This window comes from Budorcas taxicolor, chromosome 15 (assembly GCF_023091745.1).
Source record: "Budorcas taxicolor isolate Tak-1 chromosome 15, Takin1.1, whole genome shotgun sequence".
NCBI classification, from domain to species: Eukaryota; Metazoa; Chordata; class Mammalia; order Artiodactyla; family Bovidae; genus Budorcas; species Budorcas taxicolor.
This window is the reverse complement of record NC_068924.1, coordinates 72,413,134-72,485,222: the sequence shown is the minus strand read 5'-3', so window position 1 is coordinate 72,485,222 and position 72,089 is coordinate 72,413,134.

The following is a 72,089-nucleotide window of genomic DNA, read 5'->3' as shown; positions in this document are numbered from 1 at the left end:
AGTGGTGGCCACAGAGACTAGAGGCTCAGGGTAGGGGTGCAGTCAGGCCACAGTGACTAAAGCCCAGGTCATCTGGACCCTAGAACTATCGATGTTAATAAATAAGCGATGGACAGGCGCCTGCCATCACTGTGTTGAGTGAGCATTGCTTTAACTCTCATCACCACCCTCACTGCCTGGAATTAAGCTCTCCCCTTCCACAGATAAAGAAACTGAGGCTCAGACAGGAAAACTGACATGCTCAAGGGTATACAGCTGGGAAGTGGGGGGAGCTAGGACTCAAACCTAGCACTGATCGAGGTCTCTTGGAAAACACTCCCATTTCCCCAGTGGGAAAGGGTGTCCTGAGTGGGGAGCAGGCAGAGGAAGAAAGACCGAAATACCTTCCTTGTTTTTTTTGTTTTTTTTTTTTGTCAACGGGCTAATTTCTGTTCCTGGTATACGTGGCCCTCTGCCCATCCCCAAAGCTTTCCTCTGTCCCCCAACCCAGGACTCTATCACCAACCAAGATTTTTATGGACAAATGGAAGATCAATTATGCAAACACACAAAAAGAGGACTAACCATTTTTAGGAAATATAAGTAGAATTTGTCTGTTATTGCTTTCAACAACAGACTTTGGCTTGTATTAGCATAGTCTTTGTGTGCCCTTGGGGAAGAGACTTCCCCATTCTGTCCCTCTACAAAAACGGGGATAGGAGAGGCCTCTTCCGCCTAAGGCTGCATTGTGGTAGCCCAAAGCACGGAGCTTAGTAAACATCAATATAACTGAGTTATTTTGTTAGCAGTAAGCAGGCAAGTGGTGGTGTGGGCAGAATGCGATACCAGAAGAACCCGCGGAGCCCAAAGTTTTCCGGGACATCCCCCGTGGTCCAGTGGCTAAGACTTCATGCTTCCAATGCAGGGGGTCTATGTTCGATCCCTGGTCAGGGAACTAGGTCCCACATGCTGCAACTAAGAGTTCACTTGCTGCAGCTGAAGACCCCGCATGCCACAACCAAGACCTGGGGCAACCAAATAAATAAATAAATGTGTGGGTTTTTTTAATAAAAAGGTTTCCCACTGTGATGAGGCTGTGGAATCATGCTTCTGTCAGAACTACCCACGGCCAAATGGCTGGGCTTGTGGTCAACTCTGTCGGATACCCCGCTGCCAAAGGGGGGCTTGCAGGAGGAGCTGAACCCCTCAAAGGAGGCTGGGGTCGTGCAGAGCCCCACCTTAGCAGGACTCTGGAAAAGGAGCAGGCTGCCCAGGCCAAGGGGTGTCAGGGCTGGAGCCCAAGCAGCGGCCACTCTGGCTTCTCCCCTCCCCACCCCCATCAGCGTCCAGACTTCACCCAAGGGCAGTCTCTCACCTCCCGGAGGGTCAGGTGCTGCTCAGTGTTGTGCCGAGGCTGGAGAGGAGGCTGGGACAGGCCTGGCCCAGGTCTCCCGTCCTTGGCGATACGCAGGAGCCGCACTGACTCATACAAAGCTGTTTCAGCTCACGAGACTCACTGTCACGTTTTGGGGACTTTCGAGAGCAGGGCTTTCTGAAGCAGCTAGTGATGCTCAGTTGGTAAAGAATCTGCCTGCAGTGCAGGAGACAACCTGCAATGAACGTGTCCTGGGTTCAAACCGTGAGTTGGGAAGATGCCCTGGAGGAGGAAATGGCAACCCACTCCAGCATTCTTGCCTGGAAAATCCCATGGACAGAGGAGCCTGGTGAGCTACAGTCCATAGGGTCACAAAGAATGGGACATGACTTACCAGACAATAGGATCCTAGCTAAATAAACACATTATACTAAAAACAAAGGTAATAAATACTCAAAGCTCATTTATTTTCTAAAGCACTTTAGTACCTTTTTTGGTAGTACTATTATCAATGCCCACGAGGTTATTTACATCTATGCTTAGGGCGCGGCAGGAGCCCCATACAGTGATGCCCTGTCTGCACCCCTCCTCCCAGTTCTGTGATCTGCGACACCGCCAAAAGGGTGCTCGAAATTGGCCTTTGGAGGGAGTCTTTACAATATGGAAATCAGGAAACACTGCAAATCAGAGTTACCCCCTCCAGAACTGGTTGTTAGCTGCTTAAAAGCGGGCCACTGGCCCGCAGGACGCTGACGAGCTGCACGGGGAAGGAGGGGATGGGGGAGAGGTGCCCACCCGCCAAACCCCTTCCACCTCCCCCCCTCAACCCCCACTGCCCCCATCACCAGGGGCGTACTTAGAACAACTGGGGAGTCTCTAGAATGGATCAAGACCCATTGTTCCCCAGCCAGTCGGTGGGCTCCACCCCCCATTGTCCACGGCCCCTCCCAGCTCCTCCGAGGCTTCTGGAAGTAGCCGATGAACCTCTAGATCAGAGCTTTGGCTGGCAGCCCTGTGTGCTGGTGGCTTTTATTGTGAGTGCCCGAGGATCTCGGGGTTTCCTTGTCCCCGGGCTGCACACTCCGCTGGGGAAAGGCCTGTTTATGGTAAATGATGCCTGTTTGCTTTGATTTCTAGCTCAGGCCCCAGGGCCATGATTGAGTCCCCGTAAATTAAAAGCTGCTTGTATTGGGGAGGGGGGTGGATTAAGCAATACTGTGAAGCCCTGGGAACGATGCGGACTTCAGAGAGAGCAGCCAGTTGGGCCTCCCAGAGGCAGCCAGGGGGCGTGTCCTTGTCCCACGTAGGCGGGACCCTCTGGGTGGTGCCGCTGGACCCAGGAACTAGGGTGACACTGTGTCTGCTCTAGAGCCACAAACTGTTTAGAAAGAAAAAACACAAACTTCCCTCACGGTGGGCTTCTCCCCTTTCCTGCTTCTTATCTTTGCCTAAGATGTTCGCGCTGCCTGGGAGGTGCCGGCCCCACAATCTACACCGCGAACTGAGGGCTGGTCCCAATATTTATCTTCAAGGTCCAACTCAGGAGGAAATGTCCAAGATAGGCCTACTCTCAGAGTTTACAAAGCACTTTCCATGCTTGATTTTTTTTTCCTTTTTAAAAATTGTGTTAAAATACATGTAGCATCAAGTTTACCTTCTTAACCACTTAAGTGTGCTTTGCTGCTGGTCAGTTGCTAAGTCGTGCCGGACATTTTTGATGCCACCCACTGCAGGCCATCAGGCTTCCCGGTCCTCCACTATCTCCCAGAGTTTGCTCAAATTCATGTCAAGCGTACAGTTCAGTGGCACAAATACATTGTTCTGCAGCCATTGCCACCATCCATCCCTAGAACTCTTCATCTTGTAAATCTGAAACTCTGCATCAATTTAACACTCTCCGTCCACGCCCCTCCACCTGCCTCGGTCCTTGGCAACCACCATTATCCTTTCTGTCTCTGATTTTGATGAAGATCCCCTGAAGAAAGAAATGGAAAGCCATTCTAGTATTCTTGTCTGGGAAATCCCATGGAGAGAAGAGCCTGGTGGGCCACAGTCCATGGGATCGCAAAAGATTTAGCAACTAAACCGCCACCACTCCCAAGTACCTCCTGTAGGTGGAATCTTAGAGTGTTTGTCTTTTTGTGACTGACATTTCACAGAGCATAACGTCCTCAATATTCACCCATGCAGTGTCAGAATTTCTGTCCTTTTTAGAGCTGAGTGACGTAGGTATAGACCACATTTTGGTAATCGGTCATGAGCTGATGGTCACTTGGGTTGCTCCCACAGTTTTAGCTGTTGTGAATAATGCTGCTATGAACACGGGTGTGCAGATATCTCTTTGAGACTCTACATTCAATTCTTCTGAGAATATACTGAGAAAAGGAATTTCTGGGTCATATGGTAGTTCCATTTTTAAGGTTTTGAGGAATCGCCACAGTTTTCCACAGAGCTGTACCACCTTACATTCTCACCAACGGTGCACAAGTGTTCCAAGTTCTCTGCTCCTCTCCAACACTTGATTTCTGTTTGTTCATTTGCCTTTTATACAGTAGCCGTCCTAGTGGATGTGGTCTCTAACATGAGCTCCTAATGTAAGGTGTAGCTGTACAAACTCTCATTGTAGCTTTGACTTGCATTTCCCTAATGATTAGTGATAAAAAGATTATTAAATAATTACTGATGAAAAGAAGACATCTTTTCACATGTGCTCCTTGGCCATTGGTTCAGTTCAAGTTCTTTGCCCATTTTGAATCAAGCTGCTTGTTTTGCTGTTGCTGAATTTTAAGAGTTCTCTATATATTCTGGATATTAACCCCTTATCGAATATACTACTTGCAAATATTTTCTCGCACTTCGTGGGCTGTCTTTTTGCTCTGTGGATGGTAACATTTAGTGCAAAAAACTTTTAAGTTCTCACGAAGTTAAATTTGTCTATTTTTCTCCTATTGTTGCCTATGCCTTTGGAGTCACATCCAAGAAATCATTGCCAAATCCAGTGTCATGAAGATTTTTGTCCTATGGTTTCTTCCAAGAGTTTTACATTTAACACTTATGTCCTTAATCTGTTTTGAGTTAATTTTTGTATATGGTGTTAGGTAAGAGTCCAACTTCATTTTTGCAGATGAATATTCCATTTTCCCAGCATATTTCTTGAAAAGACTGTCCTTTCCCCAGTGAATGGTCTTATATCCTTGTCAAAAATAATTTAACAGTGTGTTTGAACCTTTATTTCTAGATTCTTTGCTCTATTCCATTGGTCTATATGTTTGTCTTTATGCCAACACCACGCTGTTTTGATTACTGTAGCTTTGTAGCAGGTTTTGAAACCAGGAAGAGTACGTCTTCCAATTTTGTTCTTCTTTCTCAGGATTACTTTGGCTATTTCTGGACCCCTCCCCCCATGCTTGATTTTATTGCATACGTTAGTTCAAAAAATACATAGTAAATCCCCACTCTTCATGGTGTCCTAGGCCCTGGGGATTAGAGGCGAATGACCCCAAGCCCTGGTGTAATGAAGCCCATGAACACTCTGGGGAGATAGGCAGACCTAAAGCACAGCATCCCCGTTCTACAAATCAGCAAACAGAGGCTTTGGTCTCATTTGGATCAGAACAGTGACCGCTATGGACAGAGCCCAATCCCTGGCCCCTGGGACTGTCCTCTGAGCCCACTCCTGAGGCCACAGTCCCAGAGAGAGGCCTGAGATGGGACCCTGTGCCAAGACAGCACAGCCCCATGCAGCTGCCCTCTGCCCTGTTCTGAAGGGCCTCAGCTTCCCTGTTTCCCATCAGCACTTCAGCGTCCATGAAGTATTGGGAAAATAGGGCCAAGTATTAGGTAATGACCATCCAATTTATTCTGACAGCAAGAACCAGAGGGAGGAAGTTGACATCAGTGATTTTACTTAAGCTCTGACAACTTTAATTAATCTTCACTCTGTGCCCAGGGAGCAGGAGCCGCCACCGGCAGCACAGAGCTCAGGCAGAGGCCTGGAGTGTGCACTGCCCACCCTCAGTTGTGCGGGTGAGCCTGCCCACTGGGAGGCCTGAAGATCCATCAAGTCTCCCAGTCAAATCAGGAGCTCGTCCTGGATCCCTCTCGGCATGGTCTCCAGCTTCTGCATCCTCGGCTTCTCCCAGGAAGGCAAAGGAAGCCAAGGAGGCTCTACCCACCGCTCGGAGGGAAACACTGAAGCTTAGAGAGGGGCCTCGTCTTGCCCAAGCTGCATTGTGAATCAGCCCCACTGTCCTCTACCAACGTGGAGGGTACCCCACCTCTGCGGCAAGGACAGCCGTGTCCTGAGAGGGGGGCCCCCCAGGGACCCACCAAGGAGAGGACCTCACAGCTTGGGTCATTTGAATCCCAGGCCCCAAACCTCACCACGTAGAGGCCTCAGTCCATCCAGATTCTGGCTGGCAGGAAGGGCCTCAGAGAAGAAAGGAGTCTTGCCAGTTAGCATTCCCACTCCACCTCACCAGAAGGCCATCACTGCATCCCTTGATCACCCAGTGAAAACTTCACTGATGAAAAGCCCCTTCACAGGTTCTGGCGTCTCCACAAGGGATACTCTGAAGACCAGAAGTCCTTCAGGTCCCCAAATAAGAGCTGATGCTGGTGGAAAGAGACCCTCAGGGCCCCCTACGTGGGGTTGTCCATCAAAGCAGCCCAGGGCACCACTATTCTATATGGCTCTAAGCTGGCAGAAGGTTCTGGAAACTGGACAAAGGGTGATAATAATAGCTGACAAATATTGAGTGCATCCATGTGGAAACGTCTTTACTGTCAAATAAGCAGTATCAATTTGGGGTCCTCTGGCACCCCTGTGAAGGGTGTACCATTATTGCCCCTTTTCTCAGAAGCAGCAGCTGAGGTTCAGTGAGGGACAGTCAGCTAGGCAAGATCTCTCAGCTGGTTTGCGGCAGAACTGGAATTCAAGGCTGATTCTGTCTGTCTCCCCAGCCCAGCATTCTACCACGTGCCCCCAGGACACTGGCCTGGCCTGAGCCTCAGCTGATCCAACCCTGCCCAGACGAACAGAACCCTGGGGATCCCGGGCAAGTGGCACAAAGACAGCCACCCTCCCTGACCTCCTCTGGACCACTTGGCTTCCCAGCTCCTTGCATTTGGGCCTGGACCCCATCAAGTCCCTGGGAGGCTCACCAGCAAGGTCCTCCATACCTGTGGATGATTAGAGAAGTGCCCCACGGGATGTGAGTCATGCCCCAGCTGTGTGTGGAGGCTGCAGGAAGGCCAAGGGCCAGATCCTTCCTGCCTGGCCACCCTAATTCCAGGTGGCATTCTCCAAAGGCCCCTTGGTTCCCAGGCTTGGCATGGCTCCAGGGGAAGAAAAGTGGACTGGACATCTCACCATCAGTGGGAGGCCTGCTGCCCATACACTTTCCTTGCTGGGTCTTTTCTCTGGTCTTACGAGCCTCAGTGTCCCCACCACCCCATGAAAGGAGGACATTTGTCTCCTCCACATGGGATGCCCAGAGGCTCCAAGGACAGGGCCACGAGGATGCTGTCAGGTCCAGGTGGTCACGATCAGCTTCATTAACAAAATGCAAACTATATTTTCGTTAATAGCATGAGGCAGAGTGGTTTCTGAATGTAGTAAAAAGAACACAGGCTTTGGAGGCCAACAGCTCTGGTTTCTACCTGGGCGGTGCCCCCCACCATCCGAGTGTTTGTTCCTTAAGCCCCCGCCTCAGTTTCCTCATCTGTAAAATGGGCTTAATAATCTCTCCCTTGCAAGATTGTCCTGATTCAATGAAATAAAAATATACGTAACCTATATCAATAAAATAGTATATTTTAATGAAATAGTAGCCCCTGTAAGTGTCTGGAACATCGCCATAATCAGTAACCCACACTACTTTTTCCCACTGGTTGGCTTCATTTCTGACTCATTTGCAGATCAGAAAATGAAAACCCAGAAGGTTAAAAAGCTTGTTCCAAGGTCACACAAGCTGGTGAATAGAAGAGATTTGAACCCAGGAGGCAGGCTGCTGCCCCAGCCTTCGATGAGGCAGATGCCGCGGGACTGGGGGTAGAAAGAAGGTGGGATTGAGCCTTTTCCTCATGGCCTGGGCCTGGATCACCCCGTGTCCATGTCGGGCCTCTGCCTCTCTGCCCAGGCAGAGCCCGCTGTTCCTGTGAAGGGGGCCAGTGTCAGCCCTGGAGCCACATGAAAGCTCCGCCTCGTCTCTGGGAGCTAGCTTCTCACTCAGCGACGCCTTCCCACAGAAATGTGTCAAAAAGTCAGTTTGATCCTGTCAGTTCTGCAGTGTTCCCACAGCCAGTCCCCAGCCTGAGGCTTGTGGTGTCCCAGTGGCTCCAGATTTTCCAAGGATTCATTTCCAGAAACAGAGGGAGGGAAGTCATGCCCTCCCCTCACCCCAACCCTTCACCCTTCACATAGGCGCAAGGGAGGGGGTCTCCAGAGTCAAGGAATGGAAACGGACCACACTTCCCGCCTCCATCAGGCCCACCCCATCACCGCACAACCACTGCTGCCTCCCGGTGGAGCCCTGCTGCCCCAACTCCCTGGGCAACAAACGTTCCCAGGCGTTCAGAACCATTGGTCCCCACTGGAGACATTCTGCCCCTCACAGTCAGAGGAATTGAGGGAGAGAAGCTAGAGAGAAAGATCTGGAAGCCTCCCTGAGTATCTTCTCCTGGGAAGATATATTGGTGGGTTTTTACTCATGAAGATCTCAAGAACAGGGCCCCAAAGTGGGGACAGACGCGAATGATTCTAGGCAGGCACAAATGAGCCCTCGGGGCTCTCACACAAGCTAAATATCCCGAGAACACCCAGTGAGGGAAAGAAGCAGAACTAATCAGCATGGTTGCTCTTTATTGAGCCACTATAATGCCCAGCTCCTTCTGCATGTTGCCTGCTTTAATCTCTCCACTGATTTTACAGACGAGAAAACTAAAGTTTGGTCATACAAGCCCAGGGATATAACACCTCAGTTACGGAGCTACCACTGCTTCACAGATTCCTTTGATGTAGAATTTGATGTGACTGGAGCCCTCTGAGCTTGTGCAATTATATGGTAGTGTTAGGATCTGAACCCAATACCTGGCTCAGCCTCAGAGAATTTATTCTCCACCCTCCACTGATATCAACCAAGTGGTGACGACCCCATGGACTGTAGCCCCCCAGGTTCCTCTGTCCATGGGATTCTGCAGGCAAGAATACTGGAGTGGGTTGCCATGCCCTTCTCCAGGGGATCTTCGTGACCCAGGGATTGAACCCAGGTCTTCTGTTGCAGAAAGGTTCTTGACCCTCTGAGCCCCCAGGAAAGCCCCAGTGGTCCACAGTGACGCATAAACCAGTTCTCACCACAGACAAGTAGCTATTTGCAAGCCTTTATTATGTGATTCCCACCTCTCCTGCCTGTACCAGGGCTGGGAGAGGTAGAGACATGGGAAGGAAACCAGCCCCAGTCAGGAGATGGGGAGGCCCTGCCGCATTCTGACAGCAGTCGAACATTAACAACATGGCCAGAGTCATTTTTCCTGGAATGTTTGATTTCTTCCAAGATGGCAAGTTCTGGGGCTGACACAGAGGGGCAGCGGGCCAAGGTGTCCCGCATCCCAGGGAGACCAGCATCCTCTGATCAATGCTTTTTCCAGCAGGGGCAGAGTTGGACTCCATGGGCCTGGAAATTTACTGAGGACCTGCTCATTTCATTAACCCTTCCAGAAAAGAGAAATTCTTGGCATCTCCTTGTTGAGGAGACTGAGACTCAGCGAGGTCTTATTTGTTGCTCAAAATCAAATGGTGATTCAATGACAGAGTTGGGACCTGTACTTGTCCCCATCTGACTACAGCTCACACTCTTCCCAACCCTCTACCACGGTCTCCCAAAGGTCAGGAGATGCAATGGGGCCTCCCACCACCAAGGGGCCCTCGAGGACACTCCTCAGAGAGAAGAGCACCCCTGGATATTGTGGCACCTGTGAGACACTAAATCTTCAAAGACAGTGCCAGGAAATACATCCATAACCCTAATTGTAATAATATTAAAATAACAAAATGGGCAGTTATCACTTACTGGTGCTTGCTCTGCACTAGGCACTGTTCTGGGGCTTCCTAGGTGGCTCAGTGGTAAAGAATTCACCTGCCAATGCACAAAGATGCAGCAGACATGGGTTCAATCCCTGGGTCAGGATGGTCCCCTGGAAGAGGAAATGACAACCCACTCCAGTATTCTTGCCTGGAAAATCCCATGGACAGAGGAGCCTGGGGGGCTACCATCCACGGGATGGCAAAGAGTCAGACATGACTGAGCAACTCAGCACGCACGCAGGCACTGTTCTAAGAACTTTACATTATGAACTCATCTAACCCTCAAAGAACCTAACGAGCATGGTACTGTTATCCCCGTGTTCTAGATGAAGTAACAGATAATGATGAGGAGGTCTCATTGCCTGCCAGCACTCCTCTGATCATTCATTCATTCAACAAACATTGACTGAACAGCCACTATGGACCAGACACCATTCTGGCCACTGGGGATACAAGACCTGAAAGGTTCCTATGATTATGGACCTGACATTTCTGTGGGGAAGGCAGACTATAAGCAAAACAATAGCAACAAAACAGAGGGGATGGCTTTTCAACTGGTAATAACCATGAAAATAAAACAGGGGGTCAGGGGCGCTTCTTTCCACTGATGGTTCAGTGAGGGCCTCTCTTAAGAGGGGCATTTGGAGGGCATGTGGAGGACCAGAGGGAGCCAGACGGGTGGAGGGGGCAGAGGTTGCAGGCAGAGGGAACAGACGATGGCAAATGAGCCTGGAGATTGGAGGAGCAGTGAAGAAGGAAGGAGATTGGTTAGTGTGGGCCACAGGGAGCGGGAATGAGATAGAAGGGAAGACAGGGGCCAGGTTTTATTACCTAGTAGGTCCGGTGAGCCTTCCTTGTGGATCAACTGGTAAAGAATCTGCCTGTAATGCAGGAGACCTGGGTTTGATCCCTGGGTTGGTTGGGAAGATCCCCTGGAGAAGGGAAAGGCTACCCACTCCAATATTCTGGCCTGGAGATTTCCACAGACTGTATAGTCCACGGGGTCACAGAGAGTCGGACATGATAGAGTGACTTTCAGTTCACTTCAGTTCAGGTCCCGTGAGAAGTTTGGTTTGTATCCAAGTGTGATGACAAGCAGTGGAAGGCTTACAGAGAGGAGATGTGATCTGATTTATGTCTTAGAATGGTTATTCTGGCTGCTGCCTGAAAAATTGATTTGAGGATGGGGAGAAGAGGTAGCAAAAGTGGGAGTGGATGACCAGTGGTGACTGCAACAGGAAACTAGCAAGATTACAGTGAATTCAGGTGAGATCACTGCAGGAGAGAAATGTGCTGATACAGGATGGACTTTGGAGGTTGTCCCTTCTGTTGTCCTCCCCCTAGCCCTCCCCTCAAGGCTATTTGGAAAGGCAACAGTCAAAAAATGTATTTCCTGCAGAGGAAGAATTGGAACCTTGGTCTTTCAGCCTCAAAGTTCAAGGCTCATGCTTACCTAACACTGAGAACACTCCCCTTAGAGAGAGTCCTTTCCCTGAAGTCTCACTTGCTCTCTGCAGAGATGTGTGATGGTCCAGACTCCTCCGTGTGCACCCTGTCTTGAATGAATCATGACCCTCACAACAGGAAAGACTTTTGCCACCATCCCCACTTTACCTGTGGTCAGACTGGAAGGAGGTACTCAAGTAGGAGGTGAAGAAAATTTACAGGGGGTAACAGGACTTGGTAAAATGTCATGATCCCTTGCTGGGCTGAAACCAAGTTGTTTTTCCCTTTATTTTCCAAATTAATTCAGCATTCCAAATGAATCCAGAGAGACTTAGTTGGGGGCTCTTTCATGTGGGTTGAAACTCATAAATTTCAATTTGCTGAGTTGCAGGAAGGTGAAGAGTTGTGCCCCACCTCCTCCCACTTGGCACCACCCTGGAGGGTCTGGAAAGGAGAGAAAACTCTTGGGACGGCTCCCAAGTGGGCTTTAGGCTTCCTGTGTCAGACTCAGTGAAGGACTATAGGGAGGAACAACAGAATTTGGAAGCAAGGGAAATGGCCAGAGGTGGCGGCAGCTGATGCCATGGGAAAGACAGCTAAGCCCTAAAATATCAGGACTCAGGGACGGGAGAACCCTTTACACTCAAGGAGCTAAAAATATGGAGAGGACCCTCCCCACCATACTTCACTGAGGACCTCACTGACAGTGGAACTTGTGAGAAGGGGAATCTTTCTAACAAATAAAAAAGACATGGTGTCTAGATCTAACGGGTTTCTCTTTATAGACAGACCCATTACAACCAAGAAGCTATAGATAGGCAAAGTGTGCAGAGAACTAAGGGCCAAATTTAAGAAAGAAACATTATGAGATCTAAGGGATTGGTTCTTATAGGTTTAATATTGCTATAGTTATGAGTCAGCCCTGCTGGACACACACAACTATGCAAGCAGGATTGGGGGCAATGTGTGGCCCAGACCCTAGATCAAGGCATCTTTTCCCTAAGAGATACCTCAAGGATCACCTTGGGACTCCATTGTCCACCACCACTCTTGAATCTAGAATGATATGGAAGAACCTTCAGGTATGCAGCGTTTGGAGACAGGATGGGTTTGCAAGCTATGTGGTTGCCAGTGAGTTGGACATATTATCTGGAGAAAGGAACGTGAAGGTCTGTCCTGAGGACTGCTCCTTCATGGCAGTTATAAACAAGCCCACTGAGTGCATGGGGCAGAGGTGGTAGAGAAGGCTTACAACACTTCATCATTCTTTAGTTCTCCTGGTTTTTTCTCTATCCAAATGCTATGGTCTGAATTGTGCACCACCCTCAACAAATTCATATGTTGGAGCCCTAACCCCCAATTTGGCTGTATTAAAAGACAGTGCCTTTAAAAAGGGAATTAAGGCTAAATGAAGTCAGAAAGTGGCTCCCTAATTTAACATGACTGATGTTTCTGTAAGATGAAGAAGAACTCTGTACACACAGAGGAAAGGCCACGTGAGGGCACGCTGGAAGACGTCCACCTACGAGCCAAGGAGAGAGGTCTCCTCGATCTTGGGCTTCCAGACTTCAGAACATTGAGAAAACAAATTTAAGTTGTTTAAGCCTCAGTCTGGGATTTTGTTTACATCAACCCTTACAAATTAATAAATCAGGTTTGATTCTCTAAACGTGAACTTCTCTTTCCTCTGTCACTTATTCCAACAACGAGTAGAAGTCTTTTCTTATCCCCAAATGCTTTAAATTACTCGAGGTTTTCCCAAGTCTTCCCCCCGCCCCCCCCCCCCCCCCCCAGCTCTTGGGACAAGTTAGCAGTCAAGGAATATCGAGAACCCTCAGCCAGTCCAGCAAAGTGATAATGATCTTTCTGAACACAAGTGCTATCCCAGATGTCCACAATGGTTCTGAATAAGAAACTGTTTTCAAAAGAATTTTTTTATCTTTGATAAAACCACTGTTTAAAACATTGCACTAAAGATTGTCAGTTGATGCTAAAACTAGTATGTGAAAGTTAAGAACTAATAGGATATTTGCATACTCTCAAAGTATCTCCTCACAATCACTTACCTATTTCAACAAGAAAACTAGTAACCTGGCACTGAAGGAACTTGGCAGACACCCCCATATTCAACAGGGTAAACTCACCATCCACAAGAATGGGACACACAGGTATTATGTGCCTCCTGAGATAATGGGCTGAGAAGCACACAGCATCACTTCAGTGACTTTCCTCTCGAGCATGCACAGCTCAAATCTACCTGGAAAGAAACACCAGAGAAACCTATATTGAGGGATACTCTACAAATAATCCACTCTGGGAAAATGTCAACGAAAGATCTAGGGACTGCTTAAAGGAATTCAGATAGACATGACAACTAAATGTAATGTGTGACTCTGGACTGGAATATGAATGAAGAATGGTGTCTGCAGCTTATTCTTGAATGGCTTGGAGAACTAATAGTCACATGAGCAGAAGGAGAGACCGATAAAGCAAATGAGGCAGATGTTATTAACAAGGGTGAATCTGAATGAAGGATAACAGGGGGTTCTTTGTTCTATCCTGGCAACTTTAAAAAAAAATAATTTTAAAGTTACTCACAATAAGAGATTTTATAAAAAAGTCCTGCACTGCACAATATTCCTCATAAAATGATCCATGGAAAACTTTCATTTTCTAGGGGGAAATCAGACTTTTCCTTGGTACTAAATGCCAACAGGCTTTCTTTCAACAATGCAAAGTGTATAACCCACTGCTTTCCATTTTTGCCTTGACAGCTAGGAAGCCATTCCATGGTGCAAGGATGTATCAACTTGGACAAGTTACTTAGCCTTTCTAAATCTGAAGTTTTCTTTATGAAATGGGAACTACTGCAGAAGCTGGTGATAAAGAGATGAAGTACTCAGCACAGTAGGTGATGTGTTGTAAGCACTCACTTTGGTTGTCTTCTTTTGTTATTGTTATTTTTATATTGTCAGTCATTCACTCAACCCTCCCTACTAAAAGGAGCTGGCAGCAGACTCATCTGAAATCAGGAAAACTTAGAGGTTGCCAGGGAGGTGACTTTTTCCATGTGTACATTATCAATACACCAGAAGTTCTGAGGTCTCAAAATCACACAGTCCATGCGGCCTCAAAACACGTGTCAGGAACTATGGAGACAGTAGGAATGGCAATAGCCTTAGGGTCAGAAAGTCAGAGATTCAAATTCCAGCCCTGCCAACTCCCTGGCTTTGGAACTGTTTGCTTCAGGAAGGGCTGGGCTATGATGCAGTAACAAACATCCCCAAGACTCAGGGGCTTACAACAATGTCTTGGTCACACTACAAGCCCACTCCAAACCAGTCAGAGATTCTGCTCCCCAATATCCTCCCTCCAGAGCCAAGACTGATGGAGTTGCCACCACCTGAAATGCCATCACCTGCCTGGGTAGTGGGAGAGGATGAGGCTCTCACATTTTATTGGCTAAAGCAAATTCCAAAGGAAGTACAATCCTACCATGTGGCATGGAGCTCAACAAAAAAATATTTGGTGAACCTCACTCATGATCGGCACAGTCCTCTTGGAAAAGTCTTGATTCTTTCTGAGAGTCAGTTTCCTCTTCCTTGAAGAAGAAGAATATCTGACATCTCAAGACAAGTGTGAAGATTGAAAGAGATAAATTGGAAGAAGCACTAATTTGGGTCAGAAACATAATAGCTACTCATTATAATAAATTATACCATTTGCCTTCATTGCCCAGGAGTTCCAAAGGAACAATACTGTTTTCTGTATGGATCTAGATAAATAGAGAGATATAGATAGATGGATAGATAGATGGATAGTTAATATATATCCAGTGGTTACATTTTAGGAAAAGATGAAAGCCAAAAAAAAAAAAAAAACACACACACACACAGTAAGAAACAGAGACAATTTGCCTCAGGGGCAGAAAGTAAACACTCTTCAAGTTTTTTTTTGTTTTTGTTTTTGTTTTTTCTCTTGGTCCTATTGGGTTCTAGGAGCCATCTGGTCTGCAGTGGTCTCCAGATAGGATTGCAGTGATGCAAAATTTTTCTTTACTCAGAATCTCTGTGCCAAGCCGTACGCAAAGCACTGCAAGCCTCAGACCCTGAGAGCTTTAAGGGCTTGGAGGAGGATGGTATACATGTAAATAAACTCATGTACAAGAGTTGACAAAGGGTAAGGGCAGAAGGAAGGCGTTTGCACCAGCTTCAGGGGAGTACACTGAACACCTGGGGCAGGGGATAGGAGAAACCAAAGCATGACCCCACTGTCTGCAGCATTGTAGTTGCCATCTCCAAGCCACTGGGCAGGCCGTTACCAGCGAGTCAAAGGTCTCAGCATCAGCCCGAGGCCAGGTGCTAAGTGTAGCTTCGAGGAACCTTCACCAGGGAAGTTCCATTTTGCCGCTCACATTCAGCTTGGGCTCCTACCAAGCTAACAGGCTAGCTGTACACAGCACCTCCCTGTGGTGTGGAGGATGATTTTACCTTTCCTGGCTTATCTCAATTGCCAAATTTTTCTCCAGTTAATATGTAATTACTGTTCCTCATAATTTATTTTTTGAAGTTTTAAAAAAATACCTTGGTAGACCACGGATGTACTTAAACCAGTGTTTCATAAACTTCAGTCATCTCTCAACCACATCCACAGTTTTTGTTGTGTATACTATTTAATTAGTATTTAAAATTCACTCCCCCACCACACACACAATAATCCTCTGAATTTTTAAAATTCACTTAACCTCTTTAGGCTCCATTTTATGCAATAGCATATGTAAAATAATAGGTCTACTGTGCTCATTGTATTTTTACTACAACACATCAATGCAAATAAATAAGGACTAAAAAAATTTAAGTCATCCTCAATGGAATGAGTACCAAGCATTTTAAAAAATAACACTGGCTGGGCCACGAATAATGAGCAGGGTGCTACACGGTAACAGAGTAGATGAAGCTATACAATAAATGAGTTTTGCAACTCTGGAAAAAGTATAGAACCTCTCTGGGATTGGGTTTCCTACTTTGCAAAGTGATTAAACAATAGTCTGTAGCTTTTAAAGTAGTGTGAGGATGAAATGAAATGAAATGATCTGTTGAGCAGTCCAGGCAAAATGCAATGAGAGCTTGAAGGAGAAAAAGGCAACTTCCAGCTGGGAGATTTAGGCAGGTTTCATGGAAGAGGTGCCTTTTGAGCCAGGAAATGATGACAAGGAAAGGGGTGAGTGTGCAGCGTTGTGGGGAGGGTGTTTCAGAAGGAAGGAAAGAGCTTCAGCAAAAGGTCAGAGGCAGAAAAAGGCAGAGGCCCCTTGTCCTCTGGACCTCCTTCTCCCTTGCAAACAGAGCCTTTCTTTTCTGCCATCCTCCATATTGGTGGGCTTCCCTGGAGGCTCAGACAGTAAAGAATCTGCCCACATGGAGAAGGAAACGGCAACCCACTCCTGTATTCTTGCCTGGAAAATCTCAGATGAGCCTGGTGGGCTATAGTGTATGGCATTGCAGAGTCATACACAACTTAGCAACTGAACAACAACAACACACAATCAGGCAGATTGTGATTTGGGGAAATAGTTCTTGATGGAAATGTGACATAAAATGAAGAGTGAAGTGACCTAGCAATATGGAATACAGAGTTTTGTAAGAAATCAACGTTTGTATATAGAATAATAATTGCAAATATTCAAACTATAAAGTCCATGGCTAAAGAAAAAAAAAAAAATCTGCCTGCAATGCAGGAAACCTGGGTTCATTCCCTGAGTCAGGAAGATCCCCTGGAGAAGGAAATGGCAACCCACTCCAGTATTCTTGCCTAGGAAATCCCGTGGATTGGTGAATGACTTCCACTGGGGTATTCTGATCTGGACCCCCAAAATTCTCCTGCATCTTTAAGCTATCCCATGGATCCACTCCTGCTTACCACTCTACCCTGCCCAGCGTGTCGTTTTTCCAATTCTGGTCATTCTCGGTCCCCTCGGGAGCCCCGAATGCAGGAATCAGGAGCTGTGAAGGGGCAGCTGAGACTGGAAAAGGAAGGGATCCTCCTCCTTACTGCTAACTGCTAAGTCGCTTCAGTCGTGTCCGCCTCTGTGTGACCCCATAGACGGCAGCCCACCAGGCTCCCCTGCCCCTGGGATTGTCCAGGCAAGAACACTGGAGCGGGTTGCCATTTCCTTCTCCAATGCATGAAAGCGAAAAGGGAAAGTGAAGTCGCTCAGTCATGTCTGACTCTTAGCGACCCCATGGACTGCAGCCCACCAGGCTCCTCCATCTGTGGGATTTTCCAGGCAAGAGTACTGGAGAGGGGTGCCATTGCCTTCTCCATCCTCCTCCTTAGATCCTGTATAAATACAGGATCACCATCTTCCCATACCTGTCTGGGGAAACAGGGATCAGACTCTCTCTGTGAAGCCCTTTGTGGGCAGAAGTAAGATGAGCGACAAGGGTGCAGAGAGGCCAAGCTCTCCCACCGTGCTCTGTGCTGCCTGCCGCCTAGAGGTGCCAGTCTCTCCCAGGCAAGGTGGGAAGAGCACCTGACCTCCACGTTTTTGAGGACTTTCTGTGCTGGAGAGGAATTGGGACAGCTGAATACGCAGACCTTTTGCCTCTAAGACGCTATTTGTTCCTGAAAATTCACTTTAAAAAGCAACAGAAAATCTTCTACCCCTGCCATCTGGTTTCCCCGGAACACCTGGCTAAGTCAGCTCGAATGTCTATTTTGAGCCTTTCTTGGCTACTTCTAGGGCATCAGAGCCAGAAAGGGCTTCCAAGACCATCTTCTCCAAATTCATGGGGGTCTGGGACATGGGGTTTTTTGGTAGGTTTTTGTCCCCAGACCCCAGCATGGAGCTGGGAACCTGGTGGACTCTAAGCCCACATCTGCTGAACTGCAGACAGAACTGAAGTCCACCGGTGGGCAAGACCCAGCAAGAGCCAGTGACCTGCCTCCATCACCCAGCACGGAAGAGCCAGATCCAGGCCGGGACCACCGCCCTGTCCCCCATCCCTCCAAACTGCTTTCTTCCAGGCAACAATCCCATCCGCACACTTCACATGTGTGAAGGCCGCAAAAAATACATGCCAAGCTCAGAAATGAGCAAAGCCTTATAGGAGACGGTATCTCTGCCTGAGTCTGGGCTAGGTAGACAAAGGGCACCACCACCGTTCCTCTGGTGGAAAACGTGTATGGGTCCCCAGCACTGGGCGGGAGGCCCCAGAAAGAAGCCCCAGACAAAGAGCACACATCAAATGCCGCACACGTGTTCCGAGGGGAGAAAATTCTTGGTATTTCATTTGAAGGGCCTGGAGCCGAGAAGGGAATTTTCAGTCCCAGCATCTTCTGAGGGTCACAATGTCTGTCTTTTGGTTTTTGATCTAAAAAAGAAAAAAGACGGGAAGAAAGGAAGGGAGAGGAAGGCGGGGAGGGGGGGAAGAAAGGAGAAAGCCTCCCCACCATAATTGAATTATTGGGCTGGCCTCTGGGGCTGACGCTGGAATCCAAGACGCCTTTGTGCAGTGTCTGGAGGGACCCGGGACAGCGGCAGGGATTTCAAAGGGGAAGAGGAAGAGATGGGGCGGGCCAGGAAGCTAATCGAGATGGAATGGGCCAAGGCAGGGAAGGGGGAGTGGCAGAAATTGAAAGCTGAAGGCCCGCCTGGCTCCAGGCCCTGCCCTGACCCAGGGTGGCCGCCCGGGCAGAGGCTGGGGCAGAAGGCAGGCTGCACAAACAGAAAGGTCCCAGAAGGGACCAAGGCTCCCCCCAGGGGCCGTGCCTGACCCGGGCGAGGATGGAAGGAATTAACACTCAGGGCACTTCCTGTGTGCCGGGCTCGGAGCTAGGACCTGGGAGCATACCAGTGGTACAGGCTGAGCGCTCCTCATGGGCTGGGCTCCTTTCAATGCGCTGTCGGCAGTGAAATCCTCAGACCCACACACTGAGGCAGGTAGTTCCAGGTCCTCTGATTTACAGCAAAGGAAACCAGAAAAGGCCAGAAAGTCGAGCCATTTGCCTGGAGTCATGCAGTGAGCGGCAGCGCTGGGACGCCACACTCCAGTCACTGGGACGCCACAGCCAGGATCTTAAGCAACACTCTCATCATCTCATTTCATCCTTACAACAGCCTGTTCGGGGAGCCGCGGTTCCTAGCGAGGGAAACTGAGCCACAGAAAGACTAAAGAAATTTGCCAAAGCTCACATAGGCAGGAAGGGCTGAATGGGACTTGAATCTGTGCAGTCTTGGCTTCCCGGCCCTACTGTATCTCACCTGCTAGGGTGGAGCATCCTCCCCGCAGCCTAGGTCCCAACCTTATAAGCATCTTCTCTTGGCTCCCTCCCTACGCGGTCAGAGGGCAGGCAGCAGAAAGGACATGGCAGAGGCCGCCTGCTAACATGGGAAGAGGTTCACTGTGGCCCGCGGGCCCCTCGGCAGTTGTTGCTGTTGTTCAGTCAGTAAGAGGTGTCCGACTCTCGGTGACCTCATGGGCTGCATACACCAGCTGCAGAACTGGAGAGGCTATGTAATCATCTCATCCTCTGTCATCCCCTTCTCCTCCCACCTTCAATCTTCCCCAGTATCAGGGTCTTTTCCAGTGAGTCAGCTCTTTGCATCAGGTGGCCAAAGTGTTGGGGCTTCAGCTTCAGCATCGGTCCTTCCAACGAATATTCAGGATTGATTTACTTTAGGACGGACTGGTTTGACCTCCCTGCTGTCCAAGGGCCCCTTGGCTGTCATGCTGAAGGTCTTGAATGCCCACTGAATTCTCACAGACACATCCCTACCCCACCCCGAGGCGGTTGTTGGAACAAAAAGGTAGAGGTTTATCTTGTAAATGAAACACTCTAGACACAACTGAGCGACTTCACTTTCACTTTTCACTTTCATGCATTGGAGAAGGAAATGGCAACCCACTCCAGTGTTCTTGCCTGGAGAATCCCAGGGACGGGGGAGCCTGGTGGGCTGCTGTCTATGGGGTCGCACAGAGTCGGGCACGACTGAAGCGACTTAGCAGCAGCAGCAGTCACTATTATGTCATCTGAAAGTAACGATTTTCTAGTCTTTTGTACATCGCACTACCAACCCCATGTGGAGCAGGTTTCTCAGCCTCTGCACTGTGAACGCTCGGGGCTGGATAAGAGTTCATCGCAGGGGGCTGTCCTGTGCCCTGGAGGTTGTGTAGCAGCATCTCCAAGTGGCTCAGTGGTAAAGAATCTGCCTGCAATGCAGGAGACACGGATTCTATCGCTGGGTTGGGAAGATCCTCTGGAGAAGGAAGAGGCAACCCACTGCAGGATGCTCGCCTGGGAAATCCCACGGACAGAGGAGCCTGGTGGGCTACCGTCCATGGAATGGAAAGCGACTCAAACAAAGCAAAACTGACTTCACCTACTAGGTGCCGGCAGTACCATCCCCACCCTCTCCCCAGCCAGTTATAAAAATCAAAAGTGCCTCCAGACATTACCAGAAGGCCCCAGGGTGGGCAGGAGGGGGAGACCGTTGCCTGGCCTGAGCCGGATGTGGAGGGCAGGGTGGGCACAGCAACACCAGTGACCTCGTGACAGTCCCAGTGGCGTCTTTGGAAGGGGGTTTCCCATCTCATCTGTCCCTCCACTGAGCTCCTGGCACCTACCAAGCACTGCTCAAGGCACTGGGGATTCAGCAGTGAGAAAAGCATTGATATTCTGGGGAGGAAAACAGAAGAAAAAGCAAGCAAGGGGGAAGACGTGTTGGAGAGACAGCAGTGGCCCTGGGACTGGCATTGAGCTGCACGGCCCCCTCAGCCAGTGGCTGGCTCCCTGCAGGGGCTTGTCCCAGGAGCTGTGCCAGGTGTGGGGACGGGCCAGCCAGCCAGGCCCAGCTCTGCCCTCAGTGAGCTCACGAGTGCTCGTGGTCCAGTGAGGGACAGACGTGTGTCCCTCCCAGGCCCAGCTCCGCTTCCCAGAGAAGCAAAACCAAGCGGCCTCAGCCCGGTCCTTCAGGCTCGCTGCTGGTGGCTATTTTAAGTCCTCGTAATCACTTGAAGTGACTAACACTGATTAAGGTTTTACGAGAAATGAGAAAATTCCTCCCCAGCCCCTCCACCATGGCTCCAAACCACCTCAGAGCCACTTTATTAACTTGCCCAGCCTGGAAGCAGGCTCGTCTGGCACAATGTGGACTTATTTTTCCATTGGGTCATGGCCCCGTGCTGGCTTCTAACAACCAGCCTGCCGGCTTCACCATCACAGACAAGCCCATTCCTGGGAGCCGGCTTCTTCCACTGAACCGAGATGGCTGTGACCTTCTTGGCTCTGAGGCATGAGCACCGCCTGGGTCTCCGGGTGGGCACAGCTGGCCAGATATCCTTGCTTGTCATGTACACGCACTGGTCCATCCAACATAGGTGACTAGCCTCCCTCCCCGCTACCTCCTACCACTGGCACACACTTCTGCCCACATCCCTGCTTCTCACCCGGCTCTGGCCCCCCAACACACATCTACCTGTTTCATGAACAAACTCGCTAGTGGTCCTTAAAGACAGATTTGTGGGCCAGTCTCGGCAAAACAAAGACGAATTAGGCACCAGACATCAGTGGGGCTATAGAACCAATAATCGTGTTACAAGGTAAAATGTGATTCAGTAGCTACATCATGTCCAATTGTTTGCGAACCCATGGACTACAGGATGCCAGGCTTCCCTTTCCTTCACTCTCTCCCAGTTTGCTCAAACTCATGTCCATTGAGTCAGTAATGCCATCCAACCATCTTATCCTCTGTTGCCCCTTTCTCCTCTTGCCCTCAATCTTTGCCAGCGTTCTGGTGTAGAAAATCAGTAACTTAGTTCAATGATGAAATCACAGAAGGCTCCAGGGAAGAGGTAGCTTTGAGCTGAGGATGAAGGATGGGGAAGCATCACAGGTAGAGATGATGGTTACAGCTTATTAAGTACTCACTGTGTGTCAGGTATCGTACTAGCCACGCCGATGCATCCTCTCATTTTGTTCTTATAATGGCATATTAAGGAGACATTATCCCTGTCCCCATTTAGATTAGCGAAAACTGAGGTTTAGAGAGCTTAAGTAGCTGACCCAAGTCACACAGACTCAAGAGGGATACTGGGAATGTAGCATGCTTACCTTGGACACTATCCTACATCAGGTGGAGAAAAGGGAAGGGCTTCCAAGAACCCATCCTTGTCATCTCTTTTCCTATTCTGCCTTCAGTGGAATCAGGTCGGCAGCTTGAAATCAGCCAGGGTGGGAGAATCTGCACCACAGAAATTGGCAAATGCTACAAATCAGGGCTTTTTAATTTGATTTCTTTCAGAGAGTTGGTTGACCAGCACATCACTTGCATAAGAAGTGACATGAGAGAAATAAGAAACAAGCTGAAACAGAGGGTTCTAAGGGAAAAGACAACACTGGGCCAAGCAAAGAAGCTTGGACTTTAGCCTAAAGGCACTGGAGAGCCACAGAAATTCGTTGAGCAAGGGAGGGATGTGGTCAGATTTGTGCTTTAGAAAGATCACTCTGTAGATGGATGGAGCGGGTGGGCTCCTGAGACAGAAGGCTGGTTAGGAGACATTTCCGTTTCCTAAGGCATCAGGGCTCCTATAACTCCTCTCCCTGACACGACAGGTTGCCAGTTCAGAGGAGAAGCCCAAACATCATGTGAAATCCACAAGGTCCTTAGACATCTCCCTTTGACTGTCTGGAGCAAGTGCCTGCCTTTGAAACTCTAACTCCTGGAGAGTGAGCGCAGGTGGAGTGCCTGAGCGGCACACAGTCGTTATTACAGTCCTCTCCAGCCCTCCCTCGCGCTTTCCCTTCTCTTTATGCCGCTGACCCATCACAATAACCAAGGCCTGTTACGGCAGGCCTCCCCGTGTCCATCCTTGTAAGTCCTAGAACACGGTGACAACTCTAAGGATGGATGGATGAATGGATATATGGATGGATAATGAATGGATGAAAAAGGGAAAATGACAAGTCTCCTGGGAAGGACAAGAGAGGTGCCTAGGAAGGCCTTGAGGGCACAGAGGAGCCTGAAAGCCTTAACAAAGCCAGCAGATGAATGGCCACAAGAGGATGGGAGAAACAAAATGTGAGACGAGAGACTGATGAACGCAGCCCTCCAGAAGACCGAGAGGAGTGGGTTAACGAGCCTTTGTCTCTTGTCTCATCAGCTTGTAAACCCGCAAACCCACTTGGTTTCCTGTCTCGAGGCTGGTGAAACACTGGGAGAGGAATGTCCCTATCATGCTGTGGCGGGGGGCGGGGGGGGGGGGTGGCTGCTTTTCTGGTGGGCACTGGGGCGTGCCTGACGCGGCTTGGTTAACCACAGGGGTGTCTACCCTTTGGGGCCGTCTCTCCCATTCATGCACCCCCTCCCATGATGCACACAAATAGGGAATGGGAGGAGGTTTCCCTCAGCTCCTGGGCTAACAGGGCAAACTCTCCTGAATTGGGAGTACTTAGCAAATTCCTCCTCTTCTCTGGGACTCAGTCTCCCAGATGTGAAATGGAGAGAGTACCTTACTGCCCACCACCGTCCCCCGCAGAGAGCAGTTCTGATCAAATGGGAGAAGAGATGGGACAGCGCCGTGCAAACTGGACCCTATCATCACGCAATTGTGTGCACCTACTCAGTCGCGTCTGATTCTTTGCAACCCCGACAGACTGGCCCACAGGGCTCCTCTGTCCATGGGACTTTCCAGGCAAGAATACTGCAGTGGGTTGCCATTCCCTTCACCAGGGGATCTTGCCTGACCCATGGATCGAACCCACACCTCTTCAGGCTCGTGCATTAGCAGGCAGATTCTTTACCATTAGCACCATCTGGGAAGTCCATCATCACAGAGAATACAATCTAAAGTCCCTCAGTGGCTAGAAGGCTCTGCCAACCTCTCCCCTCTCTTTCCCCACCACTCCTCACTCTGTTCCAGACACACTGCCTCCTTGCCTGGGCATCTGTGCTCATCCTCTTGGTGTGGGACAGAACCTGTGACTTGTTTTTAACCCACAGAATGTGGCAAACACAGAGGGATGTTACTTCCATGGCTACGTTTCTTTATAAAAGACTCCATCTTAGCAGACTACAGAAAGAGATGCCCGTGCAGGCTTTAAAGAAGTACACTGCCGTGTTGTTGTGCAAGGGTCACAAAGAAGGAGCTGTGGGTGGCTTCTTGAAAATGCCAGCAGCCACCAGCTGACAGGTGTAAAGAAGACAGGCACTTCAGTACTACAACAACGAGGAGATGAGTTCTGCTAACATCCCGAGGGCGTGTGCAAGTAGATCAGTCCCCAGTCAAGCTTCTGCTGAGACTTCAGCCCAGCAACACCTGGATTAAAGCCAAAGCAGAGGAGTTAGCTAAACTGTGCCTGGACTCCTGACCCACAGAAAACATGAGATGATAAATGAGTGTGTCAGTGTGTGTGTGTTTTAAGCTACTAAGTGTGTAGTCAATTGCTTTTCATGAATAGAAAACCAATAGAATCCTATTTTAAGAGATCTCTAAGGAAGGCAATCCCATGCACTGCCCTTTCATCCTCATACTTCCATGACATTTCATTCTGTACTCACTTTCATGAGAGTCATTCTACCACCAGGCAAGATACCATTGGATTTTCACCTATAACGATGTCAAAAATAAAGAATTCAGACGTTAGACCTGGTAGACTTTAAGAGAAGGAGAGAGAGATGTCCAGATAAACAACTTAAAATATATACTATATATAAGAGCCCCATGGCTCAGACAGTAAAGAATTAACCCACAATGTAGGAGACCAGGATTTGATTCCTAGGTCAGAAGATCCCCTGGAGAAGGGAATGGCAGCCCATTCCAGTATCCTTGCATGGAAAATCCCATGTTCAGAGGAGCCTGGTGGGCTACAGTCCACGGGGTTGGAAAGAGTCAGAACAACTGAGCAACTAATACACACACACACACACACACACACACACCTAGTATATAAGGGAAAGTACCTTAGTGTCTTCTTGGAAAGTCTTTTTCTCCATGATAAAAGCCAGGTTAGCAAGAGGAAAGATTCTTGCATCCTTGCTTCTGGATGGAATCATAATACAAAAGTCACTATAGCCATCTTGCCGCCATAAGGCAACAAGCTCAAAGAAAAATGTCCAGTACAGTAATACCAGGAGAATGATAAAAATCTGGTCTTTGATGCTATTGTTTAGCTGTTACACCAAACTTAGACATTTCCACTTCCAGATTTTTTCCCTTATGGGAGATAATTCAATGTCTTTGTTGTTGAAGTTCCTGGTAGGTGTGCAATCTATTACTCACAGGTGAAAGTGCTCCTAACAGAGACACAGAGTCATGTGCAAGCCCCGGGGTCGCACAGACTCAGACACGACTGATGCGACTTAGCAGCAGCAGCAGCAGCAGCAGCACGAAGGGCAGGGGAATGTTTGGGAAACTTCTGCTAGAATCAAATGGAATAGAGGAGGAGAGGTCTCCCGAAGTAAAGTGGGTCACCAGCAAAAGGAGAAATGAAAACATGCTGAGCCAACAAGTCAGGAGCTATCCCTCTCTCACCCTGCCATCTGCCCATCCCCGTTCACCTCCCCCAAAAGGGTTTCTTGGGGTACATGCTGCTTACAGAGGGTCTGGGAAAAAGCAAGCCTGCATTTCCAGGTTATGACCTGGGAAGGAGATGGGGTCCCTCCAGCTGGCCCCTTGCTCTTTATCCCCAACCCTTGAGGGCTTCTGTGGCGGCGGCCAGGACCTTCCCTGTGGGAGGCACCCGCAGTATCTCACAGGGCTCACCTGGACAGCAGCGGCTGGGAAAGCGGGAGATACGAGGCTTAAGTCTTGACTTTGCCATTTGCTAGGTGTGATCTCGGACAAACAGCAGGACTCAGTTTTTCTGCCTATATAATGGGGCTGCCCCATAAAGAACAAGTAAAGGGGTAGCGGGTTAAGCAACAGGACCTACTCAGAGGGCTATTGTGAGGGCTAAAGAGAATATTTGTAAGGCACTAGCTGGGACCTCGCTTTCACTTTTCACTTTCATGCATGGAGAAGGCAATGGCAACCCACTCCAGTGTTCTTGCCTGGAGAATCCCAGGGACGGCGGAGCCTGGTGGGCTGCCGTCTATGGCGTCGCACAGAGTCGGACACGACTGAAGCGATTTGGCCGCAGCAGCAGCAGCTGGGACTGGCCTCGTCATATCCTGGAAGGCAGTGCTGTTATCATTCAGTTCCCAGAGCCTGTCTGGTTCTGCCCGTCGACGAGCCTGAGATTTCCAGGGAAGACCGGGGCTCAGGGCCACCCCCGGGCGCTTTTACGGCAGGGCCGGCGGGCTCCCTCCGCCATCTTGGGTGAGCGGCGCGGCTCCTGCCGCCGGTCGATGCCTCAGCGCGTGGATTTGTTTTTCCAGCTGTGAGAGCTGCTCTGTTTAATCGCTCCCATCCAGCGCCCCTCCGTGATTGAACTTGAGAGAGCATGTTTGCTTAACACCCACAATGTTCCCGCACCCGTAACACAGACAGAGCGCAAGGCCTGCTCTGAGGGCCCTCGCGCCCTTCTGAAATTGAGCTGGACAATCATAATTTCGGTTTACCCGAAAGAACCGCAGGCTTCTCTCTCCCCCACCCCACGCCTTCTGAGGCCTCGCATCTCTGCACTGCCTCCCGGGCCCTCACCCCAGGCGGCTCTCTGGCGTGTGCTGGCGTTTGCCTCTCAGCTACTGTCTTGGGGAGAAAAGAACCGCCATTACAGGAGGCTTCGGCTCAACCCCACACGGGCTGCCTGGGCAGCCTCCACGCCTACCCGCTTCAGACTCTCCGTTCTCCTGGCTCTTCCTCTGTATTCTTTTGCTTCTTCTCTTATTCTGCCTCCGTTTCTCGATTTGCCTCTCTCTCCGTTTTCCTCTCCCTCTCTCTTTGTCTCTCTCCCAGTCACTCTGTTTCCCTCACTCTCTGTAAAGTCATGTGTCTCTATCTTTCTCTTTACATCTCTGTCAGTCTCTCTCTCTCCCCTATCTCTATCGCCCTCCTTTTCTCTCTCCAAGTTAAGGCCCACACTCTCTGGCTTACGCATGAGGTCCCATCCTCCTCTGGGGGGCTGCAGTCCGTGACTTTTTAGGAGGCCTTCCCCAAGAGCCACATCCAACAAATTATAAAGTAAGGACTAGAACTCATCCTCAAGACACAGCTTTATCATCATGGATTCTCACCTGCTATGGAGACACACCTCCTGAATAACTCCCCTGGGACCTGAGAGTCATCCTGCTGAAACACTGATGCTGGTAACCTCTGTATGGTCCATCCTGCCATAACCAGACAAAAATGACATCAAAGTTCATATGTCTCATCCTGAGAACCAGATACACGTCTTTCCGTTTGGCAGATGAGAATAAAACAGAAGTTCAGAGAGGTGAGCCTTCGTGACTCAGGTCACACAGATGAGTGATGTCAGCTGTGTGACAGGAGCAAGGACAGGGCACTGGGGTCTGTTTCCTCATCTGTAAAACAAGGACTGCTGTTGTGAAGATGAAACAATGCCCCTGCCCAGCACAGACCTGGCACACCATGAGCTCTTGGTGAGAATGAACAATGTTAATCACTGTGATTGCTATTATATCTCTCAGGGAGGGTGCAACACAAGGTTCTGGCTCTTTCTCAAGCAGGCGTTTTACAAACCAGAGCCCCTCCTTCACCTGATCTGGCAGAGAACTCTTCTGCAGGTCCTCACCACCACCTCCTGCCTTCAGTTCACACCCCCAGACACCTCTCAGAGCTCCCCCACCCGACCCCACCAGGGTGGCCACTCCTCTGGACCAGAGGCCAGTTCAAAGGGTTTCCCCATCCTTCCTGCCATGGACACAATAGCCCATTCCCCCTGGACTCCGAGCCGGCAGAAGAAAGCCCAGGCAGGAGATCAAACGTGGGCTGAATGGAAGACAGAGGAGACAGAATGAGGGGCGAGATGGGGCAGAAAGAATAATGACTTCCATCCAAGTCTCTTCCCATAAGCCCACAGCTCTTTGAAGCCCGCTTTCCTTAATTAAATGCACTATTATTAATGACCCAAGTGGAAGCTTTCTGGGCAGGACCATGCCTGGCTCCCTGAGGCTTCCGTGGGGCCTCACGCATGGGAAAGCACTCTGTGGTCCAGAAGATGCCTCCACATGCCAAATGCCAGCAGGCTTGTCAAAGGGGTTTGGGAGCAGGGTGGTGACTGCATAGACGCCCCCAGGCGCCGCTGGTCTTTGGAGCTGCCTCTTTCGTCTCCTTAACAAGGCTCTCAGGCTGAGGCTGGGGTCAGGAGAGTCTCTACTGCTGCAGCCCAATTGGTTCATTTATTCCACAAATATTTTTTGAACACCTGCTCTGTGCCTGGCCCTATATAGAGTTGAAAAGGCAATTCAGACACAAATCTTTGTCTTCGTGGACACAAATCACGAAGCCTGTAGTCAGAACAGAGGAGACCATTCGTAAGACAAGAGCCTGGTTGTTGGTAGGTAGAGGGTCCCACATTCTAGACTTCATCTGACATGATTTATAAGCTCCACAACTTTTCCTGGCCACCTCCTGTCACAATGACAGTCTCCCTCACTGAACTCTCCCCTGCTGTAGTCCAGACTCAAGGTCACTGAGTGCTTGTCAGTTGCTGCAGCAGACCCTTGGCCACACTTCCTTCTGCCCACTCCCATCCACCCCCAAGGAGAAGGATTGTCAAGTCACTGTCTCTCTGTCGTCTCTGTGGCCAGCTGACCAGGGCAAGTGACTCCCTCAGAGGGTGAGAGAATGTCTTTTTTGGAAAGAAACCAGTTTTTTGCATTCTAATTCTGGAAGGAGCTTTGAGCCAGTGCCTACTCAATGTCATCAATCAGAAGATGGAGGTCCTAAGCCACAGCCTGCTTGTGACACCCTGAACCCAAATGTGGGAACTTTTCTAAGGCTCAGAGGTGTTCAGCCCCAAGGAGATAGGCACAGTGTCACACGTGTGTGTGTGCTCAGTCGTGTCTGACTCTTTGAGACCCCATGGACTATAGCCCACCGGGCTCCTCTGTCCATGGGATTTCCCAGGCAAGAATACTGGAGTGCATTGCCATTTCCTCCTCCAGAGCAGCTTCCTGGCCCAGGGATCAAACCCAGGTCTCTTGCATCTCCTGCATTGGCAGGTGGATTCTTTACCACTGAGCCACCAGGGAAGCCTCTAAATCATATTAAAAGCATTGAGTGTGTGTGGATAGGAGAGAAGATTGGAGAAAAGGACCAGAGCCTTCATCAGATTCTCCTAAAAAGAGCCTGACCCCAGATAGATGAAGCACACAAAACTGGGTGATCTCCACGTGTCCTTCCTATGTGCCTTCTGGGGTTCTGAATCCAGGGATTGTTTCGTTCCCTCATTCGTGCAATCCCTTTTCAAGTTCTTACATTGTGTCAGACACAGAGGAGCCCTTCTGGTTCCCACATTCCCAGGATGGCCTTAAGAGTGGAAAAAGAAGGTGAATAGTGACCCCGCATACATTTCTTCTGGTGCAGAGCCTTCCCAGTGGCCCACAGCAGATTCCATCCCATGTCAATCATTTTTCTGGACCTGCCCCTAATGTGTCCCTCCAGAGAAACCTTCCATGCCCCTCGCCAGTGCAGGGCTACCTGGCTTCCTCCTCAAGGTTGTATTTTCTGAACCATGAGCTGCAGGACTGAGGGAGAAGAGCTGGCGCCTGTCCCAGCCCGACCTGCCTAGTCACAAGGGACTTTTGGAAATAATTAGTAACAGGCCAGAGACCCCTCTCCAGCTCATTCATCCCTTGGAGGTAGGGAAGGGCGGGGGGGAGGGGGGGGTGTGGGGGGTGGGGGTGGGGGGTGGCTGCAGAACAAAGGGATGAAATGAGAAGGGAGAGACTGAGAGCAAGGAGGCTCCATGTCTTGGTGGAGCCTAAATGGGCTCCACGCTGTGGTCAAGGGTGAATGCCAGCCTGCTACAGCCAGCGCCGGTGAGAGCCAACAGCTGCCGGCCAACTTTCCATGACATCAAAGGCCAGCCCAGGGGCGGGGAGAAAGCTCTGCACACCCCTTCCCTCCTGTTTACTGGGGATTCCTGGGCCATAGTGGGATGGGAGTGCGTCCCCAGGAAAAACTGCTAGAATCGTGAAGTGCAGCCACTGGCTACTCTCAGATGGAAACAGTCCAAACCTCCAACAACAGAGAAATGCCTTATTATGCCCATACACACAGTGGAGTCCTACACAGTAATTCAAAATGATGTCTAGGATCGCTTTTTAGAGAAGTTGGGGTCTAGGCTAAGTGCGAGAAGAATAGCGCACAGGATGGTGGACAACGTGTGATCGCCTTTAGACACAGTTGCCTATAATTTATATTCTGTTTGCATGGAAATTAGACTAAAAATCTTCAAGGACACTGACGAGGCCCCACAGACTGGGACCCAGCTGCCCCTCCAGCCCCACCTCTGTCCCCTGCTCAGCTGGGTTCACCCACAGAAGCTGCTGTCAGCACCTCAACACAGCCAAACTTCCTTCTAACTAAGCGAGTCCCCCAACGTTCTGCCTCTCTCCCCTCCCTCCACCCCCACCCTGCATCTTTTTCATTGTCTTTCAGATCTGGCTGAGATGTAACTTTTTCAGATGGCTCAGAGCACCCTATTCTTTATGAGGCTCATGGCATCACATGATCATAAACTCATTAGCATGTTATTTCGTAGCCCTCCACACTTACCCCAAAGAGGCTGTAAGTTCCCCCAGGACAGGCAACACTCTTGCTTTGTTCACTGCTGTATGCCTAGCTCTACAGACGGTACTTGGCGCATAGTGAATGCTCAAAGCAGTGTTTATTGAATGAATGAATGAGTTTGACATAACAGTGGCTAACATTTATTCAGTAGTTACCATGGGCCAGTGCTTTATATGCATAGGGCATGAAATCCTTAGAACCATTCTAAGAGGCAGGCACTATGAGTGGCTAATGCTCCATTTTGCAGATTGGAAAACAGAGGAGTTAAAGAATTTGCCAAAGTCACGCAGCTAGCAAGGCTTCCCAGGGGCGTAGTTGGGAAGAATCTGTCTGCCAATGCAAGAGACACAAGAGATATGGGTTTGATCCCTGGGTCAGGAAGATGCCCTAGAGTAGGAAATGGTAACCCACATCAGTATTCTTGCCTGAAGAATTCCAAGGACAAAGGAACCTGGTGGGCTACAGTCCTAGGGGTCACAAAGAGTTAGACGTAACTGAGAGACTAAGCATACACACAAGCAGCTAGCAAGAGGCAGAGTCAGAATTTGAATCAGGGCTGTCAGTGTGCAAAACCCATATTCTTAATCAGTCATAATCACTCCATTTCCCAGGCTCTCCTAAGTGAACATGGGAGGAAAAAGAAAGACAGGAAAGAAACATGGCAGCTGGAACTGCCAACTATCTTACTGGAACCAGCGAGATCATTGGGTGATGGATAAGTCAAGGATTTAGTTGTTTTCTTTTGTACAATTGTATGCATTTGATTTACAACAGAAAGAACCAACAGTACAATAGTATGGTTAATTTTATTTATTTACATTTTATTTTTATTATTTTGGGCTCTGCTGGGTCTTTGATGCTGCTCAGGCTTCTCTCTCGCTGCAGAAAGCTGGAGCTGCTCCCTGGTTGCGATCATCAGCCTCTCAGTGCAGTTGGCTTCTCCTGTTGCAGAGCACAGGCTCCAGGGTGTGTGGGCTTTAGTAGCTGCAGCAACGTGGGCTCAGTAGCTGTGGCTCCCAGGCTCTAGCGCACAAACTCAAGAGTTGTGGCCCTGATGTCCAAGACATGAGGGATCTTCCTGGATCAGGGATCGAACCCATGTCTCCTGCACTGGCAGGCAAATTTTTTACCATTGAGCCACCAGGGAAGCCCCAGTAATTTTTCTAATAAAAGATCAGCAAGAATCCCTGATGGGACCCTGAAAATTCTCCCAGCAGCCCAGCAGCCCTCCAATCATGAGAAGCCATCCCCTCCATGGGGCTGTCCAGGAGACCACCCACCATCAGTGAAGTTCCCACTAGAAGTGGAAGATCCCTGAACTGTCTGTGTGGCCTGCACACGCTCACTCTCAAGCTCTCGCATGTCTCAAACTGAGAGAAAAGAAGCCAGCAAGGAGATGTGTGTTTCTCTCCCTCACCTCTTCTGTCTAACCCACCCAGCTCCTCCTCCAGCCTTGAATCCTGCCTCTAGGGCCCCCCAGACTTGGGACAAGCAGCACAGCCCACCCCAAAGATCTTGCACATGATTCCATTTTGCTTTATGCATCCCAAATGGTCTGTCCTTTGCTGGCAGGGTTTGCAGCAAATTATTGCTGGTGAAAACAGGAGGCTGGGGTTTGGAAACCAGATGAAGTTTTTACTTTTACTGGCTGTGGGGCCAGGGTGATTCCCAATAGGAAGCATCCTGTACAGACAAGTTCCATCCACTCATTCATTCATTTAACAGACACATGTTGAACATCTACTGGGTCCCAGGCACTGTGCCCAGCTGGTGAGCATGGATGGGGAAGAGTGATGTGATCACAGCCCTTGTGGAGCTGACACTGTGGTCAGAGAGAAAACACTAGATGCTAGATGCAGTAAGGGGATGAGGGGAGGCTGGATAGGTGTAGTACGAAGCCCTCCATGGAGTCTGAAGAGCAAGAAGAGAGGGGGGCTGAAAGGAGGGGCATATCAACAGGGAGACAGCTATGCCCAAGGTCCTGAGGGGGAAAGACACTGGTGTATTCAAAGAACTGAGAGCAGTCAAGCCTACTTCAGTTCAGTTCAGTCGCTCAGTCGTGTCCGACTCTTTGAGACCCCATGAATCGCAGCATGCCAGGCCTCCCTGTCCATCACCAACTCCCGGAATTCACTCAGACTCACGTCCATCGAGTCCGTGATGCCATCCAGCCATCTCATCCTCAAGCCTACTTAGACCCATGCAATTGGTGAACATTAATGAGTCTGACCACATCAAATAAGGAAGGGCTCATAAACCATGATAGACTTATAGACTGATACACTCAATCTAGAAAGCTTTGGCATTATTCCTAAAGCTAAACATTTAAACCTATGATTCAGAATATTTAATTCCTGGTATACACCCAAAACTCTTGCAACTCCTGTATAGCAAGACACATGTACAAGTGGTTTCAGAGTAACACTTGTCATGAGAGCAAAACCTCAGAAGCAACTCAAAGGCTCAACTATAGATGAATCAACATGGTGAAATTGCAGAGGGGAATATTATATGGTTGTCAAAATAAGTGAACCAGAGAGGTGCCATCACAGATCAGAGCCCAAGGAAACATGACAATGAAATGCAGTGTGGCGTCCTAGATTAGCTGCTGGAACAGAAGAAAAAAAAAAAGACGTTAGAAGATTCGTGAGATCCAGATAAAGTCTGTAGTTTCGTTACTACAGATTGCACCAGTGCTCACTTCTTAGTCTTGGTTTATGTTCTGTAGTTACGTAAGACGTTACTATCCGGGGAAGCTGGGTGAAGGGCAGATGGAACTTCTGTACGCTTTGCCAGTTCGATGTAAGCCTAAAATTATTTCAAAATAAAAAGTTAGAACGGGGATATCCTTGGTGGGCTAGGGGTTGAGAATCCTCCTTCCAGTGCAGGAGATGAGAGTTCGATCTCTGGTGGGGGGAACTAAGATCTCACGTGCTGTGGGGCAACTAAGCCCATGGTCCACAGCTACTGAGCCTGGGTGCCGCAGATGGAGGGAAGGGAGCCACAGGGACAATCCTGCATGCCACAACTAAGACCCAACACAGCCAAAATTAAATAAATATTTTTTTCAAAGTTAAAACTAAAATTTTAGAAACTAAGTGAAACTGGGCAACACATAGCAATATGGATAAATCCTGAAGTGAAGTGAAGTCGCTCAGTCATGTCTGACTGTTTGTGACCCCATAGGCTGTATAGTCCATGGAATTCTCCAGGCCAGAACGCTGGAGTGGGCAGCCTTTCCCTTCTCCAGGGGATCTTCCCAAACCAGGGGTCAAACCCAGGCCTCCCACGCTGCAGGTGGCTTCTTCACCAGCTGAGCCCCCGGGAAGCCCTGATAATAGAATATTGCCATGATCTGAATGTTTGTGTCCCCTGCACCGAAATTCGTATGTTGAAAATCTAAGGCCCAAGGTGATAGCTTCAAGAGGCAAGGCCTTTGGAAGGCAACCTGAAATGGAATTAGTGCCTTTATTAAAAAAAAAAAAAAAAGCTAGCTCACCCCCTCCCCCAAGTGCGGACACAGCAAAAAGTCAGCAGTCTGCAACCAGGAAAAGGGTTTTCACCAGAACCAAATCGTCCTACACTTTATATCAGCCTTGAAGGTCATAAGGAAGGGGTCCCCTAGGGCCTCCACTACACTGCTTGGTTTCTGCATCTGTCCTTTGCTAGGTCCCTCAAGTGATGAAAAGGCAGCCACCTGGAGTACAGCATCAGGGCACACCTGTGTCAGTGACGGCATTTTCTCAGATGCTCTGTGGAGATGCCCCTCCATGGCTCCTTCTGCATTTGGAGATGGGGCGTTCACTCGGGGCCCCACTTTTCTGCAGTTCATCATGATCCCCAGCAGCCTAACAGTTCCCAGGCAAGGCTGGGTGGGCCAGCTGGGTGTGAGAAGGGGTCCTTGAGGTGTTGCCGTGGCCTCCGGCCAGGCCTAGATAACACAGGATGACAGCTGCTTCTGGGGAGACCGGAGCCCTGTCTCCCTTGATGCCCCCTGCCTGCCTGCGGGTGGTAAATGCTTGTGCAACTTGGCAAGGTGGCCCCAGACAGTGAGGTTCCCATGGTGGGATCTGATGCCTGGAACACATGAACTCCCACCAAGAAACTGAGCTTCCCAGAAACATGGCCAAGAGCAGGAGGCTGGGGAGGGGCTAAGCCCTATCCAGGGAGCACACCCTGTTCTTGGCTCTTCCTGGAACAGCAGCACGGTGGGGAGGGGGCTTCCAGACAGTCAGAGTCACAGCTCCCACCCCCACTGCATTGCAAGGGATTTCAAAGCCAAGACCCAGGATGGGGTCCAGGGAGGGGGACCCACAGCCTCCCATCAGGATGGCCTCATCAGCAGTTTTGTGTTGTTGGAAAGCTCTGCATTGGAGGCCCAGGATTGCAGCAACATGGGGTTTTAATCCAGGCTGGGCACAGGAATTTGTGGCCAGGAGCCCCAAAAGGGGAATAATTAATATCTCCAAAACTGGTCCTTCTGCCAGGCTCCATTTCCCCTTATGCCCCCGCCCCTCCCCGAAGAAGGTCTCATATGATTCTGTCTGCACCACAAAGGCTCGTGTTCCAGAAGGTTTACAGAGATGTTTCTCACCGTTTCAGCCTGTCTCTCTCAGCCTCTTTCACACACAGAATCACAAGCTCTCTGTCTCACGTTGAGGGCAAGCAGAATGCAAATTTGCTCATCAGACAAAATCTAAAAACCGTGGAGCTTGGTGTGGCCTTCAGCCTGTCAGCCCTAGATGGTCTTGCTTCCCACAGAAATCACTGCCCTAGACCTGTATCCTTAGCTATAACTGAGGGGTTGGGGCTAAGCCATTGCTTTTCAGGATTTTTGAGCCAGGGATGACTTTACCAGTGAAGCTGGCCTGAGGACAGTTGAACCAATGGGCCACACCTGTACCACCACCTCCTGCAGATGCTTTCTCCTGGGCCTCAGGCCACCACCCTCATCCAGGTTTCACGTAACTTTGCTTCATGCCCATTCTAGGTCTCCTTTGCCATTTTTGTTTATCCTAAATAATTCCTGTTCTGCAGTCTGGTTCCTCTAAGCTTCTCAAAGCCGCCCAGCTGATCTTCCCAAAACTGTATACCTAATCATGAACCTCACCTGCTACTATGGTGTGAATCATGGTTCCCCGAATTCATATAGGAAGCCTTAAGCTCCAAAGTGATGTTTTTTGAAGATAGAGCATTTAGGAGGTTTAGATGAAGTCATGGGGGTGGGGCCTTCATACTGGGATTAGTGCCCTTGTAGGAAGAAACAACAGAGAGTTTCCCTTCCCTCTCTCTGTCTCTCTGTCTCTCTCTGCTTTCTCTGTCTCTCTCTGTCATAGAAACACAGAGAGAAGGTGGCCATCTGCAAACCAGGAAGAGAGACTTCACCAGAAATTAAATCTGTCAGCACCTGATCTTGGACTTCCCAGCCCCTAAAATGGTAAAAAAAAAAAAAAAAAAAAAAAAAGTCTATTGTTTAAGCCACTCAGTGTATGGTATTTTGTTATAATAGCCCAAGCTAAGACATGGACTGAAAAATCCTCCATGGCAACTGCCTGATCTCCCAGACTTCCACTCCCCATTCTCTCCCTCACACTCTTGGCTTCAGCTCTGCTGGACATGTATACACTCCAGTCAAACACTCCAGGACCACACCCCAGGTGAAAGGTGCTTCTAAAAGTGAGCAGACAGCTGTCCCCTGGACTCATCCTTGTGGAACCCTCTCCCCTTGAGAGTGGACTGGACCCAAGGACTCCATCCTAGTCACTTCTGACTAGCAAAGTAATGGGACTTCCCAGGCGATGCAGTGATAAAGAATCTGCCTGCCAATGCAAGAGATGCAATTTCAATCCCTGGGCTGGGAAGATACCCTGAAGCAGGGAATGGCAGCCTGCTCCAGCATTCTTGCCTTGAAAACTCAGTGGACAAAGGAGCCTGACGGGCTACAGTACATGAGGTTGCAAAGAGTTGCACACAACTGAGTGACTGAGCACACACACACAGCAAGGGTACTGGCTGCCACCGAGACTGGGTCATGAAAGACTGTGGCTTCTGTCCTGCTCTCTCATCTGCTCGCTCTGATAAAGCCACCTTCCATGTTGTGAACTCTCTGTGGAGAAGCCTACGTGGCAGGGAACCAATTGGGCTGACCACTTGGGAGGAATGCAGGCCCTCATGTCAACAACCAAGGAGGAACTAAATTTAGCCAAAATTCCATTGGTTGAACTTGGAAGCAGATCCACTCCCAGTCAAGCCTTAAGATAACTATAGTCCCAGCTGAGATCTTGACTAAACGTAAGAGACCTGGAGCCAGAAGACCCAGCCAAACCATGTCCAGATTCTGACCCTCAGACTCTGTGAGATAGTAAATGTTTTAAGCCACTAGCTTAGAGAGTTATTTGTTATGCAGCAATAGCTAACTAATACACCAGGCTTTACACACACTCTCCTCTCTGTCCAGGACACACCATTGACCCTCCAGACAGATGCTTCCTCAACAGGATAGCTTAGGCTCCTCTGGCCATCAGAGACCACCTGAACCTCACTTTTCAGTCCCCTTTTCCCCTAAATGCTCACCCTACTTGACTGTATTGTAGTGCTGGAGAAGACTCTTGAGAGTGCCCTGAAGGGCATGGAGATCAAACCAGTCAATCCTAAGGGAAATAAACCCTGACTATTCATTGGAAGGACTGATGCTGAAGCTGAAGCTCCAAAACTTTGGCCACCGGATTCAAAGAGCCAACTCATTGGAAACAACCCTGATGCTGGGAAAGGTTGCAACCAAAAAGAGAAGGGGGCAGCAGAGGATGTAGTGATTAGATAGCATCACAGACTCAAAGGACATGAACTGGAGCAGACTCTGGGAGAGAGTGGAGGACAGAGAAGCCTGGCATGCTGCAGTCCATGGGGTCTCAAAGAGTCAGACACAACTTAGCGACGGAACAACACAGAAAACTAAGAAAATGAACACAGAAGGATTTTAATACTTTTCAAATCACTGTAGAAAAAATGCAAAATTATGAAAGAAAGAGAACAATGCTATTATTTCGCATCTTTCCATGAACAATATTTACATAGTCATGACGATGAAGAGCTGGATAATGAATTTTACTAAAAATTGGGATAAATTGTTCAGGGAGGATGGAGGGAAAGGACAACCCCTTGTGTGCATAAAACCATTATGAGTGTGTAAAAGTTAAACCCTCAGTAGAGAGATCATAATTCTGAATAAATCAGAAAAACCAAGGACTTCTGATACAAAGATATTATTTAGAAATACAGAGGTAAATATAGGTAGCAGCCAAAAGAACTAAAAATACTACTTCTGAGAAGCAGAAAGAAGGGGGAATAGGATCCTGCTGTTTTTAATGTAACAATTATTTGAATATAAATTTCTAAAGTTATGCACATATACTACTTTAAAAAAAATAGGCATTACTTCTCAAAGAAAGTAAATAAGAAAGAAAGAATTTCCTATTATCAAACACCATAAAGAAAAATAGTAGGTAATGAGAGTGACTAGTACTCTTGCCTGGCAAATCCCATGGACAGAGGAGCCTGGTAGGCTGCAGTCCATGGGGTCTCAAAGAGTCGGACACGACTGAGCGACTTCACTTTCACTTTTCGCTTTTGTGCACTGGAGGAGGAAATGGCAACCCACTCCAGTGTTCTTGCCTGGAGAATCCTAGGGACAGTGAAGCCTGGTGGGCTGCCATCTGTGGGGTCATACAGAGTCAGACACGACTGAAGTGACTTAGCAGCAGCAGTGATGGGGATGCTTCTTAAGATGGGTGGTCACAGAAGGCCTTTTGAGGAGGTGATCTCTGACTTAGCCCTACATGAGGAGTCAGCCACCTAAGGGAGTGGGGAAAGCAAACTGGACCCAGTGAACAGCACAAGCAAAGCCTTGGAGGTGAGACCAAGCTTGGATATTAGAAGGACGGAAACACCAGTGTGTGTGCACGATGGAGAGCAGAGAGAGTGGCTGGATTGAACTGGAGCCCCCCTACGGTGTTATCAAGGGGGTTCTGGACTAGAAAGGAAGCCCAGAGGACACAGGAGAGTTGGCGAGGCCATATAGGAAACTCAAGAGGTGGAGGTTAAAAGTCACGGGACTGGAAGAGATCAGCCAGGCAAGGAGCAAACCTCAAGTCAACCTTGTTTTCAAGAGTCCCTCAGGACTTCCCTGGAGGTCCAGTGGTTGAGCATCTGCCTTGTAATGCAAGGGACATGGGTTCCACCCCTGGTTGGGGAACTAAGATCCCATGTGCTGCAAAACAACCAAGCCCTTGCGCTCTGGAGCCCGTGTGACCCAACCGGAGAGTCACATGCCGTAACAGAGACCCCGTGTGCTGCAACTGAGACCCGATACAGCCAGAGGAGTAGATACATGAGCCCCTGGGGGGAGCCAGAAAGAAAAGATGAGAAATTCAGGCGCGAGTTCCCTATTTGCCACCTACACAGATAAATACCAGAGAGAGGGGAGCTAACAACCACGACGGAGCTCTCACATGCCACTCACCATTGCAAACCTCCTCTACTTTTTGAAGCAATTCCCCATCGACTATCACCACCTCATTTCACTCACTGAACAAAGAGGTTGGAATCAGAAATGTAATTAGAAACACGATTCTTCCGCTCATTGTCCAGCCTGCTCGAGGGCCTTGATAGCTCCTCTCCTCACCACCCACAGGCTCAGCCTCCCCTGACTCTCATCCTGACCCACCCCCTGGCCTCTCAGTCTCCTGTGGTTTCACTGATCTCTGTTCTAGGTTTTCTCTCTTCTGTGTTTTTGACGAAATAGACACTTAGACACCAGCTGCTTCTTCCTCCAATTCCAGCCTCAGAATTTGGCCCAGGGCTAATATTCGGATTCCCTGGATCTCCCACCCCATCCCCCCGAAACTCCATGACCCGTGCCTGAGTCCTCAACCCTGTCTGAGCACTCCCCAGGAGGCCAGGTGAGCCACTTTTACGGAGGGAAGTAGGTTGAGAACAGAACAGACGCTGAAAGCAGAATTCAGCTCCTCTACCTCCCCATGGATGGGGAACCCCTGTCTCCTTCCTCTTTACATTTAAAATCATATGCTGATCCCAGGGGCCTATTCCAAGGGACAAGGTGGTATCAGCAAGCTAGCCCCCAGTTGCCTCACAGTAATAGCTCAAAATGCTGTCTTGAATGAAAAAAATAAGAAAACCTTGTTTTTGTCCTATGTGTAAAGACTGAGCACCAAATGAATCTGATATTATGATGTAAATGACTGATGTATTAGAGCTTTTTTGATATGTTTTGTGTTTTATTCTTTAAAGCCCAGCCTTGGGTCTACCTCCTCTGGGAAGACTCACTTAACCACCCCCAGCCCACAGAATTTCTCCTTTCTCTGAAAACAGCTCTCTTGAGTGAGAGGGTGTCTACACAACTTACCCAGCCTAATTTATTCTCATGCACATCCAAAAACAGATAACAGAAAGTAGGATAAAGGAAGTCTCATTTTCTCATCAGGGCAAAAAAAAAAAAAAACAACTCTCAAAGGTCTTCTGCTCTTTAATAGTGCCCCCATTTAAAATCAGAAGGCTTTGGTTCAAACCCCAACTCTGCCAACTACCTCTGTGACCTTGGGTAAGCTGCCGGTCCTCTCTGTCTCCTCGCTGATGGAGGGGAGAAACTCTGTGCCCTTCAGGAGCTCTTCCTAGGAACCACTGTCTAACTGCTTTGTAAACTGTCAAATGCTGAACAGATGTTAACTTACTAATTGCATTAATACAATATTCAGGTTGTTCAGAATGTTAAGTACTTAAATAAAGAGCTTGCAACTACCTTAGGGCTGATATTTCATCATGGAAGCTGTTCTGGCCTCCCACTCATTCACACCACCCAAGGAGGGTGGCCGAGAAAGAGCGAAGAGTTGGGGAAACCAAGGCCCCCCAGAGAGTACATTGGCCTTGACCATGGGCGGAGCTGGGAGACATACCCAGACATCCTGACTCTGCACAAGGCGGAGGGCCAGCAGGGAAAGGGCTGCTCTGATGTGGCTTGGGGTATTGTTCAGTCCAGGGTTTTTTGGTTGTTTGGTGTTTCATGTCTTCATAGCTGTTCTTCTCTTTCTAATCCCAATAACAGAGGCAAAAGGAAGCCTAGGCAGTGGGGAGAAATTACTTGGAAACTGGGAGCTCTAAAAATCTGTGTCTGGCAGGTCACTCCGACCTCTCCCTGGTGGAGGAGACAGAGGTGGTGTTGGGATCGGATCTTGGCTGGAAGCCTCCTGTGGAGGAGTCAATCCTCTTGCCCTCCCAGGAGAGGCTGGGCTGGGAGCTGGATATCTCCCCGGCTCATCAGCCCATGAGTTGTCAGGATGGAAGGCACCCATGCCAGCTCACAGACCCACATTTCTCAAAATGGGTTGTTCAGGAAGCAATTCTGCTGGATCTTAACATGTGTTGTTTGGAGGTAACATACCAGAGTTGAAAGCATTTGAGCAAGGCTCACAGTCAAGAGTCTTCTTTTTAAGTACAGGACTTCTCAGGACCTTGGGCTTCCCTAGTGGCTAAGATGGTAAAGAATCTGCCTGCGGTGCAGGACACCCTGGGTTGGGAAGATTCCCTAGGGAAAGAATAGCTACCCACTCCAGTATTCTTGCCTGGAGAATTCAATGGACAGAGGAGCCTGGCGGGCTACAATCCCTGAGGTCGCAGAGTCGGACAAGACTGAGCATCTTTCACTCACTTACCCTCAGGACCTTAAATTCTCACATCTAATATTATGACTGTCCAAGAAAGGGCCATGAGAGATGCTATTGATTGAAAAATTATTTAATTTGATTTACATGATTTGTGTGTATAAGATCATCCAGGAGCGCTACCGTTCTAGGTGGAATGAAGTTGCCACAATCGTGTCGTTTATTTCTCTAAAGTTACTCTAAATCCCCTTACGAGTTTGCACTCCATGGGAGAAGGAAAGAAGATGAGAAAGGAAGACGTCAAGGCAGGGGTGAAAGAGAGAGGGAAGCTGAGTTTTGCCTAGTCTGGTTCACAACTCCCTCTAATTCAACCACGTTAACAATCTCTTTCATCAGGCATTCTGTTCACTGACACTTCAATTCCTCCCCAGCTCTCCCTAACGCCTCCTCAGATAGCGACTGGATATTTTGGGAAGGGGCTTGTGTAATCTCCTGGCACACAGGGGCATGGACAGTGGATGCGGAGCCAGGCCCTTTGGGTGTGGGCTAGCTGATGACCACCAAGTTCCCATCCTTCTGGCAGCCGCTGCTGGCCTCTGGAGCCATTGGCCTTGTAGTCAAAGAATCACTTAACACTCTCGTTGGATCAACTCATAATTTATTAACATAAATACCTCTTTGGTATTTGGTATTTATGTCCTCCGCATTAATTTCCTCAAAATTGCAGATTTGATGTGTGCTTTATTTTCTTCCAGGACCCTTTTAAATCAATTTCACAATTATCTTAAGTTCAGCCTTGTGAATCGTAAGTTCACCCAAATCACTAGCGATTTGTCCCTCATCACTAGCGATTTGTCCCCCACCCTCGGACAAGTACCAGTCTGGACCCGTCTTGGAGGCTAGAAACACCAATCAATTTGATGTGGACCTTGCAGTTCTTTCCATGAGACCTGCGTCTGCACACGCATTTGCCCAAAAGAACTAATCTGACCCCATAACTCTATGGTGGCCGCTAAAGCTTCTGCAGGGGGCTCCAGGGAGGAGAACTGCATTGCACAGCCTGCCGTGAACTTACTTGAAATCTTTCCCCACCTGGCCCTCCCCTAGTCCCACTTCCTGGCAGGTGTCACATCTCTTCCTCAATTCCACCCACTCCCCAAAAATAAGCCTCGTTTATTTTTCGGGTTTTTGCAATCTCTCAGCCCCACAACTGCCCCCAGAAAGCTCTCCCTGCACAGAGCATTTTGATCCAGCTCTCCCGTCACCTGCCTCTGTTACACGCTCACATGCGGGGGAGCCCAGAGAGAGGGACTCCTGCTTGGAGGATAGGAAAAGAAAGGAGGATGGCAAAACTCTTTTTGACTTTCAAATCCTTCGGGAGAATGGATACATGTGTGTGAATGGCTGAGTCCCATTGCTGTTCACCTGAAACTATCACCGCGTTGTTAATTGGCCACACCCCAACACAAAATTAACAGCTAAAAAAGAGTCCTTGTCACCCAGGAGACTGAGGTCCAGAAGAGGCAATGAAGCAGCCCCAAGGTCAGCCACAAATTGGTGGCAAAGTTGGGGTTAGAACCCTGGTCGTCAGATTCCAAGTCCATTTTCCCCTGTGGAGGCAGTGAGCTCAGTCAGTCCCAGGCTCGGCAGAGGGGAGAACCCAGGCTTTCCTCTCCAGGAAATGAAATGACCTCCTTTCTTTCCCCTACCCCAGCCCTGCCTGAGCCCCACTCTAAGCCCCCCACCATAAGAAACAGGATTTACAAGCCAGCTGCTATAATCCCTTTAAAATGAGGTTTGGGGACTATAGGGACTCTTTGGGCGTTTCATTTTTTCAAAACAATATTCCTGGCTCAAAAGCTAAGATTTCACCCTTCTCAGGAGAGTTAAGACAAAGATGGGCCAGGGTGGCCCAGGGCCCCAAGCTCCCTTCAGAGGTGAAAGGACACCCCCTGAGTTTCTCCCAGGGCTGCTGGGACAGGGTTTGTAGGAATAGGTGCTATTGTTCAGTGGCAATCCAGACATTACTTTCTGCCCTAAAAAGCTCTCTGTTCCAAGCTTAAAAATGAAACTTCAAATGCACAGCCCACACAGAATTACTTTTAAGTATTACCACTGATAGCTCATCCTTCCTGACAGTCAGTCTTGATGGAACAGGGGAGGTATGAGACCCCCAAAAGATAGAAAACGCTGGAAATACGATAGCAATGAGATGGGGAGAGATGGAGAGAGAGAAGAGGGGATGGATGAGGCTGCCTAAGACAAATACTGTGAAGTGCTCACTCCAAAGGGCTTCCCTGGAGGCTCAGCAGTAAAGAATCTACCTCCCAATGCAAGAGACCTTAACAAACGCAGGTTCAGTCCCTGGGTGGGGGAGATCTCTTGGAAGAGAGCTCAGCAACCCACTCCAGTATTTTTGCTGGAGAATCCCCTGGACAGAGGAGCCTGGCAGGCTGCCTTCCATAGGGTCGCACAGAGTCAGACACAACTGAAGCAACTTAGCACGTACATACGTTCCCTCCAAAGAATTGGAAGACCCTGACTCTTACGGTTTGTGACCTGGGGCAAATAAACTTTAACCATGCAGTATTTCAGGGACCATGCCTCTGCCTGCCAAGCCATCCCGCTAGATAGGTATTATTAGTATAAGGAGCAACTCAGAGTAATCAACTCACCTGGGTTTGCCCAGGACTTGCCCGGTTGCAGTGCAACCCAGGGCAGCCCCTTAGTCTCAAACCAAGGGGAGGAACTGACTGCCTTAAGCACACCCACTTCCACTCAGGCCCTGCCCTCCTTTCCCAGCTGGCCTGAGGAGTCATCACACAGCTCACCACCTCTTCACGGCTGATTCAGCAGGTTTGGGCTGAAGCTCAGGACTGCGCATTCTTATCAGGCTCTCTGACCAGGGATTCAGTTGGGGAAACGCTGATTTAAAGGAGCCTCTAGGGGCTTCCCTGGTGGTCCAGTGAATTAAGGATCCACCTGGCAGTGCAGTGAACATCAGTTCCATCCCTGGTCCAGGAGATCTCATAGACCATGAGGCAACTGAGCCCCTGAACCACAACGACTATGCTTGCGTTCTGGAACCCACGAGCTGCAGCTACCAAAGCCCGCGTGCCAGAGGGCCTGTGCTCCGAAACAAGAGAAGCCACAGCAAGGGGAGGCCCACACGCCATAACTGGGGAGCAGCCCCTGCTCTCTGCAACTAGAGAAAGCCCTCGAGGAGCAGTGAGGACCTGCACAGCCAAAAATAAATAGATATTTTTTTAAAAAAATAAAAGAAAGGAGCTTTTAGCAAAACACTGAATAAATGCTACTCACAGGGGAGGTGTGGGGGTGATTGCTGGCCAGCTGTCATCCTCTCAGAGGTGGAAGGCTGAGCCTTAGAAACCCTCTTTCCCCTCCCCCCACCGCCCAATTATACCCCAGAACGCAGCAGCTGGGGGTCTGATGGCCAAGAAGCTGTGACGTAGTCCACATGAGGTACCAAGTGGTGGGACTTTGCAGCATCACTGTCACCTCTGACTTCCTGCTAATATGTACCAGGTGGGGCTGGGGGCGTGGAGCAGCTTCACTCTGCCTGCTTAGTTCAGGGCTCATGCATCCCTCCCAGGGGCGATTAGGCACCGGAGCTGGTGGGGGCACTTTGTCCTCAGGTCCTCAGCCCCATCTGAGGAGAGTCCCTGCACGCAAGACTCATGGTCCGCCTCCCTTTTATCTACAAGGCATCCTTTGGCCTGCCCCGTGAGCACTGATGCCAACCCCCAGAAGCACTGGGGCCAAATGACCATGTCTGTTCCCCAGCCCACCCACTCACACCCCCCACCCCTTTGAAGAGGCCTCACTGGAAAGGCCCGTGGAGGTGAGCAGTTGCGAGGAGGCGGGTACACGCACATCTGTGTCCCTGTGGGAGAGATGTGTGTTGGTTGCTCCGTGTGTCCAGGTGTGTGAGCACACGTGTGCGTGCGGGCACCTTATGTGTGGGGCCATCCATGTGTGCTGGGTGTGTGAGCCAGCTGCTGGAGCTACATGACAGTACGCGTCACACGCGGGACGTGTAGGGGCCGCGCGCACCTGTGTGTGTCTAGCTATGTCCGAGCACCTCACCTGGATGTGCTGTGAGTGTGTGACACACGGACAGAGATCTAGACTCGTGTGTTCACCCTCAAAGAATCTCTGGTTTTAAAGTGATTCGGTTCTGACTCAATGACCCACGGGCATCTAGACTTACCTTAAAAAACTCCTGGCTCCTTCACAAAACAGTAGAGAACATTACTTCAGTCATAATCTTTTTAAGTATTCTTATACGGTACCACATTTCAGGCTTCCCTGGAGGCTCAGACGGTGAAGAATCTGCCTACAATGCAGGAGACCGAGGTTCAATCCCTGGGTCAGGAAGATCCCCTGGAAAAGGCAATGGCAACCCACTCCAGCATTCTCACCTGGAGAATCCCGTGGACAGGGGGGTCTTGTGGGCTACAGTTTGTGGGGCTGGAAAGAATCAGACACAACCGAGCGACTGACACACACCACATTTCATCCTTCGAATGTGCTTTGAGTACAGTGATTGAATTCATGGCCCCAGTTGCTGACTTCCTTAAAGGTGCCCTTTGCAATGCGACTGTGCGCCAACCCCCATGCAGAGGTGGAGTCCATTTCACCTCTCCTTCATCTGAGCTAATCAGAGCCTCGCACCTTGGCCAGTAGAATGGGGTGGAAGTGAGGCAGTGCCAGCTCGAGGTACAGGCCTTGGGAAGTCTGGCAGCTCCCACTCACTCATGTGGAACTGTGTCACCGGCTCATGAAGAAGGTTGGGCCAGGGACTTCCCTGATGGTCCAGTGGTTAAGGCTTTGCCTTCCAAATGCCGGGGGTGCAGGTTCGGTCCCTGGTCAGGGAGCTAAGATTCTTACATGACTCACGGCCAAAAAGCCAAACCATAAAACAGAAGCAATATTATGTCAAATTCAATAAAGACTTTAAGAAGAAGGGTGGGGTGGGGGAAAGAAGCCTGGAACAGGCCACTGGGAGGCAGAGACTTAGCTCTGTCCGTGTGATGTGCCAGGTGGCCCGTGTAGCATCTTCTGATGTGCGCCTGTAATGATGTTCCTGAAGGCAGTTGGGACCATCCCAGGGCGGTCCATAGTCAGCTAACTCCCAAGGATGTGAAGACCTAGCTGAGATGAGCAGGGCTGCCTGCTCAGCCCACAGCTGCCTGCTCAGGGGGAGTGTAGACTCAAGAGCAGGAACTGATGCTTGTCATCTTCATCTGCTTGGCTGTGGAGGGGTCGCTCCTGAGACAGGTATCATCATTCTCTCCATTTCACAGATGAGAACACTGAGAATAAATAAAAAAACTTCTCAAGTTCTCACAGCTTAAATGTAAACAGAAATTGTGTTAGTCACTCAGTTGGGTCAAACTCTTTGCAACCCCATGAACTGTCAACCGCTAGGCTCCTCTGTCCATGGGATTCTTCTGGCAAGAATACTGGAGTGGGATGCCATTCCCTTCTCCAAGGGGTCTTCCAAACCCAGGGATCAAACCCGGGTCCCCTGCATTTGGAGATTCTTTACTGCCTGAGAGAGCAGGGAAGCCCATAAACAAGGCCAAAAAAAAAAAAAAGCCTGTAAAAAAAAGTAAGGGATGCAAATCCACCTAGTCTGGTCTCAGGTTTTCAAGTCTTAGCCCGCTCAGGCTGCCAAGTAAAATAGCACACACTCAGAAGCTTAAGCAACAGAACTTTATTGTCTCTCAGTTCTGGAAGCTAGAAGTTCAAGATCAAAGTGCCGTCAGGGTTGATTTCTGCGGAGGCTCTCTCCTTGGCTTGTAGACACCACTTTCTCACTCCCGCAGCCCTGCTCATCTCCTCACATGGTCCTCCCTCTGTGCACGTGGAGGGAGATCTCTGGTGTCACTTCCTCTTCTTATAAGGGCACCAACCCCATCGAATTAGGGCCCTGCATTTACAATCCCATTTAACTCTTGAGGCCTTGTCTCCAAATCCAGAAACCTTGGAAGTCAGGGCTTCAACATGTGAATTCAGGGGTGCGGGGCAGCACAGTTCAGTTCAGAACAAGGAGTGAACCTCTTTACCAGGCCACTTCACAGGCATGGTGCGGGCCACAATAGGAATGATGACTTCCATCTTGAAGGCCCTAGAACTGAGCTCTGAGCTGCAGGCAAGGGACACAGGAAAGCTGGCCTGGCCTGTGCACAGCAACTGTGCCAGCCCCAAGGAGTATGCCCCTCTTCTGGTTCTCCATGGGCAGGGAACTCCTGCAGGACAAGGCTGCATCTCCCCCTCCTCCATCGTTGTGTTTTTGTGCCTGGCACGAGCCTGACCCAGGGTAGACAGGGAGGGAGGAGAAGCTTTGATTCAGAACCTGTACCCTCCCCACCCTTCCCCAGGGCACATGCTAGCCATTTCCCTAAATGAACAAAGGCCAGGATGCCCATGGTAATCAACTCAGTCGCTCACTCAGTTGATCAGTCACATCCCAACTCTTTGTGACCCATGGATTGTAGCCTGCCAGGCTCCTCTGTCCATGAGGGTTCTCCAGGCAAGAACACTGGAGTGAGTTGCTATGCCCTCCTCCAGGGGATCTTCCCAGCCCAAGGGTCGAACCCAGGTCTCCCACATTGCAGGCAGACTCTTTACCGTCTGAGCCACCAGGGAAGCCCCAGTCAACTCAGTATGTCACCCTTGACCAGCTTGCTCCCTTTCCCACTCTGGATTCCCCACTCTTCTGCTGGAGTTTCCTGGGATCAACCCCCACATCAGCTACTTGCAATGGACTTCTGTTCTCTGTGTCAGCTCTTGGGGGAGCCCAAACTTAGAGACCTTCCAGAATCTGGTTCAGACCCTGATGTCTGAGATGATTCAGAGAATCAATCCCAGGGCAGGGGATGGGTGGGGGGAGGGGAGGGCACAGATACATCCTCTAGAAGTTCCAGAGAGATTGACTTCTGCCCACCCACCTTGACCAAGGCGGGAGACTCCCAGGCTGAGGGTAGGGGCAGGGGCAGATTCATCCTGAGCATGGGTCATTTCTCATGTTGGGGTGTCCCCCAAGTGATCACAGCTTGTGGCCAGACCATAGCTGGGAACAAGCAGGACCCAGCTGACTGTGCCAGAGGCCTCACTTCCTAAGATTTTCCTTTGCGTGTTGAGTTTCTCATTCACAGGCCTGTAAACAAGGCTACATCCAGACCAGCGCCTCTCTTGACCTGCCAGGCCCTGCCAGACAACAGAGCCCCGGGTTTCTCTCCCTGAAGGGAAAAGGAAAGCTCCAATGCCTGCTCCCTCTTCCCTCTCTCTGGACCCTCCAGGACCGCTCTGACCATCACCCAGCAAACAGGACTTTACTACCTCAGAAATGCCCTCAGAATCAGTCAAATGCTAAGAATGTGTTGACCCCAAGCCCATGCTGCTGGGCCCAGCCCCTTAGTCCACCCCGGGAACATCTCCTTCTCTGGTGTGACTGGATTTTCCCAGCCCTGCCAGGGATGGTCAGTAGGTTTCTCGTAACTCGGTTTCTCAGCCCACGTCCCTTTTTAACATCATAAAATTTTTAATGTTCTTTTATTTAAAAAAGGGGGGGATGGAATAAGAAGGGGAAAAAACGAGCAACTATAAACAAAACATAAAAGTTGTTTAATGGACGGCATAATGAGGCCGCCAGGAAACAGCCTGGCATTGATTTTCCCTGACATTTCACCTATTAAATTATGAGCTTCTTAAGGAAGAGCTCAGATTTTTTTTTTCTCCCTTCTTCTTCAGTCCATTAAGATTCCTTAATGAAGAACAAAGCTGCTATTGTCTGACTCGACATGGGTCCAAGTTCCTTGATGGGCAAATGGTGGTGCTTGGAGGGCAAGGGAGCCAGGAGGTACAAGATGCCTCCTGATTTGGGGGCCTGGTGGGGAAGGCCAAGCCAGGACCTAACACCGCGAGCCTCTTCTTAAGGATCTGATGGGCTGTCTGGTTCTGTCTCTGAAGTCAGGGTCAGGAGCCGGAAGTGTGGGGACGATTCCTTTGGGTGGGGTTGCCATGAGAACATGGAAAGATCTAGAGCCACCCAGCTGCTTTCAGGAAAATCTCGGTGGGTAAGCCAAGAATGCAGAGTATTGAAACATAATTCACACACCCAGTACTAACCCTGTAGCAGGGATCCATATTTAACAGATGAGGAAACTGAGATTCTGAGGCATTAAATGATTTGCTGACGGTCAAACAACATTGTGTTTAATTGGCAAGGGCAGGATTCTCTCCTCATTCCACGTGTTTCCAAAGCTCACGTTCTGTTCACTATATGCGCTGCCTCCATTTGCAGGGTCCCAGGCACCAGGGAGGGGCAGGGCACCGTGAGGGGCTGGCTTCCTGGTGTGAGCCAGCGCCGCCTGGAGGAGGCAGCCACAGCCTCTCTGCCTTAATAATTCTCCCCATCAGCAGGACCCGAACCCGCTTCCTTTCATACCCAATGCCCATTTCTCTCCCTCTCTCATCCCTTTATAAATCTTGTTTTCAGCACCTTCATTCACAGAGAGGTGTCAACAGTTATTAACTGCTTAATGTCAAACCCCTCCCCGGAGTATTTATGTCTTGGAAAGGATGAAAGTCTAAAACTCAAGGCACAGAGCCACGATACAGCACTTCAGGCGTGTGGGAACAGACTATTTTAAGGCTTTTCTGGCTGATGAATAAAGTACCACGGGTCTCTTGTGTAGTCAGTCTGACAGCGTGAGCCAAGGATGGTTACAGATCCCAGAAGGGGAAGCCTACTTTGTTAGGTATCCTGAGTCATTCTAGCCCACATCCATGACTTAGACACATGACTAACAAGGGGGAGGTGTGGCATGCCTAGGCTCATGGACTCCAAGGCCTGCTTTCCCCACCCTGATATTATTTCACCAAGGGTAGGTACAGCCAGTGGGCAAGGACCATTCACACGTTTTACCCTCCCGAAGACAGAAAGACGGTCCTTCCAACAATCCAGGAACCAAAGCACTGCCACTTCTGCCTTAAAAGGACCTCACCTGGACCACTAATCCCCAAAAACCTCCCGAGAGGTTACAACAGAGTGCCAGGCACTCTGCTTGCTTGATAACATTGATAATGCCAGTGCCACTTGACTTATAAATGGGGAAACTGAGCCACAGAGAGGTAAAAGAACTGGCCCAATTCACACAGGCAGAGCGGGAATTTATTCTAGTTCTGTGTGATCTGAAATCCCAGACCTTTCCAGGAGCAGCAAGAACACAGACTTGCCCTGCCCGGGAGGCCACACAGGCTTAGCCAAGTCTGCCCCTTGAGATGAAGTCAGGAGGAACTGGCTCCCCCTCTATGGGCACCTGCTGTTTTCAGCAGTCCGGTTCCACTCCCCACAGTGATAACAGTACCATGGTTTTCCCTTATCACTCTCCCCGCCCCTAATATGGGCACATGACCCAGGCCTGGCCAATCAAGTGATTTCATCTTCCCAGTCCACAGTGATTGGTTCAGGAAAGGGCATGTGACAATTCGGACCAATAAGAGTGAGGCCTGAAACTTTTACTGTGTGGGATGGGAAGGAGGCCCTGCTATTTTACTCTATTAGCTAGGCTGCTGGGAAGGAAAGCCTGGAGCTGCTGGTGGCTGCCTTCATGCTATTTAGGAGTGAAAACAAAGGAAAGCAAAGCCAAGAAACAGAGAAAGGCAAGTTCCTGGTGGTGGAATCAGAGCCCTGGGTAGGCTCCCACGAACTAGTTCCTGGGCTCAGGTTCATTATTAGCCTGAACTAATAAGATCCTTACACTCCTTGATCAAGTATTGCCAAATAAAATCCAGGAAATTTGGATTTCAGACAAGTAACAAATAATTCTTTATGTATCGCTAATATTGTATGAAACATACAAAAATTGTTGATTATCTGAAATTCAAATTTAACTCAGCATCCTGTATTTTTATTTGTTAAATCTTGCAAACCCCCCCGCCCCCCCACCCAGGTAAGTAGTGCACTGTGGGAGGCCCCACATGGGCCATGTCCTGCCAAAGCCACCCTAGGGGTCAGCATTCATCTGTGTCCTCTGTCCCTCCTCCCCGTGCCCACTTTTGCTGAGCAAAGCTCCTGTTCTCCCCTCCCCCTTTCTCCCTCCTCCCAAGGATTATCAATAATTTTTTCAGTGCAAGGACATAGATATTTATTATCCTTCTTTTACAAATGAGAAAACTGAGGGTAAGAGAGATTAACTCAGTTTGCCGATTACATGTACATAGCAGAGTCCAAATACAGAGGAAATAGCAGAATTCACGGGCACTGAGCTCCCTGATCTGCACATTAAAAAATCAGGGCCGCCTGAAAACTTGGCCAAGACCTTGGCACTTTCACCCTCAGTTCAGTTCAGTCCCTCAGTCATGTCTGACCCTTCCCGACCCTGTGGACTGCAGCATGCCAGGCTTCCCTGTCCATCACCATATCCCCGAGTTTGCTCAGACTCATATCCATCAAATCGGTGATGCCATCCAGCCATCTCATCCTCTGTCGTCCCCTTCTCCTGCCTTCCATCTTTTCCAGCATCAGGATCTTTTCCAGTGAGTCAGTTCTTCGCATCAGGTGGCCAAATATTGGAGCTTCAGCAACAGTCCTTCAGCGAATATTCAGGACTGATCTCCTTTAGGATGGACTGGTTGGCTCTCCTTACAGTCTAAGGGACTCTCAAGAGTCTTCTCCAGCACCACAGTTCAAAAGCATCAATTCTTCGGCACTCAGCTTTCTTTACAGTCCAACTCTCACATCCATACATGACGGGAAAAACCATAGCTTTGACTAGAGGGACCTTTGTTGGCAAAGTAATGTCTCTGCTTTTTAATATGCTCTCACCCTAACTCCATTATATTGTCATCCACAGACACCTTAACCCCAACAGGAAGCTCCCAGGGTTCTCTTCAGGCCAGTGACATGATGGAAAGAGCCCTGGACCATGGGTCAGGACACTGGGCTGAACTGAACTTTGCTTTTCAGCCCTAGGGTGATGTCAGGCCAGTTGCTTCCAGGGTGGGCAGCCCTGTTCATCTGCAGGAACCCTCTGTCTTCCATGGCATCCTCACCACGTTCCAGAGCTCATAGGGAAAAGTCTCAGTGCCCTGCCTATCCTAGATGACAGGAGTGGGAACAGGATTCACACCTTTATTCCACGGAATCGCACTCTCCAGTCCAGCGTGATTGGCCCAAGAATTATGTATGTAATCCAGGCAGGGAAACTCAATCTCTTAATGAGGTTTGCTTTATGGCTTGCTGGCAGAGAGCCATATAGTGTCTCCTCTTCTGGATCCCAGGCACCGTGCATGCCTCAGGCTCCTAGAGGGTATCTTTTCTACCACAGAGAGAAAACTTACCTGAGAATAAAGCCATACAGAAAAAGCAGAGTCGAGAGGTAGAAAAGGCAAAGACATAGAGCCCCTGGTTCCAGCCTGACTGAAGACAGTGATCTCTGGGATTCCTGGATACAGGGAAACAGGTCAGTGTATATATGACCTCTGACACCCAGACCTTAGGAAACCTAAGCCAGAGGCAAAGGATATCAGGACCTGACTGCTTTAGGGGAAATTTTGTAAAATAGAACTGTAAAATCTTGATTTTTCAAAATATCAACATATCACTTCTTTTGGGGGTCTTCCCGATGGCTCAGTGGTAAAAGTAGGCCTGCAGTGCAGGAGATGCAGGTTCCATCCTTGGGTCAGGAAGATCCCTTGGAGAAAGGCACAACAACCTACTCCAGTATTCTTGCCCGGATAATCCCATGGATGGAGGAGCTCGGTAGGCTACAGGCCAGAGGGTCGCGAAGAGTCAGAGGTGGCTGACACCACTGAATGCACACACACACACACACACACACACACACTTATTTTTCTGCTGCTTCAGCTATGAATTTTGTCAAAAGCTGGTGGTTTTGTGTCTTCTTTTGGTTTTGCTGCTTTTTTTCTTCCAGCATGGAGATATTTTGAAAACCAGTGTTGAGGCAGATACCAATCTAGAGATGGGACATAAAGGGGAGAGCTACTCCAGGGAGAAAGGGAGTGCAATTCCCTGGGCCCACCTGCTGCAGCCTAGGGGGAGCGGAATGCCAAACGAGCTCAGCGGAGCCAGGGAGCCCATGTCCTTTACTCACTGCTCCTGGGTACCCAAGTGCCCTCGTAAGCTCCCCTCCTAACCTTCTCTCGGGAAAGAGCGGATCCCAGTTTTCAGCAATTTTGGATTATATTTATTTTCATTAATATTTAAAATATTTTCACCAGTTTAGATTAAAATGCAGCAACTTAACTCGCCTCTTCCCCAGGTATCCAGTCTGATCTCTTGCTGTAATACAGTGGTGGCACCTGGAAAAACAATATCAAGTCTCAGATCTGGTTGTGGGATGGTTCCCTTAGGATGAATAAACGTTTCCTATGGAATTCTTTGGGCCAGTGTTTCTCAGGGTGTTTCCTATGGACAACCTGTGACACAGCTTCTAGAGAGGCCTTAATTTTTAAGTAGATTCCTGGGCCCTATCTCAACATTCAAAAAACTAAGATCATGGCATCCAGTTCCACCACTTTGTGGCAAATAGATGGGGAACAAGTAGAAGCAGTGACAGATTGTAGTTTCTTGGGCTCCAAAATCACTGCAGATGGTGTCTGCAGCCGTGAAATTAAAAGATGCTTGCTTTTTTCAAAGGAAAGTCATGACAGACAGTGTATTAAAAAGCAGAGACATCACTTTTCCAACAATGGTCCACATAGTCAAAGCTAGGTTTTTCCAGAAGTCTTATAGAGGGATGTGAGAGCTGGACCATAAAGAAGGCTGAGCGCCAAAGAATTGGTGCTTTCAAACTGGTGTTGGAGAATACTCTTGAGAGTCTTTTGGACAGCAAGATCAAACCAGTTAATCCTAGAGGAAATCAATCCTGAATATTCATTGAAAGGACTGATGCTGAAGTTGAAGCTCCAATACTTTAGCCACCTGATGCAAAGAACCGACTCATTGGAAAAGACCCTGATGCTGGGAAAGATTGAAGGCAAAAGGAGAAGAGGGCAGCAGAGGATGAGATGGTTAGATGGCATCACTGACTCAACAGTCATGAATTTGAGCAAACTCCAGGAGACAGTGAAGGAAAGGGAAGCCATGGGGTCGCAAAGAGTCACTTACGGCTTAGCAACTGAATAACAACAATCTCAAACTTACTGAGTTAGAATCTTTCAGGAGAGGACCCACGAATCTTCATTATAATCACCCCCTCCCTCACCCACCTCCAGATGAGTCTTAAGCAGAGCAAAGTTTGAGACCTGCTGCTGCTAAGTCGCTTCAGTCGTGTCCGACTCTGTGCGACCCCATAGACAGCAGCCCACCAGGCTCCCCCATCCCTGGGATTCTCCAAGGAAGAATACTGGAGTGGGTTGCCATTTTCTTCTCCAGTGCATGAAAGTGAAAAGTCAAAGTGAAGTCGCTCAGTCCTGTCCGACTCTTCGCGACCCCATGACCTGCTAGCAAAAGCCGAAAGGCCGCTATCTCCCTGCCCAAGTCCATGTCCTGGCTGAGATTCACATGTAGACAGGAAGTAGAAGCTGGAGTGACGGCCTGAGCGTGTAATGCCAAGGAACTCTGAGGCTGTCTTCCACCAGGATTGGAATCAGCCACACTCTCTTCTTAGCACTTTTTTTCGGTTTGTTTGTTTTCTGTGGATTGTTTGTTTGTTTGTTTTTGCTTGTTTTATCTGTTTTTGGTTTTTTGTTTGTTGTTGTTTTGATTTTGTTTCTAGCTTTTTGGGTCACCCCCCTCCCCCACCATGGGGTCTTAGTTTCCTAACCAAGGATCGAACCTGGGCCCTCAACAGCGAAAACATGGAGTTCTAACCACTGAATCAACAGGGAATTCTCCATAGCACAGTTTCAAGATTGCAGTAGAGAATATGCCTGATGGGAGCAATGCAGGAATGCAGTACCAGCGCTTACTGGGCAGCGTCTGAGTTTGATCTTGGCTCTGACACCAGTTGACTGTGTGGTCCTGGACAAGTCACTTCCTTTTGCTGGATTTCCCTTCCCAATTTGTCAGATGGGGAGGCTGGACTACACCAGTCATTGTGAAAGGTTTTTTAAGCAGCAGAGCTTTTTCTCCAGGAAAGCATGAAATAGGCCCTGATATGGGAAGAGGACTTACTCTGGGTGAACCAGGACTGGGGAGCTGAATCAGTTAGAATGCAAGTTCCACTGACAGGAACCTATCTGTGTCTCTGTCTCTGTATCATCTCCAACCATGTCTCCCCACCATCTGATCGCAAGCATTCCAGAGCTGACTTGATGATTCCCAGTCTCCCGCTGTCATGTTGCTCTGCCATTCCTAGGCAGCTGCCCTGGTCCTCATGGTCAAGACTGGATAACGACCAGCAAGCTCAGATTGCAGCCAGAGAAGGGGACGACATGCCCTTTCCTTTTAAAATCATGACCCATAATTGTACACATCATTTCTACTTGTATCCCCCTTCTTTCTTTCTGGAAGGGCCCCATTTTATCTGGGGAGTATCTATCCCCTACAGCTCAAACCAGTGTGGCCCCATCTCCAGCTGTAAAGGTGTATTCCCACTGGTCTAAGCCGACCACTGTAGTCCGTTCTCCTGTCTGGGATCGATTTAGACTTGGGCCAGTGACTCAATTCTGACCAATAAGATTGAGGAGAAGTATACGGAGGGCTTCTGGGAAGGGTTTCTCCACTGATTTACACAAGATACCAGGAAGTGCCATGTCTGCCCATAGCGTCGGAAATTGCTACCGACCTTGACCACCAAGAGGGGACTCATCTGGAGGAGAAGCCAACCCTCTGAGTTTGCACAACAGAAAGGTCTCAGTGGCTGCACTCCAGCTCCTGCCCTAGCGCAGGGCCTTTGCACATGCAGTGCTCACTGCCAGGAGCACGTTCCCCAGTTCTCTTCGAGCTCATTTTTACCTTTCATTTGGATCTCTGCTCAAAGCCAGCCCCTAAAAAGGATTTCTCTGACTTCTTTCTCCTCCTTCTCTCTCTTTCCCCTTGTTTGTTTTATTTTCATAGCTCTTATTTGACATTGTTATTTATACATATTACATATATTATTTATATATAATACATATATATTATCATATACAATGTGGATATATAATATATATGTACATTGTGTTAATGTGTGTATATACACACATGATATATTTATTTAATATATTTCATATATTATTTATATATTTCATATTTATATAAATATATACATATATATTATACATATATGTTATATATACACACTACTTATCACACATGTATAATATTAAGTATATAATACATATATATGTATAATGTACACACACTCTTTATGTGTATATATATATATATATATATACACACACACATATGTTCACGTACACATTTAGTGTATGCATGTTGTCCTTCACCCGAGCGTGCAAGCTCCAAAAAGGCAAAGATTTTGTTTTTCACCACTGTAACCCCAGGGTTTAGGAGAGTGCCTGGCATCTAGAAGGAGTCCAGTTGTATCTGATGAATGGAAGACAGGAAGGAAGAAAGGGAGAAAGGAGACCCGCATTCTTGATGACACTGTGGAGCCTCTAAATTAATCAGCCCTGAGGACTTCTTCTTGCTCGTAATAATAGATATCCCCTATTAAAGTTGAAGCCCGTTGATTTGGGGGTTCCGGTTGCTGGCAGCTGAAAGCTCCCTCTCCCAGGTGTCTGTAGAGCCCCCTCTGTCGGGGATGCCCTTCCCTCGTGAGGCTCCCTGATGTCGTGCACCCCTTTCAGGCTTGCCTGCCATTCTGTACACTCTCCAGAGAGCTCCAGCAGGGGAAGTGTAGCTGGGGGGGTGTAAGCAGCAACATGGCCGGCAAATCCTAGTTCCTCCACTCACCAGCTGATGATCTCTAGCTTCAGTCCCCTCAACTATAAGATGAAATTCAGTGAAGTTCCAGGAAGGCCTTGGAGTCCGGTGAATTTGGGTAGAAGACCACACTGACCACTTTTCAGCAGTGTGGTCTGGAGCCATAACCGTCTCTCCGTGCCCCATGCTCCTCCCCCATCTGATGGGGACAATAACAGCGCTGACTTCAATGAATTATACAAGGTGGTGCCTATGAACTGCTCCTTGCTCCTGAGTCCTGGTGTGCACAAGTTTTTGTTTGTGCCCTCCAAGAGTCTCTGGCATTGAAGATCATGGCATCTGGTCCAATCATTTCATGGCAAATAGATGGGGGAATAATGGAAATTGTGACAGACTTTATTTGGGCTCCAAAATCACTGCAGATGGTGACTGCAGCCATGAAATTAAAAGACGCTTGCTCCTTGGAAGAAAAGCTATGACAAACCTAGACAGCATATTAAAAAGCAGAGACATCACTTTGACAACAAAGATCTGTATAGTCAAAGCTACGGTTTTTCCAGTGGTCACATACAAATGTGAGAGTTAGACAGTAAAGAAAGCTGAGCACCAAAGAATTGATGCTTTCGAACTGTGGTGCTGGAGAAGACTCTTGAGAGTTCCTTAAACAGCAAGGAGATCCAACCAGTCCATCCTAAAGGAAATCAACCCGGAATATTCATTGGAAAAACTGATGCTGAAGCTGAAACTCTAATACTTCAGTCATCTGATGAGAGGAGCTGACTCATTGGAAAAGACCTTGATGCTGGAAAGACTGAGGGGCAGGAGGAGAAGGGGATGACAGAGGATGAGATGGTTGGATGGCATCAGTGACTGAATGGACATGAATTTGAGCAAACTCTAGGAGATGGTGAAGGACAGGGGAGCCTGGCATGCTACAATCCATGGGGTCGCAAAGAATCAGACATAGCTTAGCAACTGAATGAAAACAAATATGAAAGGCTTCTCACAGGGTTTGGCATATACAAGTGCTAAATAAAAGCTAATTCTTTGGTGTGTGTAGGCACATCCATAATCAATCCCTTTCAAGGATACAAGGACTACAAGACCCAGCTTCTGCCCTCTAGAGGACCCAGAAGAGACAGCTGAAGAGACAGGTAGGGCCAGCTCTTGTAGGATGTGCCCAGGATGGTCCCAGGAGACCTGGAGAGATTCCTTTCTGACCCTCTGCAGGTGGGGTCAGCCTCCTCCCTGCCAAGGAGTTCACACTAGGAGAGTGTCTTACACAGGTGGGCGGCCCAGGAGCCCTACTTGGCCCTGACCTTGGGAAATTTCAGCCCCAGGTCAGCCCCCTCCACTACCCACAGGAAGTAGCGGAGGTCACTTGCTCATCCCTCCTTCGGGGCAGGTTATAAACTGAAGGCATTAGGTTTGCTAATCGCCTGTAATCACCTTGTTTGAATTAGCATGGCAAGTGCTTCCGACTAAATGGTCTGTTATTCCAAATAACCCTTGGTGGTTTTAATTAAGTCCCCTGGAATGCTCGGCCTCCTGGCCCTCGGCTTTATTAGGGAAAGGTCCTGTAAACCGCAGGATGGGGCGTGATTCCTGACCCCCTCCCCCTCGCCACAGACCTTAATAAAGAGAAGCAGGAGAAGGTATTTTATCCGTCCAAACTTGGAATGCTCCGTTCTATTTTTAAACCTAACGCAGGATGGAGATGAGGCCACCGCCCATCACCCGCCCCACTCTTGGGTTCCATCTGCTTCCAGCAACCTCAAGAGCTGTGGCCCAGAGACCCACCACAGAAAGCCCTCAGTCTGCTTATGCTTGGCTTTGAAACAGGCCATCCTGTTCTCCCTTGTTCTGTTTGGCTTATGCCAAGGTTGGACAGCAAGGAGATCCGACCAGTCCATCCTGAAGGAAATCAGTCCTGAATATTCATTGGAAGGACTGATGCTGAAGCTGAAACTCCAATACTTTGGTCATGTGATGCGAAGAACTGACTCATTTGAAAAGATCCTGAGGCTGGGAAAGATTGAAGGCGGGAGGAGAAGGGGATGACGAGGATGAGATGGTTGGATGGTATTGCCGACTCAATGGACATGAGTTTAAGTAAACTCCAGGAGTTGGTGATGGAGAGGGAGGCCTGGAGTGCTGCAGTCCATGGGGTTGCAAAGAGTCGGACACAACTTAGAGACTGAACTGAACTCAACTGATGGAGAGTTCTTATTAGCATCACCCCAACTGAGTTGCGGAGGAGAGGACGCACAGTGGAACAGGCTTCTCAAGTTTGGGCGGTACAGGAACACCTGGGGATCTTGTTAAAATGCAGGTTTGGGCGCAGTGGGTCTGCGGTGGTACCCAGGGCTTCTCCATTTCCAGCCAGCTCCAAGACGCAGAGGACCACTCCCGGAGAAATAAGGTAGCTGTCATGTTGGCTGAAGCAAAGGAAGCTGACATGTCCCCTCCAGGCCAGGGCCTGTGCTGGGCTCTACTGTTGTTGTTCGGTTGCTCAGTCATGTCTGACTCTTTGCAGCCCCACAGACTGCAGCATGCCAGGCTTCCTTGTCCTTCACCATCTCCCGGAGTTTGCTCAGACGCATATCCATTGAGTTGGGCTCTACCATGCTCACTCCTGTTTCACACCCTGGTCAAAGCCACATGTCACTCTGGGGCAGGGGGATGTTTATTCGCATTCCCTCTCCTGAGAAAGCTGAGGCTCCAAGAGCTGCGGAGGATGTTCCAGACTTGAGCCAATAAAAGGGGTAGGATGGAGAGGCTCATGGCACACTCAGCCCCGGAGGCTAGGAGTGTGAGTGTGGGTCAGGAGGACATTTCCTAAGACAAGCGGGCTACCAGGATGCAAAACTCTGGCTCTTTCCCAGTCTTCCGACCTTAGGTCTCGTGTGCTCCATCCACAGTGTCTCATGAGCTTGGCAGGGACCCCCTTTACCAGGGTTCAGCCCTGCAAAAGTGGCGAGAGGCAGAAGAAAACCTCCATTCATTCTACAGCTATTCCCTGGGCCAAGGGCCTGGTCCATAGGAGTGACTAAAGTAAGGGATGAAGAAGTGCCTTCCATGTCCAGGACCTCAGCAAGATGCTGGTCGCACGGCAGGGAGCCCAGCAGATGCTGGGCCTGCCCCCAAGGGGTTGACAGTCATAAGGAGTATTGGGCAGAGTGTAGGGGCTTGCTCTGTCCTGGCCCTGTGCTACTTGCCTTGCAGACCTTATCCCACCAAATCCTTTCAAGCACCATTGAAGAGGCTGAGGATCAGAGAGGGCAAGTTACTTGCTCAGGATCACACAGCTGCTCATCCAGCAGGAGAGACGGGGTTTGAAGCTAGTTCTCTAGACCTGTCATCTCCCCTTACTGCAGCCATCAGAACCAGGCAGAGGAGGGAAGGGAGAGTCTTCAGGGTGGAGCTGACCACAAAGGGATGGTTTTGCTTAATTGCCTGGGAGTAGGGGGACATTTTCCCCTGTCCCCACCCTGACACCATGGTGAACCTTGAACTGCTAAATTGAGTGAGATGGGGCAGGGCCAAAGGTGAAGAGAGCCTGCTTGCAGCCCATGGGGCTGGGGAAATGAGCTAATTAGGACCTTTCAGCGGTGCTGGCCCACAGCTGGGTGGCCCCAGCTGGTTTTGGGTGGACATAGTCCTCCCTGCCCGGAGTTCAGAGGGTCAGCCCTGCCTGTCTGCTCCCCTGGGTTCATGCACCTCTGTGGACAGAGGGTTCATTTTCTTTCCTTTCTTTGGAGATGCTTGGTCATTGTGGGAATGGTGGGTTCCAGAAAGTGTCTCCCAGGGAGGCTCATGCCGCCCAGATCCCTGGCTTTATTCTGGCCTTACATGTAAATCTATGGGCCTGGACTGGAAGCTCCAGGGCTACTAGGACATAGGAAAGAGTCCGCCCTGTTTACCACTGGCTCCCCAGCACTTAGCGTGGGGTCTGCACTGGGTGCTCAATGAATCTATTTTGAAAGAATTAAAAAAGAAACTAGCTGTGTAAATCACAAGGGTGTGTGCTAGCTTTTTCTGGGCAGTGTGGGGGTGGCTTGGGTTTGGTTTGCTTTGGCAGGATTCATTCAATTAACACTTACTGGTAATTATCTCTGTACCAGGCATTGGGAAGGCAAAGCTTCAGTGAGTCCCTGGGGAGCCACAGGCCTGTGATCAAAATCGTGCCTGTGCTTGTAAGTGTTTCCAGGTCTTTATGTCTGTTACAGAGAGTCAAGGAAGGCTTCTCAGAAGTGGTGACCTTGGAGCACATCCCAAAGGAGGAGTAAGCTTAATCAGGTGGAGACATGGGATGGCCATCAACTGCCAAGTCCTCAGTAGGAGCAAGGGTCAGGGATCTTCGAGGTTCTAATCAGAAGAGAGCATCAAACCTCCATGGACATGAATCCCCGACTCTGCGGCCGCTGCTGTTAGTCCCTGATACAGGGCTCTCAGGAAAGCAAGGGAACTTTTGACTTAACTCAGAAAAGGGACCCAAAGGAGGTGGGAATGAATGTCTGTTAAGTACTTAGGCAAGACCTGGATCAATAATGGGAGTGAAAACAGACAGGGCCCTGACTTTCTGGGAGCTCCTAGTGGGAAAGTGTGATGTCAACCACTTATAACACACAGTAGGTACAAATTGGAGGTGCTGAGAGGGGAGGACACAGAGTGTCACAGAGGGAACTGACCTAGTTGGGGCAGGGACGTGGGAAAGACTTCTGGAATAGCTGATGTTTGAGCATCTCACATTTACTCCTAGGTCCAGTGCTCAGCACTGTGCTGACCTAGCAAAGCTCAATGCTGCTGCTGCTGCTGCTAAGTCGCTTCAGACATGTCCGACTCTGTGCAACCCCACAGACCACAGCCCACCAGGCTCCCCCATCTCTGGGATTCTCTAGGCAAGGATACAGGAGTGGGTTGCCATTTCCTTCTCCAATGAGTGAAAGTGAAAAGTGAAAGCTCAATGAAAGGAAGCAAATGCAATGTTACTGAAAGCTCACTTTATTGAGACCCCATAACCAGGGAAGGAAGGCATAATAATTACACCCATTTTACAGACGAGGAAAGTGAGGACCAGAAGGTCCCACTGAGGGTGTGCAGTAGAGCTGAGATTAAAACCTAGGCAAGTTCCACAACACAGGGCCTCCTGCTTCTCCAAAACTAATGTGGGGAAAACTGAATAGATTTATCAGTAGATCCATAAATTCTTTAAACAAGGCAATGCATGAGCAAGCTTCCAGCAGAAGCCAAGTATGTGGAGGCTGCCCAGCAAATCTGAGGGAAGGGGTCTTAAAGAGAAAGTGACTCAATGATTATTCCGGTTGTCTCTTGGGAACACGGTTTCTCTAAGGGAGTCACCATTCCAGGGGGCAAGTAAGAACATGGGTTAAAGCCTTTAAATGTAACAGTGCTTAAATCATTACTGTTATGATTTGCAAACTCTGTGCAGAGAGTCTTGGTGATAACTGACTGGGGCCACAAGCATGGAAAAGGCTCAGGTCCTCCAGAAATCACATTTCTAGCTAAGGAGACAAGACAGAAATACCTGGATGTCTGAAAAGTTTGATAATACAATAGAGAAGGGATGGCAGCCACCCATTCAGCATAAAAGAGAGCGATTCAGTTTTAACCCTCAGTCTGGAGCCATCACCAGAGGTAGAGGGTGGAGAAAAGTTTCCGGTGGAAGGAAGGATGTTGCTAGGTCTTGAAGGATGGAGGAAATCTGATTAGAGGGCTGGATCGGGGAAGCCATCCTGTTCATTTCTATCATCCTTGAAACAAATCCCTTTGGCATGTAGAACAAGCCACATCAGCTCTCCTTAAGAACAAGATTTATTTATTTATTTTATTAAGGAAAAAAAGTCCAATCTGAGAAGAAAGGAGAAGGACAGGGGGAGAATGCCCTGTGCCTTCCTCATCCATCCAGAAAATGACTGGTCTGGAGAAAGTGGTCCCCAGCAGCTGAAAGGCTGAGGTGCCCCTCTGGCAACCATGGAAAGATTTTTCTTTTTTCCTAATGTTCTCCAGAAAACGTGGTCCCTGAGAGACGAGACATGGTCAAAATTGGCCCCAAAAAACTAAGAGATTTCTGCTGAAAACAGCTCAAAATACCTAGAACTTGGAGTCATGTGGCTTCTCATGGGACTAGCTGATTATGCCTTACTAGCCTGCCCGTGACATGCAAGGATCACTCAGCTCACAGCTCTGATCATGGCTAGAACCCTCTGCCTACCATGGGCCCCAGCATCCTGGCTATCAGGCCAAGGATTCCTGCTTTCCCTCCTTCAAGGACTTAACTCAAGCCCAAGTCTCGATTTCCTTCATCAGGTGAGAAGCAGGCCGGGCAGAAAGCCCCGCTACCACCCGGACTCCCCGGAAATACCGACACCCACCGCAGACATGGGACCGCAGGTCAGTGAGCAGAGAGCTGGCCACCTGCCCCACCGCCCATCCCATCCGAGCAGTGATCAGCCCTGAGAAGGCAGGGGAAGCAGAGTGACATTGGAGTCAAACCCTCGCATATCAGTTTTGATTTCAACTGGAATTGCCTCCCTCGGCTAGATTTCAAAAGACAGCGTTACTAATGAGAAACACACAAGTTCTTGAAATGAAGTTAACTTCTTTAAAAAAAAAAAAAAAAAAGGCCTTTTCTTTAGCTCTGTTGATATATATTAGAACCACATTGTCTAAGAGTGGTGGGGGGTGGGGGGGGGCGGATAAAAAGCCGTTCTGCTTCTGAACAGAAATTCAGGAGTCCTGCACTTGGGAAGATGCGGGAGGCTGGTGTCCTGGCCCATCGTGTCTCCGGGGACCTGGGTCATTTTTGGTTTGGGTTTTGTGTTTTCAGGGCACTAGAGACTTGCAAGTTCCAACTAAAGCAGGAAAAAAAAAAGGAGAGACAGTGTAGAGTGTCTGAAGTGGGCAGCAATGAATGCAAATGGGCAGTTTGGATTTTTAAAGTGCTGGTTCGATAACTGTTTTCGTGAGAAGGCGGTGCAGAGTCCAGGAGGGACAGGGTTATGGCCTGCCCTTTCCCCTTCCATTCCCCACCTCTGGGCGCCGGGCAAGTCACGGCATCCTGTATTTATCTGCCTCCTCCACCTTTCCACGGGACCCTGAGAACATCTCCCTCACAGGGTCCCTCGGAGGGCTTAAGGTGACCCTAGAGGAAGTGCCTGGTGTGTGTGTGACATTCCATCCATGGCCAGAACACGGCACTTACATTGGGAGTGTCTTGGTCATGGGAATTGTTGGGCCCCGAGTGTTTTGGGGCTGGTTCTTTCTGAAGATACTGCATCTAGTTTTCTCTGGAACCCTTTCTCCTCCACTGACAGAGGCCTTTCTCTTCCCAGAAGAGGAGAGGAGAAGGGAGCCACTTCTTCTTGGGAACAGCCAAGCTGAACAAGACTTGAAGAAGACAGGGACACCCTGCCTTTGCAGGAGCCTTCAGCAGAGAGGCTGTTTCTGAATATTCCAGGGGCTGGTTCCTCCCAGAACCTCTGAGCAGGCCCCTGACTATCCACTTCCTCCCTTTCCGCATCAGATCTGCGCCTGGAAAGGCAGTGTGGGCTCCTGGAAGGCTCTCCAGCCTGGGAGCCAGCAGCCCCACTCTGGTCCGCATTCCAGCAGTGACTTCCCCTCTCTGGGCCTCAGCTTACCTATCCGTGCCCTAAGGGAGCTGGATGAGATGATGCCCAGGGTCTTTTCCAGAGCTGATGGTCCACTCAGCTATGAAGGGCTGAGATGCTGTCTGGACTGCAAAGGCTTCCTGATGCCCAACAGAGGGACTTACGGAAGCTGGGCATCCCATCTGAGTCAACTCACAGCCTTCAGCATCTTCTGCAACTTCCTGATGCGGCTGGGCCCCTCAAAACACTGATGTAGTCAGGAGAAGGGTGGCTTTGTCCCCATTCTTGTGGGGCTCCCAGGGGATGAAGATACATTCTTGTGCATAGCCAGTCGAAGTTTCAACCCCAAGGGAAACCAAGCTTCCCAAGGGAAGAAAGGGGGCTCTGTGTGTCCTAAAACATACTGCAGTGCTGTGCTGAGTCGCTCAGCGCTCAGTCATGTCTGATTCTTTGCAACCCCATGGACTGGAACCCACACCAGGCTCCTCCCACCATGGGGATTCTCCAGGCAAGAATACTGGAGTGGGGTGCCATGCCCTCCTCCAGAGGATCTTCCTGACCCAGGGATCAAACCCGGGTCTCCTGTATGGCAGGCAGATCCTTTACCATTTTAGCCACTGGGGAAGCCCAAGAATATATTACAAGGGCTCCTTTTTCCCTCCAGAGGGATGAAGACTAGTCATGATGAAATCGGGTTTGGAAGAGGGGATGGGGGTCCCAGCGTGAACCAGGGCCTGTTCTTGGCTCCATGTGGCTTTGATCTATTTCTTTAGCTTTCCCTGGGGGCCTTAGTTCTAAGAAACAGGACCTTTGTCTTTTGTCAAAGTGGCCTGAGGACAAATCACAGAACCCCCTCCCCTCCTCCGCTGTGCCCCTCCCCTCCCCACTGCGCTCCAGACTGGGACTCTTTTCGAGGTCTCTGGGGCCACCAGAAGTTTTCCTGGCATTTAGAACAAAGTGGGGAGAAGTGGTGTAAATGGCAAGGGGTTTCTTCCTCCCAGCCCCGGGGGATCAGCAGTCTGGTCCCAGTCCTGCTCCCTTCTCAGCTGAGGAGCGTAAAGTCTCCACTTCTCTGAGCCTCAGTCTTTCCAGCTGTGAAAGGAGAATGGCCACCTCTCAGGTCTATCCTGAGGACTAGAGCAGTGGCTGGCCCTCTCTGATTGGGAGGGGCCCCCATTCGGACACCTGTCAGGTATCATGTACCCTTTGCAAGTCTGGAAATTGTCTAGAGGCAAAGTGAGGAGTCAAGTTAGGAGCTGCCCCCCAAGAAACCCATCTTAGCCTTCCCACCTCTTGGAAGCTCCTTCCGTCTCTCGGGTGGGGCCTGGCACGTGTCGTCTCTGGGGCAGAACAGGATCTCCCAGCAGACCAGCCCCTGCTTGTGCCCAGATGTGGTCTGGAGGCAGGCAGTCAGGAGAGGGGGTGGAACCTGCCCTGGGAGAGGGAGGCCGCAGCCAGGACAGCCCCGGCGCCCGGGGCCTCACAGCTGCCCCATCTCGGGCGTCCCTGGAGTCGGCTACCCTGAGGGACGGTCAGCCGGGCCGGCACCAGCCTCCTCCCTGGAGGCTGTCCCACGCCTCCTGGCCGCTCCAAGTCTGGGGACTCATTTTCAGCCCGAGTCAGACCCTGACCCAACCAGCCTCAAACCCTTCCAGTCACCTTGAACGAGGAATGTTTTTTTCATTAACGTCCTCCTTCTCTGCTCCCCTCCCCAGCCCCGCAAAGAGGCCCCCAAGCTTGAGCTTCCTCTCCTTGTCTCTGCAACTTCATAATATCCCCAGGCAGCTGGGAGGGAGAAGGCAGTGATCTCAGCTGACAGCCATGCGCTGCAGCCCCCGCCGCCCACCCCGACCCCTCAGCTAGAAAGCTGTTTTCCTTCCGTTCACCCACAGTGGAGACAGCTCCGCGCCCAGATGACTTCCCCACCACCACCGCCCACCACCACCCCCCGCGAGGGCTCCCAGGAGCTTCTACCCCAGAGGTGGGCTCTGAGGCTGAAAAGGGCGGCCTCCATCTTGTCTGTCTTTTTCAATCCTCCTTGTCCCCATTTGACAGATGAGGAAACTGAGGTTTCTTGTTCTGACCTTCCTCCCTGAGTGCAGACCTTGCTTGGGGGAGGTGAGGCTGGGCCCTAGGCTCTCTGGGCAATGCCCCAGCTTCTCCCAGGAGGCCCTGGCCTCTCCAGCTGCTCTGGGTCTGTGCTGACCCAGCGCTTCATCCGCCTCTGCTCACCACCTCTGTCTTCCTCTCTCCTCCCTTCCAAAATGCTGACTTCAGTCAACAACACAACTTTACTTGGGTGGGAACTGGCAGGCCTATGGCCTGAGGAGTCAGATGGAGCACATTTCACTCTTTCAAAAGCAAAAGAAAAAAAATGGAGAAGCATAATCTGGCTTTAGAGTCTAATAGACTTTGGTTCAAACTCAGACTCTGCCGCTTACTGGCTCTGGGACTCCCCACAAGACACTTAACTTCTTTGAGTGTCGGCTGTCTCTTCTGTTAAACAGATTTATTTTTAAAAAAGCATCTACGTCCAAGGATTTGGGGGAGAATTAAGTGAGAATCTTAAGCGCTCAGAAAAGTGTTAGCAATGACAATGGAGAAGAGAAAGGATGGCGACAAAGAGGAAGAGGGGTTTTTGAAGGCTCTGGATACTTACTGCAAATTGTAATCACAACTACACTGTACTACACTACGTGGCCCTGAATTGCCAGGAATGGGAGAGAGGAAGCAACCCTCGAGGTCTGGGCCTGCACTGTCTCATACGGTGGCCACTAGCCACACATGGGCTATTTAAATTAAAATTAATTTAAATCTAACATCCAGTTCCTCAGTCATACTAGCCAGGCATCAGGAGCTTGGAAGCCACGTGTGGCTGGTGGCTCCGCTACAGGACAACACAGAGAAGTCCTCAAGTGCGGATCTAAAATCTGGGCTCTGGAGCCAGGCTGCCCAGATTAAGATCTTGGTTTTGCCACCTAAGAACCGTGCACCAGGTGGCTCAGTGGTAAAGAATCTGCCTGCCAATGCAGGAGACGCAGGATACACAGGAAACACAGGTTCAATCCCCGGGTCGGGAAGATTCCCTGGAGGAGGAAAGGGCAACCCACTCCAGTAGTCTTGCCTGGAAAACTCCATGGATAGAGGAGCCTGACGAGCTACAGTCCATGGGATCTCAAGAGTCAGACACGGCAGAGCACACGCCCGCGTCGCTCTAGGCAAATGACTGCTGTTCCGTCTACCTCAGCTTCTTCATCTGCAAAAGGGGGTTGATCATAGTCCATACCTCCTAGAGTTGTTTTGAAGATGAATTAATATTTGTAGAGCATTTCATTAGCACTTTACCTAATAAGGGCTCATCAATAAAAATCAGTTTGCCAGTTGTGGAATTTGGTACTGTGTCCCTATGTATAAATGTCCCTATGTATAAAGGTTTTGCTCTTCACTGTACATACACATACACACACACACACACACACACACACACACACACACACACACACAGCATCTATCCAAATTCTGGATTCCATACCAAATGAGTCATGCACATGTACTGTTCATATTTAATTTCAATACTGGTACATAATATAAGTGACAAATATTAAGGGAAAGGAAGAGGGAAATATGTCAGAAACCAAGGATCTGCAAGAAACAGCAACTGAACACCAGGTCTTACCCAGAGCTTCCTGGTGGCCAAAGTGCAAAAGAAAACACAACACACAGTTTTGTTCTCATCATCTGCTGAGCAAATGAGGTCATGCGCTTTCCTTCAAAAGGAAATCTTGATATGTGTGTGCATCACTATAGAACAAAAGCCTAAGGTTAGACCTCTCTTCTGGCAAATTCCAGAGTCTCTCAGCTCCTACACACAAGCAAGAGATGAAAACCCCACCAGGATGTCTCCCCATAACCTCTGCCCCCAAGAAGCAGAGTTCTCCAATAATCTCTGAAGGGTTCCCACTGGACCCTGATCCCCCCTAAGCCCCTCCCTCATGAAACAAGCACAGTGTGTTTGAGCTGCTTCAGAGCCTGGCACAATCTGTTCAGAGTGCAAGACTCACCACAGAGGCTAGAAGAGCTTCTCTGCCAAGCGATCCTGGGGTGTCATCCTTTTCACAACCGGAGGAAATGGACTCACAGAGACCCTTGTCCTCAGCAGGGAGCAGATCAGTTTCCAGACCTGTCAGAAACAGCAAGGACACCCATGGCAGCATCTCGGAGGCCCAGAGATCTGTGCCAACCCTAAGCTTCCTCAGGCTTCATCTGCCTTCTGCCTGGGAGTGGGCATCAGGCTCTGGGCAAGGAGGGTGGTGAGGAGCCTCAGGAGGTGCAGGATGTGGCCACTAACAGGATTAGCCTCAGACTCATACCAACCCCCTGCACCACCACCACTCCGCGGGACATCTTCCTGATTCACCAGACAGGCCACCCATCTTCTCCCTGACCTCCACCCCCAGGTCTGGTGGCCTAGCAAGTGACATTGACAAGTGTCCAAGCTGGATCTGAAGAGACCTGCGAGAATGGCTGGGCCCAGGGCCAGCCTAGGGGACATAAAGAGCACTCAGCCACGGCCAGACGTCTGCCCTGGCCAGTGAGCATCCCTCCTGGATCTCTGTCCTCCGTGGAGCCCAGCTCAGTCACTTCAGCTAATCTCTGCTTTTACTGGTTTTAGCTGCTAAGAGGACAGCTCTCCTCTACAGCTAGGCTCACTGGGAAAGTGAATTTTTTACGTGCTTAATTAATTTTTATTGAAGCATAGTTGATTTACAATGTTGTGTTACTTTCCACTGTACAGCAAAGTGAATCAGCTCTTGGGATCTTAAAGCTCAAAAAAACCTGTAAGACCCAAAGCAAGAAAACTATGATGGGGACTGATGGGTAGGCAAGTCGCTTTGGTTCAAGGCCCCTGTCATGGACTGAACTATGTCCCCACATAATTCATATGCTGAAGTTCTAACCCCTAGTACCTCAGAATGTGACTATATATATATATATATATATGGGGCTTCCCTCGTAGCTCAGTCAGTAAAGAATCCACCTGCAATGCAAGAGACCTGGGTTCAATCCCTGGGTCGGGAAGATCCCCTGGAGAAGGGAATGGCAATCCACTCCAGTATTCTTGCCTGGAAAATCGCATGGACAGAAGAGCCTGGCGGGCTACAGTCCATGGGGTCGCAAGAGTCGGGCACGACTGAGCGACTAAACCACCACCATATACGTATATGTATATATGGAGGTCAGGCCTTCAAAGAGTTAATTAAGGTAACATAAAGCCATATGGGTGGGCTGAGACCCAGTGACTGGTGTCCCTCTAGGAAGAGGGGATTGGGACACAGACATGCATGGAGGGACAACCACGTGACGACGTGGGGAGCAGAGCACACCCTGAGGACAGAAGCCTTGGGAGAAACCAGCCCTCCTGACACCTTGATCGTGGACATCCAGCCTCAAGAACTGTGAGCAAATAAATTCCTGTTGTTTGGGCTACCCAGTCTGTGGTCCTCTGCTACGGCAGCACAAACTAACACAGCCCCTAATGAGTTTCCACAGCCACTGAGGCAATGGGCCATTCAAGGGGGCTGGTCCCCAGCATCTTTCGGGGATGACCCTCCCTGTAAGGAGTCCTGAAGGGACAAACTCATCTGCCCAATTAAAGCCTACTTCTGAAATTGTTTACTGCATAAAGTGGTGGCTACTTAGGGGGGAAAGCCCAAGATTTTTTAAGTGAAAAGAATATTACATGAGAGAAAACTGCAATGTCCTGCTCTGTTCAAAAAAAAAAAAATCTGTGTATATGAATATATAACAATGTATCCATTACTGACTATGCCAAAGCCTTTGACTGTGGGGACCACAACAAACTGTGGAAAATTCTTAAAGAGATGGGAATACCAGACCACCTGACCTGCCTCTAAAGAAACCTGTATGCAGATCAGGAAGCAACAGTTAGAACTGGACATGGAACAACAGACTGGTTCCAAATAGGAAAAGGAGTACGTCAAGGCTGTATATTGTCACCCTGCTTATTTAACTTGTACACAGAGTACATCATGAGAAACGCTGGGCTGGAAGAAGCACAAGCTGGAATCAAGACTGCAGGGAAAAATATCAATAACCTCAGATATGCAGATGACACCACCCTTATGGCAGAAAGTGAAGAGGAACCAAAGAGCCTCCTGATGAAAGTGAAAGAGGAGAGTAAAAAAGTTGGCTTAAAGCTCAACATTCAGAAAACTAAGATCATGGCATCTGGTCCCATCACTTCATGGCAAATAGATGGGGAAACAGTGGAAATAGTGACAGACTTTATTTTGGAGGGGGGCTCCAAAATCACTGCAGATGGTGATTGCAGCCATGAAATTAAAAGATGCTTGCTCCTTGGAAGAAAAGTTATGACCAACCTAGACAGCATATTCAAAAGCAGAGACATTACTTTGCCAACAAAGGTCCATCTAGTCCAATCTATGGTTTTTCCAGTAGGCACGTATGGATGTAAGAGTGAGTGAAGTGAAGTCGCTCAGTTGTGTCCAACTCTTTGCGACCCCATGGACTGTAACTTATCAGGCTCATCTGTCCATGGGATTTTCCAGGCAATAGTACTGGAGTGAATTGCCATTTCCTTCTCCAGCGGATCTTCCTGACCCAGATATCTAACCCAGGTCTCCCGCATTGTAGACAGACACTTTACCATCTGAGCCACCAGGGAATCCCTATGGATGTAAGAGGTGGACTATAAAGAAAGCTGAGCACCGAAGAACTGATGCATTTGAACTGTGGTGTTGGAGAAGACTCTTGAGAGTCCCTTGGACTGCAAGGAGATCCAACCAGTCCATCCTAAAGGAAATCAGTCCTGAATATTCATTGGAAGGACTGATGCTGAAGCTGAAACTCCAATACTTTGGCCACCTGATGTGAAGAACTGACTCATTGGAAAAGACCCTGATGCTGGGAAAGATTGAAGGCGAGAGGAGAAGCAGACGACAGAGGATGAGATGGTCGGATGGCATCACTGAACCAATGCACATGAGTTTGAGTAAACTCCAGGAGTTGGTGATGGACAGGGAAGCCTGGCGTACTGCAGTCCATGAGGTCACAAAGAGTCGGACTCGACTGAGCGACTGAACTGAACTGATACATAACATACGTATACATAATGTACGTACATACTTATGTGTGAGGGCTTAATCTCTCAGTCATGTCCGACTCTCTGCAGCCCCGTGGACTGTAGCCCTCAAATCGTAAAGGAAATCAACCCTGAATACTCTTTGGAAGGACTGATGCTGAAGCTGAAGCTCCAATATTTTGGCCACCTGATGCGAAGAGCCAACTCATTGGGAAAGATC